At 36.8% G+C, this 72089-nt stretch overlaps 1 protein-coding gene, 5 long non-coding RNA genes and 1 pseudogene across 7 annotated transcripts; all 7 read right to left on the bottom strand.

Moving 5' to 3' along the window:
- Window positions 1–26924: 26924 nt before the first annotated feature.
- On the bottom strand, window positions 26925–27280 carry LOC114541376. Its single transcript, XR_003689254.1, has 3 exons — window positions 27244–27280; window positions 27024–27120; window positions 26925–26934 (listed from the first exon to the last, which is right to left on the bottom strand). It is a non-coding gene; the product is annotated as an uncharacterized LOC114541376 (long non-coding RNA).
- Window positions 27281–29347: 2067 nt separating this feature from the next.
- Window positions 29348–30995, bottom strand: LOC114541371 (annotated as a pseudogene).
- A 728-nt stretch (window positions 30996–31723) lies between these two features.
- Window positions 31724–32592, bottom strand: LOC114541380 (nucleolin-like). The gene is made up of 3 exons (XM_028561312.1): window positions 32563–32592; window positions 32271–32467; window positions 31724–32015 (listed from the first exon to the last, which is right to left on the bottom strand). The coding sequence occupies exons 1-3, from the start codon at window positions 32590–32592 to the stop codon at window positions 31724–31726; spliced, it is 519 nt and encodes a 172-aa protein (XP_028417113.1).
- Window positions 32593–34357: 1765 nt separating this feature from the next.
- Window positions 34358–36689, bottom strand: LOC114541375. The gene is made up of 4 exons (XR_003689253.1): window positions 36661–36689; window positions 35430–35786; window positions 35114–35176; window positions 34358–34397 (listed from the first exon to the last, which is right to left on the bottom strand). It is a non-coding gene; the product is annotated as an uncharacterized LOC114541375 (long non-coding RNA).
- A 3490-nt stretch (window positions 36690–40179) lies between these two features.
- On the bottom strand, window positions 40180–63025 carry LOC114541377. 2 transcript variants are annotated; one of them, XR_003689255.1, is made up of 3 exons: window positions 62986–63025; window positions 40347–40412; window positions 40180–40215 (listed from the first exon to the last, which is right to left on the bottom strand). It is a non-coding gene; the product is annotated as an uncharacterized LOC114541377 (long non-coding RNA). The 2 variants fall into 2 exon arrangements; XR_003689256.1 differs by lacking the exon at window positions 62986–63025 and adding an exon at window positions 40501–40519.
- LOC114541374 lies at window positions 52047–53160 on the bottom strand. The gene is made up of 4 exons (XR_003689252.1): window positions 53122–53160; window positions 52717–52893; window positions 52461–52631; window positions 52047–52117 (listed from the first exon to the last, which is right to left on the bottom strand). It is a non-coding gene; the product is annotated as an uncharacterized LOC114541374 (long non-coding RNA).
- On the bottom strand, window positions 53389–53827 carry LOC114541373. The gene is made up of 3 exons (XR_003689251.1): window positions 53788–53827; window positions 53512–53587; window positions 53389–53429 (listed from the first exon to the last, which is right to left on the bottom strand). It is a non-coding gene; the product is annotated as an uncharacterized LOC114541373 (long non-coding RNA).
- Window positions 63026–72089: the final 9064 nt, after the last annotated feature.

Below are 72089 nucleotides of genomic sequence, written 5' to 3'. Positions count from 1 at the left end.
GGAATCCGGCTCTTGCCAACATCCTTGCTTTTGGTACAGATGAAGACGAAGCACTTTCTAGCGGGATTCTTAAGGAAACGAGTGGAAAGACCATTTACCTTTTGGGCAAAGAGCATGCCCAAGCAAATGTAGATAAAAAATTGCAGTCGTTAAATTTTCCTTCAATCCAAAAAAAATTATCCTGAGTGATATTTTCGGTGGTGCCACGTGCAAAGAAGAAGATACGGAAGCGAAAGTACTCATATTTACAACCGTAAGCTATTGCAACTGAAATCAAAATGGCTTCAAATAGAAAAGGAACACACCAGCAATCGTCCCGCGAGTCAGTTCGTGGATTATTTTGAAACTCATAAAGAGAAGCAAATGAGGGACAAAATGATTAAAAACGTTCGAAAGCAAGCTTCCATTGACGGAGTGTGCGGCCAAAATCCAATTGAGTGGCAAAACGTCTGTCAAAAGATGAAATATCCGCCCACGTGCATTCAGAGGGTCGTAGTCATCGAGACGCGACACTTTCAGAGTGCCTAGATGCCTTGAAAGCATGCAGTATCCGTTTATTTAGCAATGTTGTCAAAGCCATATATGATGACGGTCCTTACGTCCTAGCACCAGCTTACCACATGTTTCGTAAAACATATGCCGATTGGAAAGGCATGTCATCAGACGAACGAAAGATGCACATCGCAGCATTCATGGCTTACATTCCTACCGACGATGTACTCTTGCGCTCCGGAGTTCGAAGTGCAGAAAACAAGGAATCCATTCCAACTATTTCCCTGTTAGATGACGAATCACCTGGTTTATCTACGTCAGCACCTAAACAAGATTATCTTCAAGTGTCACAACAAATCTCGAATTCTCCTCCACCAAATTTCTACCATCGGTCCAAGCCAGAGGTTAAAGGCCACGACGTTCTAGACAAACCACGACGCACGCTTTCGTATCGCTTCAAGAAGCTTCGGTTCTAAATGATGTTTTGCCTCCTCACCTTTTAGCAGATGCTTTTAATAAAGCCTTAATTTTTGGGTACAGTTAATAAGAAACGCGATACGACTTTAATTGTGACAAGTATACTCAGTTCAACACTTGGTTTATTATGGAATAAGGTCATAGCCTCGACGGCAGACAAACTGAAAGACGGCGAAATTCGTAAGATTGTCGTACGCGAGTTATAATGATATCAAGTCTAAAATCGATGGCCTTTCTAGATCAACTTCACTCGCCAGTTATAATTTTCTAGAAGAAGGAATAGAGTTACTCAGTGTTTCTCTCGATAAATCAAATCTTTAGCAGAAAGAGAGCGAAACTCAGGACGAACCAGGTGAACTTTCGAGCGTTATTCTGTCTGGTATCTTAAACCAAGCAATAGAGCTTCCTCCAGCCAGGAAAAAGCTTAAAATCAACTCGGACAGAGAGTTAGAAACTCCGAGAAAAAGATTCGAGGAAGCGCGCAAGGCAGCAACCACTGCTTTCTGGAATGAGGCATTTAGTATCGAAGATCGAATTTTTTGCAGCGAAGCTACGAATAGTTTCAAAAATAGTGGAACATCTCGATTATCCTGAGACCGCAATCACCGAATGTTTATCGTTTTGGAAGAAGCTGCATAGCTTACAAGCCATTCAACTGATTCAAGAGATATTCTCAGTGTCTTTGAACGATGGAGTCAAATCGTTGTTGAATAAAACTCAACGGGTGGAGAACGTCTGTCGGTTATGTTAATCAACTATGTGTTGTTTCAATATGTTTGCAAATTCAGTAATAAATGTTCATTTGAAGTGTCCGCCTGCATGCCAACGATTGAACTTCCCACTCGCAGTTTTCATTCAATAATAAGCTGGCACGAAATTTCAGCAAGAAATTCTATAAAAGAGGAATTGCCTCATCCTCCAAACGAACAGACCCTTCATGAAAAAAAAGAGCTTCTCCATATGCTGTGAACAGTCAGGGGGTGTTCTTACTTTCCCTCGTACTCCGCCTTATGAGAAAATTATGATTATCCAGGAGGAAGGAAAAATTAAACGGATTGAATTACCTGAATTTACAGGCAATATTTTAATGGCCCTTTCTGTTGATATCAATAACAATGTTTACGTGCTAAAAACATACTGGTGAAGGATTCCTGTTGACGATATTGAACGAGAATTACAATGTAAAAGCAGAAGACAAATTAGATTTGCTCGAGGACAAAATATCTTCTGTAGTTAGAATCGCAATATGCAAAGACGATGATGTCATCATCATCCAACACAGAGGCCTGATGTGTATGTTTGTAACAAGATGTGTCAATTGAAATACAAATTTGACAACGACTCAAGTGAGGCATTTTCATTGAGTATTTCCCAGCAGAATGAAATCATGATACCAACAAACGATCATACGGCAGTTCAAATATACACCAAGGAAGGAAATCTGAAGACAACAATAAAAGTCCCAGACCATCATAAAGTTGTCAGAGTGGCATTTCACTAGGTTATTTGTAAAATATTGGTTCTAACCGTGGTAGGGGAAAAAATTCCTATTTCTTTCTGCGCTACCCTGAAGCAGGCGGGAAGCTGGAAACTCTTACCTTCTTTTGTAAAGTTGTCGATGTGCAGTATCCATATCTGGTATCCCATCCCAATGGCCCTATTGTTGTTGTAAGAGAAGGAAACTTCACTTACCTATGATGAGACTCAATTGTTATAAACAACCATTTTCTGCCTAAAACACAGTAAGTAAGGAACACAAGCGTAACTTATATTTAAATATTGATCCAAAAAACGTTCTTTGATCTTGAAATTAAATTAAAGATAATCATGTTTTTGTCTATCGTTTTATGCCAAATTTTTCCAGGCTTATTTTTTCGGTGAAGCCAAAAAACGAATTAATAATTATGACGAAGTTTCTATCCCATGTGCATGATGATACGATTTTAATTCAACGCCAATGTTTCTTCATATGAATTGATTTTTGTATCAAATAACCGAAGACATGCGGATCTCGTTCAAGTAAACTTTCCTATTCATAATGGAATATTGAGGGTACGTGACATTTTACTAAACCTTTGTGACGATTTGCTGACAAGTGCAATTTTCGTAATTCGGGTGTTTGTGTACATTGACATATTCCAACTTCGCAGGCCAGGCTATTCTACCTACGCTCCACGACCCACGCTGCGGCAAAAACCCTGGTTAAGGCTGGTCATGTGACAGCGCAAAAATTTTTAATTAGCGGTTAGTTCATATGCAAGGGAGGGGCGGAAAAGGGCTATCTTTAAAGGCTAGTTTCCACTCAGGAAAATTCTCCTTTGGATCGGAGGGGACGGAAAAGTTTCTTTTGTATAAACGCCGCCTGAGAACTCAGCGACAAAAGAAATTTTACTGTCCATTCCGATCCAAAGGAGATTTTTCCTGAGTGGAAACTAGCCTTAAAACCAGTTACGGGGAATCGAGGAAGGGAACGGGGGACGATAAAACAAGGAATAGGAAAAGCCAGAATCTTTAAAACAAGGAAAGGGAAAAGCCGGAATCTTTAAATCAAGGAATGAGAAAAGCCGGAATCTTAAAAACAAAGAATGGGAAGAGCCGGGATCTTTAAAACAAGGAACGAGGAAAGCCGGAATCGTTAAAACAAGGATAGAGAAAAGCCGGAATCTTACGGCTGGAAGTTTGTAACTAAATTAGTTACTCAATTTCCGCGCGAAATACAAAATATGGCAATTTGGCATGGCTATATTTCCGTATTTTACCAATTAAAGTTGTCAAAGATCTTTTCCGTCAGTTCACTCAATTGCTTTCAAAGAAGATGCTCGAAAATTTTGTCAACGGTTATCAGTATGGTAACCGGTGCTCTAATTGGTTTTGGAAAGGCGATCGCCCTTTTTGTGCACTGAAATCCATTCATCCCGTTTCCAGTCCAACGGTCACACTCCATGTCGGATTACTTTATTGTATAATGCATTAAGCTTGCCTCCTCCGCAGGCATCTCTTATGTATTTATATTAGGCATTTATAATTGGCTTTGGTTAGCTTTGTCGGGGAGCGAGAAAAAAAATTGCTGATCTCTCCCACTTTTTCCTCGCCTTCCCCGACACAGCTAACCCAAGCGAAATATAAATGCCTAATATTAATACATAAGATATGCTTGCGGAGGAGGCTAGCATTAAGCATAGTAGAGACTTCTTCTGCTATCTTTCGTTAAGCAATAGGAGGTATAATATCGGGTCCTGTAGCCTTGTTTGGATTTAGCTCTTGGTTTGAATAGCCAACAACATTCCATCATAATCAAATTAATTTTAATGTAATAAATATATCTAGTTATGTTAGTCATTAAGTTAATAAAAGGATACTGTACGAGTGACTGCTAATCAGTTAAGCGTCAGGAGAAGTACGAGATAGAACGAACGGTTGATTTACAAATAGTTGTGTTAGACAAAGTCCTACGGGGATCCACCCTTCAGGTACTGAACTTTATCTGTTTGCATGTATGTTTGTAGTGTGATTAGTGTTTATGTTAATGTTTAAGTTTAGTTTGATTCATCGTATGAACTAAGAAAATGATTGGAATGCATGTATCTTTATACCTTTTACTTATATATAGTTAAACTTAATCTTTTCTATAGAATGTATTTTCAATAAATATTAAAGAAATTCCCGTTCGACTTGCGTTTAAAGTAGCAGTGCCAAACAGCTCTCGTAATGAACCCAAAACGTCAGAACATGTAATCTCTCTAAAGCTGAATAAATTATCGTACCATTTATCTTGAATTTTACTACGCTACTAGTTGTGTGTAGGGTATTGAGCGTTGCATTTCAATACATGAAATCGGTGCTGTTATCAGAAAAATCCATAACTTATCTACTCGTTCACATATATCAAAAGAAGATGGCAGCAGTAATTGAAAATGTAAACATGTCTTAATATGTACCTCTCCAATAGCGACATCTCTCTGATATGAACATTTAAGTCAAGTCCGGAATTGCAAAGTTAACCCATCCCCTGCTAATGATGTGATTTATTGCAAGTGCGTGAAGAGATAAACAATTGTGATATCAACAGCCCGTGTAACTCAGATATATTTACTAGTCAAGGCCCTGTAAAGGAGTTTGTGTGCATTTCATGCAAAACAGGTTATCTCAATTGTTTTCGGGTAAAATGACCATGGCGGTCATAACCGCCATAGCTCTAAATCCTGAATTATCAAAGCTACAGTCTTTCTGAATTGCTTATATGGTTCAGAATGGTTGCTTTTAGGGGTGGTCACTGGAGGGTGAAATTATCATCAGTTTTATATTTTACAAGCAAATTATGTTTACCATTCCAGGTCAACTGCTAATTAGGCATAAAATTACTGATTCACCCGGAAAAGTCTAATTTTTTCTATTTTCTAAAAATGTTCGCCATATGATGAAAAAAATGCTTTTAATATATTTATTATAAATTTCCAAAGAAATAACGATGTTTTGTTGCGATACGACATATTTCATTTCACTTAACCCCCACTAAAACACAATTTCAGCCATATTTTGCAAATTTAATCGCTGTTTTTCGTCGTCCGTCGCAAGCGCCTTCTAAACATGGTACTCTAACACGACTCTAGTTGACTAAAGAATTCTTTTCGCCATTGATTTCATCAATTATGTCGCCATTGCAATGGCATAATCCTCAACAACTCCACCAAGTCCACCTTCGTTAATCAAGCCATTTTCAATATTGTAGTAAATCACATCTGTAAGTCAAAAGCAATTGCTTGTCAATACAAAACAACTTTATACTGAAATATGTAAAGTAGAATGGATATTAGAATAAAAACAAATTAAAAAAAATGTTCGTGATATTTGTAGCAATACAATCGACTTGCAAACTTCAACAAATGTTTTAATTCCCATCGACAACTCTGGTGACGGGTTGCAAATTTTAAGGTTGGGAAGGTTTGACTTGGCTTTCTTTGATAATTTTCCACTTGGTGAGTTTTTCTCTCCAAATGTTGCACTTTCTCTTCATGTCACAGATGTTTCAAAATATAAAGTGATTTTTTTTTATAGAGATGAATGAAAGAGTGCAATGGAATAATGGTTTTCAGTCGAGGCCTAAAGAGAAGTCTTTCAGCACTTTTTGTAAATAGTATAGCTAGTAATTTTCAATAAGTGACCGTAAGTAAGAACGGGTTCAAACGGCTCACTCCTTTCACTTACTTGCGAATGCCACTACAGAGAGAAAGATACATAAATATATGCGAGTGAATAATACTGATTATTACTGAAAATGAAAAAAATGAGGAATGATCTAGCAACGGCTTCAGCCAGTGCTTCTTCTCTCAGCAATAAAAAACTCCATAATTCGAAACTCGCTAAAGTGCAAAATTAATGTTTCGAAGTTTTCTGAGCGTCATTTAGTAATACCAGCAAAGTGGTGTTCAAGGTTTTGAAGTATACGATACTTCATCAAATTTAGATTAAAATTTAAATTACAATTAATGTATCCTACCTTTCATTTGTGCTATCGGAAACTGCAGTAGAACGAGATTGAAGCTATAAACACAAATTGAAAATACCAGTTACGGATTTTTGTTAAGCGTTGCAAAGTATTCTACAAACATCGTGCTTATAAAATGTCTCAATATTTTGAACCATGTTTCATGGTATTTGTTTTCAAGAAATAATAGATGGACAGAAGAAACAAAAATGAGGCTCACATCAAATCTCATAGTTGGAGAAAGAATAAAATTAGACCTCTAGATGTCACCCAACCAGGTTGATCTTTTTTGTTATTTTCGGAATAATTTTATTCATAAAATTTTATCATGTTCGCTCTCTGTTGTCATTTCCTACCATCTGTTGAGACCTCTGTGCCGCTAGGCAAGCTACAGCGAAAGAGCACTGGCTTCCACTGTGATATCTTATCTGTGAAGTCTTATCAATGCCCGTTTCGTTGAAGAAACGATGAACCAAGATTCAACTTCGCGTCATAAAATCTTTGAAACATCAGCCCGACTTTCTTCATATTTCAACTGAAGGCATTTCCGTGAAGTACTTTAGATAAAAAAGTCATTTATATCCGGATTGGGTTCCTCCTCCAGGGCAAGAGTCGTGCATTGACCACGTGATAACGAAACATTCTGAGCTCATCAGTGAAGGATGAACAATTGTAAAGGTTGTATTGCAACTCATAAGAATTACCAAAGGATATATTTTGTAAAATCTATTATATTACGAGCGTCTTTCTTAAGTCTAGCGACCTACATTGTTCCGGTACCGCATGAGAAACTCTAGCTCGAATCCTCTTGATCTGACGTATTCTTTGTAACCAATTACAGCCTAGGTATCTGTAGTTTTCTTCTGATTTTGGTGAATAACTGACGCAATCTTAAAAAGAAAAACATTCGTATACCGTCAATATCACATCCGGACATTTAAATTGCCCTAAGTTACTGACCAAATTTATTTAACATGCATTGCAATATGACGAACCAACTTCGACAGGTTTTTATCGGAAATAACTCTAGGGCCATAATTTGTATTGTTTAGAATATCCCTGAGTTCATCTTTAACGTTCAAACACACGATATTACTGTCGTTATCAATGGAAATGTCAAATACGTTCCTAAGAGCTTTCACTAGAAGAATATTAAAACTTGGTCGCTCTTGCAAATATATTTTGTTGTTTAAGCATGAATACGCTGGGCAGACAGTGTATGCCAATTTAAACAATGATACTGAAAGAATTTTCCTTACCTGACTAATTGAGGCCTCGTTTTTGTTTCTCTTAAGCTCAACTTTTAAAACCTCAGGCTCCGTGCCCTTCTGCAGTGAATCATCTCACACAAACACTTTTCCTGCCGAACAATATGCGCATGACATGTTCGAAGTTGCCCGCTTGTTGACCGTAACCGTGATTAACACATTGCCAAGCAACCAACTTCTTGACGCTCCATTGCGCAGGAGTCGTTCAACAACTGCAGTTCTATAAAAACAACAAAATAGTCATCTTCCCTGAAACACAGTGCAGAAAAATACGAAACCAACATACAGACCTTTTTGGTTGGGTCAAATAAGAAGAAAATGTATATTTGACCATCATATCACCCACGATTTCCATCATCTCTGAACTAAGTGTGTTGCTTGAGTCTTCCTTTGATTTCTCAAGGGAGTTTGGGAGTGAATGGAATTTGGTGGGGGGATTAGTGACTAAGGGTATGGGTTTGCAGCATCTGAAGATATATCTGCGTTGTTAAGACTCTAAAGGAATACAAGGACAAATGATTGAAAACGAGCTTGCATATAAGCAAAATTATGTAACATGAAATGGACAAGTTTATGTAACAACACTGCCTAAGCTGTATAAAGTTTAAACACCACTTCTTAATATCTATTGAAAATTTAGCAAGCAATCTCCGTGGCCATAGAATGACATGTGGACTTACTTTTGTAATCAATGGCACGAATTGTTTTCTTAACAACAGTGGACAGTTGACAAACCAGGATGAAATGACATTATCAGCAAGAGTTACCGTGTATTGAGAGTATCTAAGGTGAAACATATCAGTTCGTTTATATTTTATTCAATTTCACAAAGCCAATAAATAAAGTTTGAGATGTTATCGCGTTAAACAAACCTCGATGATGCTGTGTGAGGCAAACATATTCCAATGACTTGTTTCAAATGGATCGCTGTGAAGTTTTTGTACTAATCACGAAGCTTTGACAATGCTATTTAAACGTTTTAAAAGAATGTTAGCAACTTTTCGTCGAATACGATTGAGTGTTTATACAACCTAGCTCTCCTTAGGGGGTACATTGATATTTCATAAAAGATTTCTTAATTTACGTAACTTCAAGAAACATACCAGAGAGAAATTCTAACAGTGGTATGACAACTTGAGGCGTTGGCGAAAGTTTAGTAAACTTTTCCAGATATGTTGGGAGCAGCCTAAGGACAGAAAATTTAGAAATTATTACCCAAATAATCTTGTGAAGGAGTATCTCGCATAACAAGAGACGTTACATTTAGGCTGGAGTTTATTGAAAAACATTTCTGTAAATTCACTGAGCACATTATCAAGGCACGATTTCAAATATCTCCAAAGTAATAAACTTCTAAAACGCTGCAATTACTTAAATCAACTTCATTCTTTACAAAGTGCTAATGGACATAAAAAACGTCTCAAATTCCAGACAATCTTAAGTAGCCATACCTTGCCATAACTGAACACATTTCTAACATACATATGGTGAGACAAGATACGCTTAACGTCGTGGAATGAGCAACCAAACCAATCTCCAAAGTACGCATCAGACAAAACTAGACGAAATATACAACAACGTTTAAGCGAGAACAGACAACCGCTGAAAATAAAGTGAAGCAGGTTCTTACCTGTTCATCTTGCCCAATAAAAATGTGGTACGTACACAGCTCTGTTAATACCTGCACATGTTACAATAAAATATCCAATTAAATCATTAGTAATTATGGTATAAATTGGTTATGCTATGGTATGGTGTGATATAATTATGGTATGATATGGTTATCGTATGGTATGATTTGGTCATGGTATGGTATGGTGTGATATAATTTTAGGATTATATGGTTATCGTATGGTATGATATGGTTATCGTATGGTATGATTTGGTTATGGTTAGTTATGGTATGATATGATTATATGATATGATTATATGATATGATTATATGATATGATGTGGTATGGTTATGGTTATGGTATGGTATGGTTTTGGTATAGTTATGGTAAGATATTATGATAGATGCAAAAAACTGAATGATAAGAACCGTACTGGAAAAATTCTAGCGTACAAATGAGGTCGGCGCATATCATGAGGAACACGAAATAATCCAGGAAGAAAATCATAATTTCAAACCTGAATGCAAAGTAAAATTTTTAGTTCATGATTTTAGTGTGAAAAGTGCACAACTTTACATCCCTTACCATTTTAGATAACACTGTACATATTGAACGTAAGTAGTGCTTTCGAGAATGTATCAAGTTTTTATCTTGCAGTGCCTCCGGAAAGTTTCTCAGAACAACATCCAACACCTCCCATTCCAATTTCTAGAAAATGAAGAAAGTTGAACTTCAATCGAAACTTAATGCCAGATGATATATTATGATAGAAAAGTTTACCTGTTGTAAGCACACAGGAATAACATTCATCGCCTCGCTGTAAGGCAGTGAAACAATCCCGGTTGTCTTATCTTCTGCAGAACTAAAAAAAAATGAGAATGTATTACACTAACAAGAAAAGGAATTTTGGAAGCAGAATAGCTGACATGCCTTGCACTATCATCATTAACCAACGTTTTCCTCTCAGAACAATTAACATGCGAAGTGAATTTGACTTTTCCACTTTTGTCTTGCACAAGGCCTTGACGTTGTCAGCTCGCAGACTGAGAAAACATTGAAGAATCTTTACAAAAAACAATGTAAGACATCATAGAAAAATCGCAAGAAATAACATTGAATTTGGCTTACCACAAGTCGTATCTCCGATGCAATAGACGTCCGATAGCCATTGTCATAATGAGTTTTTATGTGGTACACTAATATATTGAATATTCGTTCTGCAATTACATAATAGGAAAGGAAGAATAAAAAAAAAATTTTATATAGCATCAGTGTAAAATGAATGATGGAACTGTACAGCAAAATATGGTGTAGGCATAACACGTGGCCCTGCGAAGTAGTTGGCACTAAGAACCATGCTGTCATGCCTGCCATCACCAGATATCATCAGATAATCTTGGTTTTTTAATGTTGAAAATAATCCGTTTTGATACTTTTTCCTATGAAGATATATCACAGGGAATATTTTTTTCCTACAATTATTATATACAAGTACAATATTGTCGCACAGAAGAAAAACATTAAATATCTCAGCAAGTATTTGGGCTAAAGACCCCGGAATACCAGTAAACGATAGCGGTTAAAACGATTTTTTGAATAGTATATTCCAACCAGCATATAGTTATAACCTGCATTTGTATTATACGTGAAAATAAGAATTAAAATAATAGCTTGCTTTGTTATCTGAAATTACTCACCCATTGCAAGATATATTTTGGAAATTCCATATTTTTTCGCTTTTTTGGTCTCTGTTGTCTTCAAAATGTCTAGAATTTGACATGTTATCATTCTGTTTTAATTCTGAGTAATTCTTGGTGTAGTATGTGCAAAATAATCATTTTATAAGTTCTAAGCGATAATCATTGCTAATCACGTGCTTAAGGCAAGCTCGAATCGGACCTAGGTCAGATTTTCGGCTTTTGGCCCGAAATTTTTATTATTGTGAAATATTATTGCCCGTGATGCGATAATTCATATCATCAGGTATGTTTATATAAAAAATGGGCAAAAATCTTCTAAAAGCTTGATTTTGACGCTAAAGATATCAAAATAATCCTGAATATGTGAGCTAAACCACTGCAACCGGCTTTCGTTTGCATTTGGGCAATATCCAAAGAATTAGGCCACTTTGATGTGTAATATTGAATATATACAACACGTGAATATCGTAGCTGTGAATAGCTATGTATGCATGGCGGTAAAACGCCGTATTTCCACTGGAATTTGCAATATTTAGCCTTGAAATTTACTACATTTAAGAATTTGTCAGTTTGCTATATTTACTATTATTCCATGCCATGCCCAATTCTACAATATTCTGAAAGGTTCAGTAGTTAAATGTACCACAGAATTCAAGTGCTACAACAGTTTGAGAGATTTACTTGCCTTTTAAATTCCGACTTTCCTGTTCGATGGGGTTCTAAAGCTGGTAGGGGAATAAAGCCTTTTAATAATGATTGAACTGTAATTTCTTGTGAACTTCATGAGAGAAATAATCGAACAAATACACTCATACTGCGATACATTGGCTTGGAATATGCTCCAAAACGTGTGAAATCGAACATTTGTTGTGCAATCACCTTGCAAATATCAAAGAAACGGTATCAAATTTTGAATATAGATTAACCAATCTGATTGGTTTTTATTGAACCAATCGTGGAGTACAAAAATTGACCAATGACAAATTGACCTGTGTACAGAAATAACCAATCAAGTTGTCTTAATTTTGCTGAATTATGCAAGAGCCTACAGGCTATAAAACAGAGCCGTCTGCGACCGTTTTTCTCAGGTAAGTGAGTTCTTTCTTTAGGTAGGATCAAGGTATGTATAATTAATTTTTTAAATAGAAGTAGACCCCGTGGCCCCGCTGTTAGCTAAGAATCTCTGTCCCCGTATCTGGAAACACGGCTCACTGCTTGTCTAACTGTGTTTTGCTTTTCGTTTTCTAGGGAGCTACTAATAATTTTTTTTGTGTTTTTCAGACAAAGACGATCGTAGTTTAGTTTCAGTATCCAACCCTAAGAAGCCACCCCATATCCATGCCGTCAGTTAAACCCAGCCAGCAATTGCTTCATGCTAATTGTGATGCTTCATTTTCTAGGAACAACTCACCATATTTTTTGTCGTTTCAGCTACAGAGTTAGTGGGTTGTGGGTTGTTGGTTGTGGGGATGTTGTGTCGTCGGTTGTGTGTTTTGTGTTGTGTTGTGTTGTGTTGTACTGTCTTGTCCTCTACGTTTCGTATTGTCTGCCAGTCGGTTTGGGAGAAGCCCTGTAGCTCTCTCTTTTTCCTGGCCACACAAAGAACACATTTTGCGGATACTCCTTTTTAGGAGTTCATGGGTTCGAATCCCATGAATGTGTCAATTTTGCGCTGATATCTAATGTGGTCCGTCTCAAATACAAAAGCACAACATCCAACGGACAATCTGCATCCTTTCATCACACCAACTACAAGTGTTGTCCTCATACAACAGAATGGAACTTCCAACGGAGCAAAGAGTAACCAATACCCAAGATGAAGTTCTTGTACCTTCTCAAACAGGACAGAATGCGGCACTTGTTAATGAAGTATTCTCGATGTTTAAGGGATCCTCTCAGTTAGACGTCCGATCAGAGGATATTTCAAAGTGGTAAGCTCATTTAAACTTGTGATTACTCTGCGAATACTTCACCCATTTTAATAAATATGAGACCACTAAACTCATTGCTGTCCGGTCGTAAACGGCGCACACAGATAATTTCGGTTTTATCTGGAAGTGTTTTATCAATTCAACTAGAAATTGTATTATCTTAAAGAAAAACATTTACCTATTTGTATAATTTTAGTTCATTTCAAAAGCTTTCCTATAAGCCAAGATATTTATTGCAGAACTTGTACTTTTTAAATTGAATGTTAGAGAAGCAAAAATACGCAAAGCCTTCCAAAAATCTCGCCTAAAAACCTCCAAATATTTGTAGCTTACATTGGGATCAATATTTTCATATATTTTACTCGAAATACAGTTGCTTTGGCGATTTGTAGTGATATTTCCAACAAATGTGTTTACAAACGGAAACCCGAAAATGTGCATATAATTATCACCATATTAGCGAAAATTTGACAATTATGACCTCTAGGGACAATTTTACCCAGAAATCGATTTCTGGGCTTATTTTACCCGCACGGGGTAGGCAACATTACGTTTTTGACACCTCTAACCTCACGCGACAACCACTTGTGCATGCGGCTGAGCAACGCCTCGCTATACACAATAACAAATAAAAAAATCTATATTTTTCGAGTTTTTCTGCCCATCCTGACTTAAATCCTATCAGAAAAGATAACTAATGCCTTTACAGTTTATATGTAACGGTTAAAAGACGACAGGATAAAAAATAACGAAGAAAATAACGAAATTCCAAAGGCGAGTTATATTTCCATTTTGTAATCCTGTGTAATTTGATATGATTTTTAGAGCTGCACTGCAGTGTCAGGTTAACAGCAATATTGATTAATTTCTTGATTAGAAATTTTCGAGCTATATTTTGGTGGTATTTTTGTGCTTTTTAAATTAAACGGATTAATTTCAACATTAAAAAACCAAGATGATTTCATGATATCTGGTGATGGAAGCATGACAGCATGGGTCATAGCGCTAAGTATTATGCGTACACAATATTTCACTGGTGTTATAAAAAATAGATTTTTTTTCTCCCTTTCCTATTATGTAATTGCATTTACCAATATATATGTAACTGTCAGGGGTTGGGGGTATTATGTGAATATGAAAGAAAACAACCTGCATTTTGTTCTGTATATTCTTGTGTTATAGAAGTAAAAAATACATGCTGTTACTATACTGTATAGGCCCTTGTGATTCATATACAATTATAGTTTCAATTGTGTGATAGTTATGTTCTTGTAATCTCAATTGTAGATTCTATGGCATATAGAGTCGAATTGGTACGGCAAAATATCTTTGAGAATTGAAGTTTATGGCGGTTCTTCAGGTATGTTCTGGCAATTCACTGAAATACTATTTGTTCGCTAAGGAATGTTGTCCCATGGTAGCGGTACGCATGAACCTGGGATATCACAATGCTGATAGCCTCACAACCCTGGACAATAATATAATAATTTACTTGTTCCTTGTGTTTCAATTTTAGATCAAATAAAGTATGGCAACCCAGGAGTTGCTAACAATTATTACCTTTCTCTTATCACTGACTACACCTCCATCCATCGCTGTGCCATACATGGATTTGATGGACTGACATACCAAGCAGGTAAATATTGCAGGCTACATGGTATATGTTCAGTTTATTATTATGTCATACTAGTCAGGGTTAGCTGGATTAATAAGCAAGGCTTCTACAGATTACCCTGTCACGTTATATGCATCACATCATTTCCATGCGGTCATATATAACTTTTAATGTGTGATTAAGATTAATTGTTTAACAAATTATTCATTTCATTAGAGACTCGCTGGTGGAAAATGTCCTATCACCAACTGTAACCGCGCTTTACATCCGCATTCATCCAAAGACATGGTACGCAACATATCTTTGAGAATTGAAGTTTATAGCTGTTTTTCAGCTTTATAGGTATGTTCTAGCAATTCACTGAAATACTATTTGTTCACTAAGGAATGAGAAATGACTGAGAGATCCATCTGACTGAAATATATAGCGAAAATTTTTCAATAAGTGGCTTATGTAAGAGCGAGTTTTTGATTTAGAAATAAATTCTTTACACCCTACCGGCGGGTTTGTCAGGTTTTTTACTAACTTAGGTGCATTGGAATACAAGTAAAAATAAGGCGTGTTTTAGAAGTTATACCTGGACGAGGAATCCAGCATATCATTATGAGAAACAAAGCTATTATAGCGGTATATACTCAGGGCTATCACAATCAAGTTTAGTGTTATCGCTTTATTTCAATGTTTGCTGCACGGTCGGATTCTCACAATTAAAAGAAAATCAAGCGAAAAGTTTCACACGTACAAAAGTATAGGTATGGAACTGGGGCCGGTTGTTCGAAAGATGGATAACTTATCCAACGGATAAGTCCTATCCAACGGATAAATCTTGATATTATCCATTGGATAAAAACGCGTTGCAGGAAGCGTGGATAGTGAAGTGGATAGCTATCCAATAGATAAGTTAAAATTTACCAGAAGAAAACAGGATTTTTCTGAAATTTCGTACCACAACGTCAGCTGTTGCTAAGCATTTACAACATTGAATTCATAATCATTACGAATTCTCGAGTATAGTTACTGAATGGAAAAGACTTGAACAAGTGATTTGCTCGAACTTTGCACTTCACATCATAGTGATTTTATTAATTAAACACATTGCAATTTTATTCCTTGACCTTGCAACGCTTTGCCTTTCGGCCCCATAGCAAATTTAGAAACACTATTTTAATGTTCGTGAATGAAATTACTTAGATATTAGCAAGTTTCCTTGGAATAGGTTGAATCTTTCTTTGCATATTCGCGTTTATAAACTGATTAGAAGCGTATAGTAAATTTACCACCGTTATAAATGCGAGGATGTCCAAAAAATCGCCGGTCGAACGGAATGTGTAGGCAACGTGAAACGCTGCTGCGACAAATTGCACTTCGAAAACATTTTTAATATATAGTGAATACAATCATGATGTGTATTAGTTTGTTGAAACACAGTAAGAGGAATATTGCATTTTTGTCCTATTTTATATAAATGTTTACAGTGTTACCTTGTATCTTTGAATTTATCCACTGGATAGTGGATTTAAACCACCTCCGGACCTTGGATAAATTTATCCGGTAGATAGCGATTTTTATCCTCTGGTTAAAGTTAGACAAGCTTCGTGCAACCCAAATCACACGCTGGATAAAACTTATCCGTTGGATAGTGAGTTATCCGTTGGATAGCGACTTATCCACCTTTCGAACAACCGGCCCCTGTTCTTTTATTTATCGGAATAACTAGTGATGAGATCTTACATGAAGCATTTTCAGTCATGCTGCTAAACTGTCGTGCTGGCTTCACCACTGAGTATTTTATTTGCTCGCAGAGCCTCGTCTGCCGAACGTGACCGTCGGCCAGTCTTCACCATGTACGGTGACAGTTATTTTCTGCCTTTTAACTTGCCGACATGCAATGTTTCAATGCACGGTGAGTTTTCAACTTTACTGAAGGCGCTACTATACAATATGCAATTTTCCTTACAACTTGCAATTCAATTATAATTCCGAAGGATGTTAATTTGTAAAGAGTGTTCGAAATACTAAGGAAACGTTAGCAGATCGTAATAGATGTTCGTATTTGACAACTTTAGATGCCTCAGGAGTAGAATGGTTTTGCAATTTGCAAGGAAAGTTGCGTAGTGTAACAGCGCCTTGAGATTGTTTCGAAAAGCTGGTTAAATTTCGATGTCACTTGCAAACATGTAATGTTTCATTGCAATTGCGAGTTGAAAATAAGGGTCATTGGACGGAAGAACGGGACAAGTATCGTAGTTTTCAACATACCTTTTATAAGGGCGGAGACATTGATCTTCCATCCACGGTCGGTTTTATCATTTTTTCTGCTTTTTCTATCATTTTTTTATCCTACAAAAGACAAAAAAAACTTGTTAAATCGTGGATCAATCTAACACTTTTAAAAGCTTTCTCTCCTAACTGAACTAATTTTATTTATACCGTATAGTTCTATCAGTTCTAAATTGTCCTTCATGGAGGTCCAGTAGGGGTCATCCCGTATTGATCCAGTGTTACTACAGGAGGAAACCTGAACTAAACTGACTTTATTTATGCTGGATAGGTGTATCAGTTCTAAACTTCAACCAAACTAATTCTAACAATTCGAAAAAGCTGGGACTTCAGACGAAAAAGGTCAGCCGATTTTGAAAAATCTTAGATGCGGGGTGTTATAAGGCGGTTAGTAATTTCATCATCACCTTCATCCAAGGATGTTCCAGAGCTTCTGAAACCGTGATGCATTTTCTGTGACCAACAGTAAGCAGTTTTGTTATAAGATCCTTAACTTCACTGCTAACATTCTTCCAGAGGTTGTTCGGAAATTTATACGACCCTTCTTTGACTTGTTTCTCCAATGGGTTATTTGCCTGCTTTGAAAATAAAGAAGATCCGAAAGTCTAAAAGACGTTAACTTTTCATTGACGTACTCCAATTTTGAAATGAGGTTAAGCTACCTCCAGCTTCATTACAAATCGTGTTCACTACTGAATTTGAAGTAAACTGAAGTATATGGCATACCAAACATATAGTATAACTCCAGCAGTCACACGATTTCTTGTAGGATCGTTCTTCAGGCTACGGGATTAACATTTTGGTAGCGAGGTAACTTGGTGTACCACAGAGTGTTTCCATATAGGAATTCTGATCTAAAAAATTAATTGTTATCATTGAGAAACTGTAACAATGAGAAATAACTGAACCTAAAACGTTTGCAGAATGCGCTCTGCTTTCGTAAAACGAAATCACGGACAAAACTCGGAATTGAGATTATAGTGACTTCCAGGATTTGCTGGCAATGGTCACATCGAATGGTTTCTTCAAAGGACAATTTAAGGGCAATTTAAACAAGTTCAATACACAACCGACACAAACCTTTATAAGCGTTTCATCATACGAGGAACACAATAAAACATTTTCTGGCTAGAGAAGAAAAAGTTAAATTATGGTCGTTAAAGTTTAGGATATAAAGACAGTAGTGATAAATAAATTAGTGCGTGCTTACCTTCCAATCCCTGTTAGTGATGCCATTTTCATGTAAATGCTAAAAATACGAAACAGTATGAATGAAGTTAGTTTAGTTCACGCTCCTGTAGTAACACTGGATCAATAACAGATGATCCTTAGCTTGGTGTCATTAAAAGCTCCAATCTCTTCGTGATTTTCCATAAACTTTAGTCATCGCCTGTGAATGAAATATTCCAATTTGTTTAATTCATTCTTCGAAGGCTACACATGGCTACATTCGCGCTAAACGACATCCTCACCTGAAGGCACATTGCTTTCATAGTTGGTTTAGTTGTCAATAAATCAGTGATACAGATCGTTAGACAACTCGAGCCTGAAAACAAAATAGAAAAGTCGATCGAATCTTGAATGGTTTCATCCATGATTCTATACTTCTCTACTACATTCTGCAGGAAAATAACATTGCGTGAACTGTGCAGCAATATAGAGAATAGGGGGAAGCCAGACAGAAAAGCATATGGAAAGTAGTTTGAATATTTGCAAACCCTGATAGATAAATGTCGTGGACTCACACATTTGTTATCGGCGTCTCCTCGTCGTTTTGTTCCAACAAGACTCTCAAATAATAGTCACCTGATAGCAGAGATACGTTACTGAGTTTGATTCCTATCGAGGAATAAGGGGGGACGCTTTATGAAGAACTGTTAAAAAGCTAGAGCAGTTAGGCTTATCACTAACCTATTTCAGTTCATCAGCTAAACATTCATACAGGACTTCAAACTAAAGGTGATTCCAAAAGACAACGTAGTTTCCACTCAGATCTTTTTCCATTGCAAATGCCTGCAAATCAGATTCGAGTGCCCCAGAAGTTCCTCTCGCGTCTGTCACATTGAAAACATAAGAAATTGTTTCATACTCTTTTACGAGAACAGTTTAGAGAAGGAGGTCAGGACTATTGAATTTGTCTTGTTATACTCATAGCGACAGGAAATCCTCCATTACATTTCCATTTCCTATATTTTCAACGGAAACTAACCTTAACTTCGAGACTCACCTTGTAATTCCAAATCAGCTTGTACGCTGTCAGATCTTGACTGAATCTGTAAAAAAGATCCGCTTAAATATCATTGCTTTTTCATCTTTCAAACGACTAGAACATTTCCCCATTTTCTTAATATGAACACTTACTTTTAATAAAAAAACTGGATTTAAATTCTCACATCTTTCCTGGATTTGAATCCTATTTTTGTCCTCCAATGCGAGAGATATCCTTCAAGTTGATTCCTCAACGTTCCCCTCGTTTTTCCAGAGCTCTAAGACACAAGTATAGCACGTGAAATAACAGGCTTATACGTACATGCAAGCATGCATTATGAAATTTTGGAACACGATTGTTGATTTAAAACGTACTTCTGCAAGCTTTACATTGTCACGAATTGATAAACGATCTTCTTCAGTCTCTGGTAGCTGAAGGAAAGATAAAAACTTTCCAACAAAATTGTTTCTTTACAAAAAGGTTTTACACTTCTGAATGAATTACCATTTAATTATTTCGTCAGTGGGGCAGTTGGCACAGTTTAAGGATGAATGATGGAGTTTAGTTACCAAAGCAGTTGATACCACTTAGTCATGAATACGATTGGTTAGTCAGAATCACCTCAATGGGTTTTTGTAAATAATGGCCCTCGCAAAAAAGTTTTCAAAGATTTCTTACTTCGTCAGGGCTTTCAAGGTAATAGAGCAAACCAGCAGGCTGTGAAAATCGTATTCAAATTTATTACATAATTGTTTATGAACCAAAAATTATGAACAGGAAATCTCGCATTTAAACTTTCTTGTATATTTTAGACATTAAAAACTATAACTACTTTAATACGAACATTATTCTCGCAAGTAATGCCATTGCTGTTGGATGATGCTATGCCAACAATAATGATTATAAATTACTTATGGAGTATGCTTGTTAGTCTCAATTGAACTATTTACAGATGGCTAGTATATAGAGGATTATAAAATCACAAGTTTTAAGATGAATCTGAGAATGTTGCTAAAATACAACTCAGGTCCTGCGGATGGAATAGAGGCTATACCTCTGCAACAATTTGTTAATTTATCACACTAATTCGCACCTGTTCAATAGCGAACGTCTATCAGTGCTTTGCATAAACATGGTCATGCGTAAGCGTTTTGGTAGAGCGCCCTCGGCAAGCGCCAGAACTTGTATTTTTGCCGCGGTTTCTTCATCAGCTTCCTAAAGTGAAGTTCTAACTAAATATCAACAGATGATTTTAGAAACTTCACACGATGCAGGAATATTCTTGAGGTTTTAAAGGGTCTTAATTTCGAGTGGTATTATACGCACTTCAAATTCAAGCAGGGAACAGTTGATGGAAAAATGAGTCAACTGTACGTCCTCAGTGACAAGAGCATTGCACCGGCATCGCAAAAGCGTAGGTTCGATTCCTTCCGGAGGATCTATAGTTCACTCATTTTTCCATCATCTGTTCCTGGCTTGATTTGAAGTGTGTATAATACCTCTCAAAATTAAGACCCTTTAAAACCTCTTAAATATCAACTGAACTAATATGTACATTCATCACGGCTAAAAAAATGCAGAGCGTTATAAATGACGTTCGTCAAAGTCAGAAAATTCTCAATGGATGAATGAATGAATAAAACGTACCTCGATTATCGCCTTCAGAACCATGCCAGCACCTTTCACAATTGTTGTCGACGGATGCTGAAATTGTTGAGGAACGAATTCAAAACCACGATTGGTAAGAACCATTAGCGGGGCAAGATGAGCGATGAAGCGATGAGCTTTCCCGCTGATGGCGATCTCAATTTCGAAGGATCATTCTGCTTTTGAAATACACAAGTCTTTCCAGCAATAGTCAAGCGATATCTAAAACAAAATACATTGAAACAGTTGACACGACATGGCGGAGTGCCAGGAGATTTTGCGCTCTTCGATTAACTCGAATGCCAACAGTAATTCCCAACCATCGGATGGAGATATCGATTCTACACAATCAAACAACGATAACAACGTCATTTGTGGTGAACTAAACTCCCACTTGAAACTCTCCTGGTCAGGAGATTTCGAATCTCTCAAACGATTTGTAGATTTGAATATTGATCTTAACGGTACTTGGAAATCACCGGGAGACGAGCGAAAATCCTACAGCAATGGCCAAACGACAATAATGTGGTGGAGAAAACAGAAGAAGCTCCAACTCAGTGGCAGAGAAGCCAATAGAATCAAAAAGCAGTTCTGTAACATCCTAATGGGCGAAGCAACGCTTGGCCTTGGCTTACCACGCTTGAATGACGAGAGCAGAGCAAGTAGCGAGCCACCCAAAAAACTTTCTGATCAGTGTTCATGTACTCAAATCACAACTGACTCGACGGTATTAGACTCGATATCGAGATATTACAATCAAAAACCGATGCCCTACAATCTTTAGCAAACGTACAAGAAGGTCGTTCATTCCCTGGCCACAACATTAACAAATTTGAATTGCAAATGCAAGAATTCTCAAAGGAAACAGGAAAAATAAAACAGATGGAAAGAGACCTAATTGAAATCAAACGTATGGTCAATAAAGGAACAGGCGAACGACAGCTAAATCCGGATAAAGATCAAATTCCTAACATCATATTACTCGAAGATACGATACCCTCAACTTGCAAGCCTAACGAGGCGAGGAAAATCCGGCAATTACCGCCCCCACAAATCCAAATGTCAAACAGGCTAATGATAACGACCATATGCACAAAGAACCCACCCCTCTTTCATATAAAACAAAGGCAATACTCGAGCGATTAAAGATCAAAAGATTTAATCAGGTCATATAGACAACAACAAAGCAAAGAATACACCCACTACCATCTGAACGAACAGCTACGTTCATATAAAGCGAAACACAGAGATATACATAAGAACACATATCCAAAAGAAACCAAAGTATCCAGTAACTACACTCAAACCAATCGGCCCCACATTCCTACAAAAAACCCAAAATCCCAAAAGTCCTCCTTTGGCTCGAGTAGACAGGACAACCGGCGGACTTTCCCACCAAAAGCCAACACTAATAACAGCGCTAACCGCCGGAAATCTGATCGCAGAAACAGGCCTCCTTTTCACCGGAGATTGACAAACCATACACCGGCCAAATATCGGACACGTGTAAACAGCCCACCACCATATCAGGTAAAACACCTAAGGAAGTTACCATCGTACCAATCACATTGCCTAAACAAACCACTTACCTACCAGTCATTGGGCCAGAACCAATTCCCGCCTTTCCATGTACACCACCCACAGCAGTCAACTCTGAGCTAACGTCCCCAATCACCCATTTACAAACAATACTTCCGCCAAGCCTACCAACCCATCAATCGTACTGTAGACCAGAATAGAACATGGGTCTAGATAACGATGCATGCCACGTCGATCCCTCACGAAATCCTGATAAAGTCTATCCGATACCTGTGAGGATTACGAATCACAATGTTAAATTAATTAACAAAAGACAAGGATTGAGGCAATAACATTATCAGAGACTTAGTTAAACACAACCATACCAAATGCCGAGATCAACTTGGAGGGCTATAAAATTTATCGCCAAGACCGCCTCCACAAAAGAGGAGGAGGGGTAGCTGCGTACATTCGGAGTGATATTAAGGTCACCGTACTGAAGAAAATATCATCAGTTTCCACCGATTACTTCCAGCAGCTTTGACTCAAACTTCAGACTAAAAAGTTAAGATCTATCCTGCTCTGTGTATCATATAGACCACCAGACTGCCCGCCGTCCTGCCTAGAAAACAACCTAAAAGCAAGTTATATGCAAGCCGCCATGCAGGACAAACCCATATTTATTTTGGGAGACCTCAATTGCAACACCATGAAGGTCACCGCTGAGACCACAGCATTGGAAAACTTCATGTACGAGATGAACTTAAAGCAATTGATCACTTCACCAACCAGGATCACAAACACTTGTGAATCACTAATCGACGTAATCATAACTTCATCACCCAACCTTGTCCATCAAAGTGGTGTTATGGACACACTCATAAGCGACCACCTACCAGTATACACCGCGTTAAACATGAAACTTCCTAAGCCATCAGTACAGAGCATCCTGACGCGAAGCTATAAAAGCTATGATAGTTCAAAGTTCATTACCCATCTTGGTACAAGATCACAAGAACTCATTTCTATCTTTTTCGATTCCAATGTCAATTCAAAACTCAGAAACTTAATGATGTCCTCTCTACTACTTTGGCTGTCCATGCTCCAATTAAAGAGGTCAAGATTCGACGTCGATCCTGTCCATTTGTTACTGCTGACATCAAAAAACAAATGATCTACAGAGACCAGCTACATCGTCGATACAAACAGACACGAGAAATGGAGGACTGGAAGAACTTTAAAACAGTCCAAAAATCAATCAAATCCACCTTAAAAGTCGCAGAGAAAGACTACGTCCGTACTGAAGTTAATACACATAAAGACAAACCTGGGTCACTTTGGAAAGTAATTCATAGCCGCATTCCGTCAAGAGACAAAACAACCCCAATATACAGCAAAAACCAGGAAGAGGTTGCCAACGATTTTAACAGTTTTTTCCAGTCAGTAGGGATAACAGCCGCCGAAACAGCTACGCAACTGGCCTTAGATAATAACATCAATATATCTTCCATGTCTGCCTGTGAAATCAAGAACCTACAATGTCCGATCGAAGAGTCATTCCACTTCATACCTGTTACCTGTGCGGAAATTGAACGCATACTAACATCTATGCCATCAAATAAATCACCAGGTCCCGACAAAATCAGTATGAGAACTATTAAAGACTGCCTCCAAGTAATCTTAGGCCCCCTGACGGATATCATCAACAGTTCATTTACAACTAATACGTTTCCAGAAGCCTGGAAAATAGCAGAAATCATACCAATATTAAAAGAAGGGGATCACGAAATAGCCTCCAACAACCGTCCCTCTCAATGCTCAATGTAATCTCGAAGGTATGTGAGAAAGCGGCCTTAAATCAATTCACGAGTTTTTTAAACCGGACCGGCCACCTTACGGCACACCAGAGTGGAAACAGAAAGTACCATTCAACGGAAACCCTCAATATATTAGTAAACGATTTTTTCCTGAACGCAATGGATAACAAAGAGCTATCTGCCCTTATTCTGTTAGATCTGTCCAAAGCCTTCGATAGCATCGACCACACAATATTGCTTCAAAAACTAAAGCAATATTGGAGTATCTCGTAAGGCTCTAAATTGGTTTAGAAGCTACCTTTCAGACAGAAAGCAATACGTACGCATTGGCTCTGCAGTATCAGAAACTCGTTCAATCACTCATGGCGTCCCACAAGGGGCAATATTGTCACCTCTGTTATTTGCATCTATATAAACGACCTTCCAACAGCACCAAAAACAGCTAAGTTAGAATCATTTGTGGATGATTCGAATATATTCATGTCCTTTCCAATCACGAATATAATCGATGCAAAAAGTAACATAGAAGAGGATCTTAAGAGGATTGCAACATGGTGTTTCGCAAATAAGCTGTTAATTAACCCTGAAAAGACAAAATTAATGCTAATAGGCACTCGACAGTTAATCGGAAACCTTACTGAAGGACTGGTTATCTCGTTCCTAGGAAAAAGAGATCACACCTTCCTCTTACGCCAAAGACCTAGGGCTATTCATGGACAGTTATTTAAGTTATGATCATCATATACGACACGTCATATCATCTTCAATGGCAAAACTGTACCAAATAAATAGAGTAAAGGACAGCTTCGATAGCGAAACCCTCCACACGATTGTCAATGCCCTAGTGATGAGCAGATTGTATTACTGCTCTACGGTGTGGTCGAATACATCGGCAACAAACATAAAAAAACTCGAAAAAGTACAAAATTTTGCTTGTAGGATCATAACAAATACAAGGAAATACGACCACATAACACCAGTACTACAGGCGATCGGTTGGCTCCCAGTCAAGGAACATTTACAGTACAGAGATACACTAATGGCTTATAAATGCATGAACGAACTTGCACCGCCGTACTTATGTGACCAGTTTTTAAAACGAAATGCAGTTCACAACAAGAACACCCGGAATAAAGACGACCTTGACATTCCCCCATGCAAAACAACATCAGGTCAAAGAAGTTTTTGCTATAGAGCAATAAAAATCTTGAACATTTTAGATAAAGATTTTAAAAAACTACCTTTTAAAACATTTAAGAAGCACTTAAAGAAAAATATGTTAACAAATAACGTTAACGGAAACCTATCTTAGTTAAAGTATTAAAATCTTAGTATAACTATATAACTAGGATTTCTCTTAATTGTAAACATATTTTATAAACATAGCATAGTCAATAACGTAATTGTAGATAGAAATATACCTATTTTTAGCCTTGTTAGTACATACTGAAAAGCCCTATTGGGAATATGTTTTATGTATAATAATAATAATAATAATAATAATAATAATAGTAAAACATACATAAGCGAAGAAATGGTAAAATTGGTACTATTATTTAGTTTTGTCGTAAACCTACCTGGAACAATCGATAAATGCAATGACCCATTTCTAGACAAACAAATAACAGACTTCATGAGTTGCTCCTATGCATGGGTCAAGCTAGTGGACGTGGTAAACTTCACCAAAAAGGTAAAGAGAGAAAGGCTATTTAATCAACTCTCAACCTCAGTCAAAGAGCCATAAACTACCAAGAAGACAAGTTGAATGAAAAGCTCCTCAAATTTCTTTGTAGCATACCTGCAACTTTCTCTAGTAATTTCCCAAACTGTTCATCATCTGTTGTCTCACTAAGAGGAATATGCAATAGTCGATTTATTGTAACAGACTACATGAGTTGATTCAAAATATTGGAAGCAATCACACCTTACTATTAGTTTAACATGAATGTCCAACTTCACCCCCGTATTATTTTAATATATTGCAAAGCAACTAGAACAAATCTGTAGGGAGGACACAGAGCAAACGTCAGAAAATCAAGCAATCCACTTATAACTAAAACCCCAGTAGAACGAATATAGAAGAAAAGTTTTCATGGTTAATCTATTTCTTGTGTTTAGTTAGAAAGGTAGTTCAAATTAGAAAGGCAGTTGCTACGAATCACTTGCTGGGTTTTGCAAGGGAATTTCTCTTCCAAAACAAAGCTATATACATACAAGAGGGATGGAAAAAAAAATGCAAGGGTTCAGCATAGATTATAGGCAACCAACACCGCACATCTTACCACATTTATCGTGAGAATTTCCAACAAAACTGCTTAGAAATTTTTCAGAGGATAACAAAGAGCTTTTGTTTATCTGTTCTTGTCGAATGTCATAGTTATCGTGCGTTGGCTGTATAAAAAAACAGAATTGGTTTCGATAAAATTGGATCCTGTTAACATTCAGATTTCAAAGTTGGCTGAGTTTATGTGGATTACAAGTTAAAGGGGTAACACTAATGACAGTGACAAATTTGGCAACATATTACCAGGAAATTCATCGTTAAAGTGTTGGCGCTTTCCTTTATACGGAAAAAACGGCCAGACCGGTCCTATTGTTGATCTCGGTACAGACAGATTACTGGTATTTTAGAGTGTTTCAAGAACTCTGCGTTCAAGTATATCGTTACTTGCATCTGTCTAGCTCGGAAATTTCGCAACTATATTCTTAACGAAATACCCTATTTTAAATTTAAATATGACCGGTCTGACCATTTTGGCCGCTTAAAGGAAAGCCCTCTATTTACCTGCATCAGAGCACACAGCATGTCGACAGCGGCGTGAGTCACGGCTTCATTATTCCTCTTCAAAGCTTTCACAGTTTTCACACCAACCTCATAGAAGCTGTAAAAACAAAACAGAAACACGGTCTAGAGAAAGTGAGCTGGTTGAGTAAACAGCGTGTGTTATGGTTAAAGATAAACGTTTCTCACCTAGTGAGTGTTGTGAAACCTGCTTTGGATCCAACCTAATGTCTCAAAGCGTGAAACAGTGCTTCGAGATCTTTATCTGATATTTTGTTTTGGTCTCCTGCAAATAGACGAGACATTTTAACTATTTTATGTATATATTGAACACCTGTGAAGGTAATAGCAGTCAGAATATGTATATTTTAGGGTTAAACACTAAATATATTTATTGGCAAAGATATACCTTCGTGAGCAATGAGCATTGTGATGGCATTAATGATAAGTCTTTCTTTATTCTCCGGGAAAAGTCCTTACAAAATATTTAAAATCGTTTGAAATATATATTGGAGTTTAAAAGACTTAATATTCCAGCCGTACTTCTGGCGAGAAAATTTCAAATGTACCATTTCATGGATTCGGACCCAGTCAACTCAGCAACCAGAGTTACCGCAGCGTAGTCCCTAGGCCTCTTAACGTTCCTTATACGCGGCGAGGCGGGAACTGAGAGGCCTAGAACAAAATGTTTTGTATTTTGGCTAAAGTGGGGACTTTTTGTCCCCACTTTCTGTATTGAGGTCAGTTTACGATCCACGACGCGGTTAACTGGCCTTGTTCGACGTCGCTAGTCAAATATTTGCTTGAAATAACCTACGGGATATTAATTATACTGTCAGGACTTCGAAATATCCATACAAACGTTTCAATGTCATTTGCTGTCCACGCTATCGACTATGAAGTAAACTCGAGTCCGTACATACATGGTTATGATTATAATAAGCTTCAATTTGCCAATTTAAATTATTCTCGCTTCCTTTATAACGATTATTGTTGTAAATCTAGGTCAACTAATGCATACTAAAATATGCAGAAAACTAACGTGCGTATGAAAAACACGTGAGTGGAAAACAGCCTTAATCCAGATTTTGACAGAACATTAAAACTCAGTAAAAATGCAATAATATTCTCTACACAGGATTTTGTCTGCAGAAAAGTACAAAATAAGAAATTGTCAACTTACGTCTTGGGTGACTGCATGAAGTAGACCGCTGTAGGAAATATTGCAGTTAAATCTCTACACATCTTCGGTTAAATTTCCTGCAAGGAACCAGTAATAAGACAATATAAGCTTTTGGAGATATTTCAAAAATTTAAAGTGAAATAAACAGAGAAATATTTCACCTGGAGACGCAGCGAGGAATTTTAAAGTGTATATGCAAGGAAAAATTAAAAATTAAAATTGTGAAATTCCGAAAGACTTTACTGCGCTTGACTCGGTAAAAATATTTTTTGGTTGTAAAAGCGCTGCTAAAGTCTTCAAAACGGCCTAAAACATACGAGATTTACGCGTTTTTTCAATCGTAAACTGTTGAAAGACTGGTACCGATAGTTTCGGACTTGTGACGTATGCAGTGTGACACAGCAACAGCTCGGCTGAATGAAAACAACAAAACATTACTGATTGCGAGACACGAAATGTCGGATAACGAAAGCTTTGAATCACAGACAAATACAGAAGAAGAGTCGACAGATAGCGAAGATGTTGCTGAACAGTCGTCTGTTGTACAGCCCTATCAGTTTGAGCCGGTTGCTGATAGCGATTACGAAGAAGATCAAACCGACGAAGACGGAATTTTGCGAGAAACGCTCGAAGCACGATTCGAAAAAACTGTTGCAGTCAGTTCGTGGTAAGTAAGACAATTTAATGTTAAATTATTCCTCATATTCTGCTTCGTTTGACAAACGAAATGTTTATAATAGGTGTACATGTGGGCATTGTAGTGATGCTCTCTTGGATGACGCTAGGGAGTACCGGTGCTGTAAAGAGATTTTAGAGTGTATGGCAAAGTTCACAAACGACGGAAAAGATGCAGATTGCATAACTCGGCACTGGGACTACCCTGTTATAACTCATCGGACTGTATTGGAAACTGCTGGAGCCTTTTTGTCTGATAAAACTGGAAAAAAATACCACAAACCAGCAAGCAGAACTCAAGATAGGCAAAACGAGTAAGTCAAACTGTTTCGTTATGTTTTATACGGTTTTATTTTATCTTAGCCTGTGCGAGCTATGATGTTCCATTTCTATTATCTCAGTAAATATTACAAGGATTGATTTGGTTGCACTCATTGAGTCATTCATAATAAAGCAATGCTTTGTTAGTCTAAGTGAAAAGGGTAAACTACCAAATGTATATATTATAAACAACCCTCTGTTTGATTATTTTTATAATAGATATCTTCGAGCAGTGGCATACAGATGGGTGGTGCGTTGGCTATTTGGTATGCTTGGGTGGGAAAATTCTAGACCTCTTCCTGCATGCTTGTATAATGAAATCAGGAAGAGGTATTTATCCCCAAGTACAACTGGCTATAAATCATCCCAACAGAGAACAAGATAAAAGGCACTTGTGCATACATAATCTAGGTATAAACGTTTTATTGTATATAAAAATATATTACATATATTACAATTAAAATAACTTACATATTTTTTAAACTTTAATCATTCTGTTGTTGATGAGCTGAATTCATTAGACAAGTACCTTTTTGATGCCCCTTCATTGGCTCTCCACATTTTTTGCAACATGGTGCCTTGCGCTTTTGCCCCTGTTTTTTTCTGGTGCTAGCCTTTTCCCTGCTGATCAATGTTTCTTGAGTTTCAACTAAATTAAGTATATAATGTCTAATTTTTACCTATGAAATGCACCATTGACACATGGTTATGGTAAAATTTAGCTATAGGCATAAAATTGTTAGATCAGAGAGAACAATCAGTTTTACAATGAAATACAAGAGGTCTTGTAGGTTGGAAATATATACCAAGATTTACCTGAAGGAAATAATTTAGTTGTTTTCCCTTTTCTCTGTGCCTGGTTTCTAATAGCTTCCTCTTTAGTTCTGCGATTAGAGAACTGGCTTGTTAGAGAATCTAGTTCTTTAGCTTTGTGTGTGTCATATGTTTTTTTCAGATCTGCCTTGTTGCAATTATATAGGAGATCTTTGCGCATTTCATCTACATAACCTAAAGAAAATGTCAACAAAATATTACAGAACATGTGTTACAGCAATTATACAAGGATTTATGACACTTCACTAAAGCATTTACATACCATATGTTGCTGGGACAGCAATCTCCCTGACCATTTCTTCCCCTAATTTGAACTTTGGGTATGTTACTCTGATATAAGGAGTTCCTTTTTTTGAGGTTTTGGTCTCTCAGTGGACATTTTCATTAAAGTGCAGGCATGCTAGGATGTGTCTAAATGAAAACAATAAAATATCAATTGTTTTGAGCATACCAATTGGAAGTAAGGTACCTCATTTGTACATACCTGCAGTATGTCCCCAACCATGAGAAGCATATCATATTAGGATGCCAGTGATTTAGCACTGAATGAAACCCTTCCAATGAGCTGGTTTGGACTACGGGTGAAAGCTTCTTAATGTCTTTTACAAGGGTTTTCTTTGTTAAAATATTATTTAGCTTCTGATAGGGTTTTGATCCTAAAAATGTAAGTTAAAAAACCTACTCAATTATTTTGTACACATTCTTGAAAGAATAGTGGTAAGTTTTTACTAACCAACTTTAATCCACTTCTTAGTTTCTGTAATATCACCATGATGACACTTGTCATACAATGCGTTTGGATGCCCGTCATGCTCATTATTCACATGCCTCATAAATGACAACCATTTTGCCTCTATGAGAGATGAAAACCCAGCTTTGGTAGATGTAGCACACCAGTATAAATGATTCTTGATGGATTTAGCCCATTCTGCTAATATTTCACAACCCTTCTCCTTGCTAGCATTTAAAACCTTCTTCACCGTAGACTTTGCCTGGTGCCATATGTCGTAGTAATGAGTGGTATCTCTCTGCATGGTTCTCATCCACTTACCTATACCACGATGACGATCGGATACAAATGTGTTAATTGGAAGGTTTTCCTTGCCTTTTATTGCGTCAAACAAGCGTTTGGCCCCCTCTAACTCCATTTTATTGCTGCTTCCAACCTCGTTAGCCTATAACCAATTTTGGTGTTTGCGTGGTTAAAACAGTCATAATATAAAGAACTGCAAAAGCCATATTTAGATAAAAACAATACCTGAAGTAGTTCGAAATGTACCAGTTTAGTTAAATTACAATTCAACATGGTATAACATCCATATTTCGCACTGTGTCCTATGCTATCAAATCTACCGTCTCCAGCCCAAACACTGTCTTTTATCTCTTTTAACTGGCTTAATAAAATACCTCGAGATTTTTCCCAATACTGTAGTATCAATGGAAAGATAAATTTTCTTTGATGATAGAAAAAGGTTCTCGCGCAGTATATTTAAAGTCCTAAGTGCCTGAAGAGTAGAAGAACTTTGCTAACAGAGGATCCGGACATGAGAATTGCGAAGCTCAGCAGAATTTGCCAGCAGGATGTTTTCCTAACACTAACGGTTGGCTTCTCCACGTGTAAGATCCTTTACATGCTTTACATCTTTGTTCCACTATTGCCATTGTTCCACGAACTTTTATGTCAACACTTGGCGATTCGGTCTTGCAGTGAAAGCAGAACAATGAAAACAGTGAAACCACATACGTAAAAAACTATAAACTTTGGCTCTGTATCCGCTAATCTAAAAAACAACAGTAGTAATATGTCGAAATAATATTTCCGTATTTTTCAAAGTATTTTATGAATTATTCACTGATGCTGCGTGTATATAAAAATCTACCTTGCATCTTGTGATGTGCCCTCTCGTACTTCCTCTCCATCGTCTTCGAGCTCATCATCAGCTGACGAGTCTGTTTCTTCATCCTCCATATTGGCATTCCAATCTGGATCTCTAAAATTATCGATCAATTCACCTTCAGAGCTGTTTGCCAGTGATCCATCTTCATCATCCAAAGCCTCATCCAAGATGCCTATATCTTCACCAGTTTTGTTTTCGTCGGAATCGTAGTTACTTCTACTCTCGTCTTCAGACGAACTGGAGGACATCTCTGTCGCAAAGATCAACGATCTTAGAAAAATATACAAAATATTTATAGTAGCTCATTCTAAAGAACTCACTTCAACAAGCCCTAAAATAATCATGTGAGACTGTAGTATCACTTTCACAGTAATCATGTAACTTAGAACCAACCTTTTTGAGGTTTTTACTCTCCTTCCTTAATGCTGTTATTTGCCGCTTTCTCTTTAAAAGGCGATGTTTTTGCACAGAACGTACTCTCTGAAGGTTCTCTAGTTTTTTTTTTCCAGATCACATTTGGTGCACCGAAGCAATTCCTGATCTTCGGATATAAAACTCTCTTCATTTGGATTGTCAGAAAGAATCGGACTTTCGCATGCTGTCTCTTGTGTAGGCATTTCATCTAATTCAATTTTATCTGCTTCATCTTCATCTGAAGTTGTGTGCTCTTCCTCGTCTTGGTTGGAATCACCCGATAGCGGTGATAACTGGTGCCGTATTATCTGTTGATAAAAAGAGATTGATATAACAAATAATATTCAACACGCAAAAAAATATTCAAATATTTTTTGTCAAGTTGTTTGAATAAAAGACTCACCCTTCTTTTAGCACGTGAAGTAGTTGGCATTTCATCCAGGATGACAGTATCTTTAGTTGGAACAGACCCTGGTGTTAGATATCTAGCTTTTGGTTTGAGTTCGTCAGGCACCCCAACATGATACCTTGTTGCGAAGCAAGATTTCTCGAAATGCGTGGAACATATAACTGACGATTTGCTTGGAACAAAATTTGGCCGATGTCTTCGCACGAATTTTATCCAGTTTTCCGCTGTTCCTCGTTCTCGGGAAACTTGTGCATTGATATCCCTTCAACGTGATAGGTATTTGTGCAACTGCGCAATCCAGGACCTCCACAAACACAGTATTTACCCCTTTTCGCCCTTTTTATGCTTGAAGCCATTGCTCGATCGCGTTCGATGGAAAATGAATAATGATTGTTGCTGCGCAGTTTTTATAGAGGGCTTTTGCGTGAATGCGCAGATGTGATGGCAGTGGAAATGCGACAGTGGAAATCCGCCCTCAGGATTTGCGCACACCACCTTGGTTTTTGTGGTTATATATCTACCCAGTAACAACTAATATTCTAGTATAAGTGCGTATACCCATACTGACGCAGCAACCGCAATTAATGACTAAGGAATAAATTGCGCGTAAACAGGATACCGATACAGCGCATCTAATCACCACAAATAGACGAAAACAGCTAGGACATGTCAAAATACTGAAACGTCAGGCAAACGGGGATGTCTATAAATCTACCTAAGTTTACAGAATAACATATTATACAAAGTTTGCTAAATCAACGAAATGAAGTCCGTGCGTCCGCTAAGCCAATATTAATTACACGGATTATAAATATAAAAACTGTCCCTGTAGATACCTACGAAAATGTCTACAGTTCAAATGTTCAAAGCTACATTCGGCCGCTTATATAGGTGATTAAAAAGTAAAAATTGATGTATTTTGATATGATGGTCTTCACTTGACCAATACACTGCATCTACAAGACGCATATTTCTTTGGGAGCTCATCAAAGTGCAAAAATATTGCGATTTTACGTGGTAGACGCTCCAATGTTTATAGTATTTCTAAATAGGAAGAGCGCACTGTGTCACACTGCATACGTCATCACGACCTTTTGGCCGCGTGAGGAATTTTGACAGTTTTTATTTTCATAGCCCAACTTTGAGCCTAAATTTTTCTTACTTCTAGTCCGAATTTGTCGACAATTTTGGTATCTTTATGATGGGGAAAGAACAAATTTTCAGAAAATATAAAAAACCCAAAAGCGAAATTTTCATTGCATATACACTTTAAAGGAATGCTTTCTACTTCTTCGTCAACAACGTTATACAATGGACCCGAACGATAACCTTGAAAAATATATCATCTTAAAAAAAAATCTTCTTCTTTTGCTGTATGTGATGTATTGGACTGAATAATAGGAATACCTGAGGAGAAGTGTAATTGTTTGTGTGTTATATAAGATCCCATACGTCAGGAGGAGAATGAAATGAGGGTTCGTATTTACGGCAATCATAGCAGTGCGAGATTTTCATCAGGAAAATTTTGACCATAATTTTCGCTCAATCATCTATGAAAAAGCGTACAGTACCGTCTCTTCGTTGGGGTCGTTTTTACACAAACATCTCCATTTCCACCGCCTCTAACCCCGTGTAGCTAACCAGCAAATAATATGTCCCTAGATTGAGTGAAATACAAACATTCAGAACAAGAAATATTTTATATAGCTTCATACAAAATCTGCTTTTTTAAACTACCTGTCGGGAGACGAGTAATTTCTCAGCTGACCGCTTGTGTATTCCAGCCCGAACAACTGAGGATGGTCTCGATAGCTAATTATTGAAAATATCTGACAGAAAAAGAAGTTTTAAAACTATGATATACTATAATACACAAGTCTTAACCAAACGGTATATTCTGGAAAGTAACTGCAAAAATAAAACTATTTTAAGTCGGCTGGATACTTTTTTGCAATTGGACATGTTCAAAATGGAAACGTGAAATAAAAAAGATGATAAAAGCAGTAAACTTGAATCCAGGTCAGAAGACATGGAGAGTTTGGAGTGTTTGGAGTGTTTGGAGTGTTTGGAGTGTTTGGAGTGTTTGGAGTGTTTGGAGTGTTTGGAGTGTTTGGAGTGTTTGTTTTTTTTTCTTTCAAGGTCTGAGATGAACAATTACTGGAACTGACATGGAATGTCGCATGACTTACTGAGCTAAGGGGATGAAGGCTGACGATGTTGAACATATATAGTAATAATAGTTTATAGTTTATTATATATTATAGTAATAGAGTTGATGTTTGCGGGCATAAATGTGTTTTTGGCCCTCCTCGCGGAACACATTGTAACCCTCGCTACGCTCGGGCTAAAATGAGTTCGAAGTCGGGCCAAAAACACATTTATGACCGCGAACATCAACTCTATTGTTATATTATTATCATTAAAACATACACATGAGTATATAAAAAATTAGTAAAATACAATAATTAGTAAATACAATAATTAGTAAATACAAAATTAGTAAAATACAATAATTAGTAAATAGATTTGAATAAATATAGTTCACCTGGTGCAAGGCACTTTTTAATGATAACTCCAAGCTTATACTTTCTGGATAATTTAATACATTCTATAGGGTTTAATGATCAATATAGGGATAAGTATCATAAAATTGTTTGGCTGTTGGGGTTTATAAACTATCAAAACTACAAAATTATATCCTGTCAAAATTTCGAATTTCTAAAATAATGCCGGGTTTATGGTCATTTGAATTTGCTTGCTACTTTTATAATATGCAAAAAAGTAGACGGTAGACACTGATTTTAAGTTCAAATTTATAATATTTCGAAAATATATTATGCATTATTAATTATATAACATACCTTGAATAAATTTAAAGTTTTACATGATTCAAGAACATTTTCATTTGTATACCGAACTGTTTCGCCTTTGGATTTGATTCCGTTCATTAGTCAAAGTACACTTCAAGATGTCGGGCTTCCCTTCAAAATTGTCGAGGCCAGGGATATGACGGTGCTAGTGCTGTGTCCAGCCAGGTAAAAGGTATTTCTGGGAGAATATTAGAGAAAAACCCGAAGGCGTTGCATGTTCATTACTCCAGTCATCGTTTAAACCTTATTGTTGCCAAAGCGTGTTCAATTCTTCCAGTGAAAAATATGTTGAGTCAGGCACAAAATATCGCCAGCTTTTTTATCAGTTTCCCTATCCGCTCACAGTATCTAAGTAAAAAGATGAAAGAGTTTGGTTTAACCCGTAACAAGCTCGCAAAGCCTTCCACGACACGATAGGTAGAACGAATAAGATCCCGCGATGGTTGTTTGGATGCATTCAAAGTTATCTACGAAACACTCAATTTTATGCAGTTTGGAGGATCGCAGGAAGAGCCATTTCCTAGATTAGCTAGTGACGCACAGTCTCATTTTTGCAACGTGGAGAAATTTGAATTTATGGCTGCTCTCATTATCACCCAACATGTTCTGGATCATACTTTGTCATTGACGGTCCAATTAAAGAAGAAAAAAAAATCGATATTGCGGAATCAATAAAACAGATTAATGTTTTAAAGGATGAAATGGCAAAACTACGTGCCTCTGTAGATTTATTCCACAATGAATACTACGACAAGCTGTTGGAATTAGCTAATAACCTCGACGTGGCTGAGTGTTTTCCCCGGGTATGTAAAGCTCAAACATAAAGTGATAATCATCGTACCAGTACAGCAGGTGGTTACAACAGATTAACAGTAACCATTAAGAGTCGTGCATAGGCCACGTGATAACGAAACATTCTGAGCTCATCAATGAGCAATTGTAAAGGTTTTATTGTAACTCATAGGAAAACCTAAGGATATATTTTGTAAAATCTATTATATTACGAGTGTCTTTCCCTAAGTCTACCGACCCCTGAATTCCCCGCTATCGTCACCCTGTAATAAATAAGTAACGTTGCAAGTCCTCACCTTCAACCACAAGGATTAAATTACGTAATTCGAAGTGCAAAATTGAGATTACCGGTTTCTGAGTTTACCGGTTTATAATGCTCACTATTTAATAATCCGTAAGACCAATTTATCATTATTATTACTTGACTTACGGATTCATTAAGTTTATCCTCGTCTTAACTCAAAAAAATTTTCAAAGCACTTGCATCCGGAAGGGATTTACCAGGAACAGGCTAAAATTTAACAGATGTTGAGATTAATGCACGATGATGATTCATGATCTTAAAATTGCTACCTTTTGAAACTCTTCACGAGTTAATAAACCTTGACTGTTCCCTGTGAAAGAAAAATAGTAAATATAGTCATATTATAATATATATTTCCTCCATATTGCAAAGGTAATTTCGCTTGCCTTCAGTTTCTTCCTTGTGTAAAACAGTGTCTTTGGAATCTGGTACGACATCAATCTGAAACGATTGTAAAATGAAAAAGCTAGTCTAAATCAAAGATCTCTTTCTTTTCTGCTTCCCCTGCCAGTCATGTTAGTAGCAATGTAAGGGATGGATAGTGAATGTTCTTGCACGAAATAAATTTCATGCAAAGCGAGTTTGAAGAGAAATTCTTACCATAAAAGCGCTTGGTCCATATCTCGGACTACGACTCAAATATCGAGTTCGTTGAAGAAATGCCGAACCAAGATTCAACTTTTGACCGGAATCTTGTAATAAAATCGACGAGGGTGAAGATCTGCCGTGTTCTGTAAGCAGCATCTTTTGTTCTGCGCTGTCTAAAATGTTGGCAGATAATTTGTTCATTTCGTAAATGCGCGAACAATGGCCGATCTGTTTTAACATTACAAACCTGACTCCTTGAGTTCGGTTTTCATTTCAACATCATCCCGGGTATCTTCAATATTAGTTTCCTCATCTTCTCTACACGATGCAAGGCGATCTTTGACAAGATCTACAATCAATGTACGCTGTCTGTGCTCTTGCTAAGAAGTTCTGTTGTAGTTTCAAGGCGTTGTCTGGCTCCTTCTTTAATGAGTTCGGCCGAAAAATCATCTGAAATACAACAATATCAATTTGACATTCCGCCAACGGAATGCCCAACCGAAACATTGAACAGGTTTGACCCATCGTTGACAAGTTGTGGGCGAAAACATTCAGAGCACAATTTGACTGAGAAAATAAATGGGCTTACCAAAGAGTTGTTTTGGAATTAAACTTTCATAAATCTCAGTCTTTCCCACCGCTGGTCGTCACAAGATGTTTGAGTCACGAGATTTCTGTACTGAGCATACGGTACCTGTGGCCTTTAAATTGCGGGTAAGAAGGTCAGATGCTTTGGTATCGAATTTTGTGTTTGGCACCTGGCTAGAATCATCTGCACGAGTTTTGCTATCAATGACAAATACGTTCCTAAGAGCTTTCACTAGAAGAATATTAAAACTTGGTCGCTCTTGCAAATATATCTATTGAAAATTCAGCAAGCAATCCCCGTGACAATAGAATGACATGTGGACTTACTTTCGTAATAAATGGCACGAATTGTTTTCTTAACAATAGCGGACAGTTGACAAACTAGAAATGAAATGACATTATCAGCAAGAGCTACAGTGTATTGAGAGTATCTAAGGTGGAACATATCAGTTCGTTTATATTTTAATCATTTTGACAAGACCAATAATAAAAAGTTTCAGATGTTATCGCGTTGAGCCAACTTCGATGATTCTGTGTAAGGCAAACATATTCCAAAGACTTGTTTCAACTGGATCGCTGTGAAGTTTTTGTACAAAGCACAAAGCTGTTACAATGCGATTTAAACGATTTAAAAGAATGCTACCAACTTTTCGCCGAATACGATTGTGTGTTTACACAACCTAGCTCTCTTTAGGGGGTACATTGATATTTTGTAACAGATTTCATAATTTACGTAACTTCAAGAAACATACCAGAGGGAAATTCTAGCAGTGGTATGGCAACTTGAGACGTTGGCGAAAGTTTAGTAAACTTTTCCAGATATTGTGGGAGCAGTCTAAGGACAGAAAATTTAGTAGTTATTACTTAAAAAATCATATATTTGTGAAGGAGTATCTCGCATCACAAGAGACGTTACGTTTAGGCTCGAGTTTATTGAAAAACGTTTCTGTAAATTCACTGAGCACATTATCAAGGCACGATTTCAAATATCTCCAAATAAATAAACTTCTAAAACGCTGCAACTACTTAAATCAACTTCATTCTTACAAAGTGCTAATGGACTTAAAAAAACGTCTCAAATTCCAGACTATTTTAAGTAGCCATACCTTGCCATAACTGAAGGCATTTCTAACATACATATGGTGAGACAAGATACGCTTAACGTCGCGAAATAAGCAACCAAGTACGCATTAGACAACACTAGACGAAATATACAACAACGTTTAAGCAAGAACAGACAACCGCTGAAAATAAAGTCACGCAGATTCTTACCTGTTCATCTTGACCAATAAAAATGTGGTACGTACACAGCTCCGTTAATACCTGCACGTGTTACAATAAAATATCCAATTAAATCATTAGTATGGTATGATATAATTATGGTATAAATTGGTTATGGTATGGTGTGATATAATTATGGTATGATATGCATGGTTATGGTATGGTATGATTTCGTTATGGTATGGTATGGTGTGATATTATTATGGTAAGATATGGTTATCGTATGGTATGATTTAGTTATAGTTAGTTATGGTATGATATGATTATATGATATGATTATATGATATGATTATATGATATGATTATATGATATGATTATATGATATGATTATATTATATGATATGGTATGGTTATGGTATGGTATGGTTTTGGTATATTTATGGTAAGATATTATGATATATGCAAAAAACTGATTGATAAGAACCGTGTAGGAAAAATTCTAGCGTACAAATGAGGTCGGCGCATATCATTAGGAACACAAAATGATCCAAGAAGAAAATCGTAATTTGAAACCTGAATGCAAAGTAAAATTTTTAGTTCATGATTTTGGTGTGAAAGTACACAACTTCACATCCCTTCCCATTTTAGAGAAGACTGTAGATATTGAACGTAAATATTGCTTTCCAGAAAGTATCAAGTTTTTATCTTGCAGTGCCTCTGGAAAGTTCCTCAGAACAACATCCAACACCTCCCATTCCAATTCCTAGAAAATGAAGAAAGTTGAACTTCAATCGAAACTTAATGCCAGATGATACATTATGATAGAAAAGTTTACCTGTTGTAAGCACACAAGAATAACATTCATCGCCTCGCTTGTCTTATCTTCTGCAGAACTAAAACAAAAATGAGAATGTATTACGCAAACAAGAAAAGGAATTTTGGAAGCAGAATACCTGACTTACGTGGCACTATCGTCATTAACCAACCTTTTCTTTCTGAACAAAAAAAATACGAAGTGAATTAAACTTTTCTACTTTTGTCTTGCACAAGGCCTAGACGTTGTAAGCTCGCAGACTGAGGAAACATTGAAGAATCTTTAAGAAAACACAATGTGAGACATCATAGAAAAATCGCGAGAAATAAAATTGAATTTGCCTTACCGAAAGCCGTATTTCCGATGCACTATACGTCCGATAGCTATTGTCATAATGAGTTTTTATGTGGTACACTAATATATTGAATATTCGTTCGGCTCGTTCTTGAGGTTTACGAAACAATTTCATCTGCAAAAATAGAATGAAATTACTGAAAAAGAAGCAAGTGTTGCATTAAATTACACTTATTTTTGTTCACGAAAATAACTTCATCACAATGAACGAATATGTGTGGACAATCTTTGCATGTCCTTCATTACCTTGAACAAGCGTACTAATCCTAATACAGCCTCCTTGATGTCTTTCTACGCTGTTTCTTCCTGAGGCTGCAGCAACAAAGACAAATTACAGTGATTAGATGTAATTTTATGTCTCTAGATGTTCCTACATATACCTTGCAGTCTCTATAATTACCTTACATGTTCTTTACATGTCGCCATTGCAATGGCATAATTCTCAACAACTCCACCAAGTCCACCTTCGTCAATCAAGCCATTTTCAATATTGTAGTAAATCACATCTGTAAGTCAAAAGCAATTGCTTGTCATAAAGTAGAATGGATATTAGAATAAAAACAAATTAAAAAAAAATGTTCGTGATATTTGTAGCAATACAATCGACTTGCAAACTTCAACAAATGTTTTAATTCCCATCGACAACTCTGGTGACGGGTTGCAAATTTTAAGGTTGGGAAGGTTTGACTTGGCTTTCTTTGATAATTTTCCACTTGGTGAGTTTTTCTCTCCAAATGTTGCACTTTCTCTTCATGTCATAGATGTTTCAAAATATATAGTGATTTTTTTTTAGAGATGAATGAAAGAGTGCAATGGAATAATGGTTTTCAGTCGAGGCCTAAAGAGAAGTCTTTCAGCACTTTTTGTTAATAGTATAGCTAGTAATTTTCAATAAGTGACCGTAAGTAAGAACGGGTTCAAACGGCTCACTCCTTTCACTTACTTGCGAATGCCACTACAGAGAGAAAGATACATAAATATATGCGAGTGAATAATACTGATTATTACTGAAAATGAAAAAAATGAGGAATGATCTAGCAACGGCTTCAGCCAGTGCTTCTTCTCTCAGCAATAAAAAACTCCATAATTCGAAACTCGCTAAAGTGCAAAATTAATGTTTCGAAGTTTTCTGAGCGTCAATTAGTAATACCAGCAAAGTGGTGTTGAAGGTTTTGAGGTATACGATACTTCATCAAATTTAGATTAAAATTTAAATTACAAATAATGTATCCTACGTTTCATTTGTGCTATCGGAAACTGCAGTAGAACGAGATTGAAGCTATAAACACAAATTGAAAATACCAGTTACGGATTTTTGTTAAGCGTTGCAAAGTATTCTACAAACATCGTGCTTATAAAATGTCTCAATATTTTGAACCATGTTTCATGGTATTTGTTTTCAAGAAATAATAGATGGACAGAAGAAACAAAAATGAGGCTCACATCAAATCTCATAGTTGGAGAAAGAATAAAATTAGACCTCTAGATGTCACCCAACCAGGTTCCGGAATAATTTTATTCATAAAAATTTTATCATGTTCGCTCTCTGTTGTCATTTCCTACCATCTGTTGAGACCTCTGTGCCGCTAGGCAAGCTACAGCGAAAGAGCACTGGCTTCCACTGTGATATCTCATCTGTGAAGTCTTATCAGTGCCCGTTTCGTTGAAGAAACGATGAACCAAGGTTCAACTTCGCGTCATAAAATCTTTGAAACATCAGCCCAACTTTCTTCATATTTCAACTGAAGGCATTTCCGTGAAGTACTTTAGATAAAAAAGTAATTTATATCCGAATTCGGTTCCTCCTCCAGAGCAAGAGTCGTACCTACATTGTTCCGGTACCCCATGAGAAACTCTAGCTCGAATCCTCTTGATCTGACGTATTCTTTGTAACCAATTACAGCCTAGGTATCTGTAGTTTTCTTCTGATTTTGGTGAATAACTGACGCAATCTTAAAAAGAAAAACATTCGTATACCGTCAATATCACATCCGGACATTTAAATTACCCTAAGTTACTGACCATATTTATTTAACATGCATTGCAATATGACGAACCAACTTCGACAGGTTTTTATCGGAAATAACTCTAGGGCCATAATTTGTATTGTTTAGAATATCCCTGAGTTCATCTTTAACGTTCAAACACACGATATTACTGTCGTTATCAATGGAAATGTCAAATACGTTCCTAAGAGCTTTCACTAGAAGAATATTAAAACTTGGTCGCTCTTGCAAATATATTTTGTTGTTTAAGCATGAATACGCTGGGCAGACAGTGTATGCCAATTTAAACAATGATACTGAAAGAATTTTCCTTACCTGACTAATTGAGGCCTCGTTTTTGTTTCTCTTAAGCTCAACTTTTAAAACCTCAGGCTCCGTGCCCTTCTGCAGTGAATCATCTCACACAAACACTTTTCCTGCCGAACAATATGCGCATGACATGTTCGAAGTTGCCCGCTTGTTGACCGTAACCGTGATTAACACATTGCCAAGCAACCAACTTCTTGACGCTCCATTGCGCAGGAGTCGTTCAACAACTGCAGTTCTATAAAAACAACAAAATAGTCATCTTCCCTGAAACACAGTGCAGAAAAATACGAAACCAACATACAGACCTTTTTGGTTGGGTCAAATAAGAAGAAAATGTATATTTGACCATCATATCACCCACGATTTCCATCATCTCTGAACTAAGTGTGTTGCTTGAGTCTTCCTTTGATTTCTCAAGGGAGTTTGGGAGTGAATGGAATTTGGTGGGGGGATTAGTGACTAAGGGTATTTGTTTGCAGCATCTGAAGATATATCTGCGTTGTTAAGACTCTAAAGGAATACAAGGACAAATGATTGAAAACTAGCTTGCATATAAGCAAAATGATGTAACATGAAATGGACAAGTTTATGTAACAACACTGCCTAAGCTGTATAAAGTTTAAACACCACTTCTTAATATCTATTGAAAATTTAGCAAGCAATCTCCCTGGCCATAGAATGACATGTGGACTTACTTTTGTAATCAATGGCACGAATTGTTTTCTTAACAACAGTGGACAGTTGACAAACCAGGATGAAATGACATTATCAGCAAGAGTTACCGTGTATTGAGAGTATCTAAGGTGAAACATATCAGTTCGTTTATATTTTATTCAATTTCACAAAACCAATAATAAAAAGTTTGAGATGTTATCGCGTTAAACAAACCTCGATGATGCTGCGTGAGGCAAACATATTCCAATGACTTGTTTCAAATGGATCGCTGTGAAGTTTTTGTACTAATCACGAAGCTTTGACAATGCTATTTAAACGTTTTAAAAGAATGTTAGCAACTTTTCGTCGAATACGATTGAGTGTTTATACAACCTAGCTCTCCTTAGGGGGTACATTGATATTTCATAAAAGATTTCTTAATTTACGTAACTTCAAGAAACATACCAGAGAGAAATTCTAACAGTGGTATGACAACTTGAGGCGTTGGCGAAAGTTTAGTAAACTTTTCCAGATATGTTGGGAGCAGCCTAAGGACAGAAAATTTAGAAATTATTACCCAAATAATCTTGTGAAGGAGTATCTCGCATAACAAGAGACGTTACATTTAGGCTGGAGTTTATTGAAAAACATACTGTAAATTCACTGAGCACATTATCAAGGCACGATTTCAAATATCTCCAAAGTAATAAACTTCTAAAATGCTGCAATTACTTATATCAACTTCATTCTTTACAAAGTGCTAATGGACATAAAAAACGTCTCAAATTCCAGACAATCTTAAGTAGCCATACCTTGCCATAACTGAAGACATTTCTAACATACATATGGTGAGACAAGATACAATTAACGTCGTGGAATGAGCAACCAAACCAATCTCCAAAGTACGCATCAGACAAAACTAGACGAAATATACAACAACGTTTAAGCAAGAACAGACAACCGCTGAAAATAAAGTGAAGCAGGTTCTTACCTGTTCATCTTGCCCAATAAAAATGTGGTACGTACACAGCTCTGTTAATACCTGCACATGTTACAATAAAATATCCAATTAAATCATTAGTATAGTATGATATAATTATGGTATAAATTGGTTATGCTATGGTATGGTGTGATATAATTATGGTATGATATGGTTATCGTATGGTATGATTTGGTCATGGTATGGTATGGTGTGATATAATTTTAGGATTATATGGTTATCGTATGGTATGATATGGTTATCGTATGGTATGATTTGGTTATGGTTAGTTATGGTATGATATGATTATATGATATGATTATATGATATGAATATAGGATATGATGTGGTATGGTTATGGTTATGGTATGGTATGGTTTTGGTATAGTTATGGTAAGATATTTTGATAGATGCAAAAAACTGAATGATAAGACCGTACTGGAAAAATTCTAGCGTACAAATGAGGTCGGCGCATATCATGAGGAACACGAAATAATCCAGGAAGAAAATCATAATTTCAAACCTGAATGCAAAGTAAAATTTTTAGTTCATGATTTTGGTGTGAAAAGTGCACAACTTTACATCCCTTACCATTTTAGATAACACTGTACATATTGAACGTAAGTAGTGCTTTCGAGAATGTATCAAGTTTTTATCTTGCAGTGCCTCCGGAAAGTTTCTCAGAACAACATCCAACACCTCCCATTCCAATTTCTAAAAATGAAGAAAGTTGAACTTCAATCGAAACTTAATGCCAGATGATATATTATGATAGAAAAGTTTACCTGTTGTAAGCACACAGGAATAACATTCATCGTCTCGCTGTAAGGCAGTGAAACAATCCCGGTTGTCTTATCTTCTGCAGAACTAAAACGAAAATGAGAATGTATTACACTAACAAGAAAAGGAATTTTGGAAGCAGAATACCTGACATGCCTTGCACTATCATCATTAACCAACGTTTTCCTTTCAGAACAACATACGAAGTGAATTTGACTTTTCCACTTTTGTCTTGCACAAGGCCTTGACGTTGTCAGCTCGCAGACTGAGAAAACATTGAAGAATCTTTACAAAAAAACAATGTAAGACATCATGGAAAAATCGCAAGAAATAACATTGAATTTGGCTTACCACAAGTCGTATCTCCGATGCAATAGACGTCTGATAGCCATTGTCATAATGAGTTTTTATGTGGTACACTAATATATTGAATATTCGTTCTGCAATTACATAATAGGAAAGGGAGAAAAAAAAAAAATTTTTTATATAACATCAGTGTAAAATGAATGATGGAACTGTACAGCAAAATATGGTGTAGGCATAACACGTGGCCCTGCGAAGTAGTTGGCACTAAGAACCATGCTGTCATGCCTGCCATCACCAGATATCATCAGATAATCTTGGTTTTTTAATGTTGAAAATAATCCGTTTTGATACTTTTTCCTATGAAGATATATCACATGGAATAATTTTTTCCTACAATTATTATATACAAGTACTATAATATCTAATTCCCGTCTGGTCCCTATTAGGCTATTACTCCTGACAATATTGTCGCACAGAAGAAAAACATTAAATATCTCAGCAAGTATTTGGGCTAAAGACCCCGGAATACCAGTAAACGATAGCAGTTAAAACGATTCTTTGAATAGTATATTCCAACCAGCATATAGTTATAACATGCATTTGTATTATACGTGAAAACAAGAATTAAAATAATAGCTTGCTTTGTTATCTGAAATTACTTACCCATTGCAAGATATATTTTGGAAATTCCATATTTTTTTGCTTTTTTGGTCTCTGTTGTCTTCAAAATGTCTAGAATTTGACATGTTATCATTCTGTTTTAATTCTGAGTAATTCTTGGTGTAGTATGTGCAAAATAATCAAAGAAAGAGCATTTTATAAGTTCTAAGCGATAATCATTGCTAATCACGTGCTTAAGGCAAGCTCGAATCGGACCTAGGTCAGATTTTCGGCTTTTGGCCCGAAATTTTTATTATTGTGAAATATTATTGCCGGTGATGCGATAATTCATATCATCAGGTATGTTTATATAAAAAATGGGCAAAAATCTTCTAAAGGCTTGATTTTGACGCTAAAGATATCAAAATAATCCTGAATATGTGAGCTAAACCACTGCAACCGGTTTTCGTTTGCATTTGGGCAATATCCAAAGAATTAGGCCGCTTTGATGTGTAATATTGAATATATACAACACGTGAATATCGTAGCTGTGAATAGCTATGTATGCATGGCGGTAAAACGCCGTATTTCCACTGGAATTTGCAATATTTAGCCTTGAAATTTACTACATTTGCGAATTTGTCAGTTTGCTATATTTATTATTATTCCATGCCATGCCCAATTCTACAATATTCTGAAAGGTTCAGTAGTTAAATGTACCACAGAATTCAAGTGCTACAACAGTTTGAAAGATTTACTTGCCTTTTAAATTCCGACTTTCCTGTTCGATGGGGTTCTAAAGCTGGTAGGGGAATAAAGCCTTTTAATAATGATTGAACTGTAATTTCTTGTGAACTTCATGAGAGAAATAATCGAACAAATACACTCATACTGTGATACATTAGCTTGGAATATGCTCCAAAACGTGTGAAATCGAACATTTGTTGTGCAATCACCTTGCAAATATCAAAGAAACGGTATCAAATTTTGAATATAGATTAACCAATCTGATTGGTTTTATTGAACCAATCGTGGAGTACAAAAATTGACCAATGACAAATTGACCTGTGTACAGAAATAACCAATCAAGTTGTCTTAATTTTGCTGAATTATGCAAGAGCCTACAGGCTATAAAACAGAGCCGTCTGCGACCGTTTTTCTCAGGTAAGTGAGTTCTTTCTTTAGGTAGGATCAAGGTATGTATAATTAATTTTTTAAATAGAAGTAGACCCCGTGGCCCCGCTGTTAGCTAAGAATCTCTGTCCCCGTATCTGGAAACACGGCTCACTGCTTGTCTAACTGTGTTTTGCTTTTCGTTTTCTAGGGAGCTACTAATAATTTTTTTTTGTGTTTTTCAGACAAAGACGATCGTAGTTTAGTTTCAGTATCCAACCCTAAGAAGCCACCCCATATCCATGCCATCAGTTAAACCCCAGCCAGCAATTGCCTTCATGCTAATTGTGATGCTTCATTTTCTAGGAACAACTCACCATATTTTTTGTCGTTTCAGCTACAGAGTTAGTGGGTTGTGGGTTGTTGGATGTTGTGTCGTCGGTTGTGTGTTTGTGTTGTGTTGTGTTGTACTGTCTTGTCCTCTACGTTTCGTATTGTCTGCCAGTCGGTTTGGGAGAAGCCCTGTAGCTCTCTCTTTTTCCTGGCCACACAAAGAACACATTTTGCGGATACTCCTTTTTAGGAGTTCATGGGTTCGAATCCCATGAATGTGTCAATTTTGCGCTGATATCTAATGTGGTCCGTCTCAAATACAAAAGCACAACATCCAACGGACAATCTGAATCCTTTCATCACACCAACTACAAGTGTTGTCCTCATACAACAGAATGGAACTTCCAACGGAGCAAAGAGTAACCAATACCCAAGATGAAGTTCTTGTACCTTCTCAACAGGACAGAAGCGGCACTTGTTAATGAAGTATTCTCGATGTTTAAGGGATCTCTCAGTTAGACGTCCGATCAGAGGATATTTCAAAGTGGTAAGCTCATTTAAACTTGTGATTACTCTGCGAATACTTCACCCATTTTAATAAATATGAGACCACTAAACTCATTGCTGTCCGGTCGTAAACGGCGCACACAGATAATTTCGGTTTTATCTGGAAGTGTTTTATCAATTCAACTAGAAATTGTATTATCTTAAAGAAAAAACATTTACCTATTTGTATAACTTTAGTTCATTTAAAAAGCTTTCCTATAAGCCAAGATATTTATTGCAGAACTTGTACTTTTTAAATTGAATTTTAGAGAAGCAAAAATACGCAAAGCCTTCCAAAAATCTCGCCTAAAAACCTCCAAATATTTGTAGCTTACATTGGGATCAATATTTTCATATATTTTACTCGAAATACAGTTGCTTTGGCGATTTGTAGTGATATTTCCAACAAATGTGTTTACAAACGGAAACCCGAAAATGTGCATATAATTATCACCATATTAGCGAAAATTTGACAATTATGACCTCTAGGGACAATTTTACCCAGAAATCGATTTCTGGGCTTATTTTACCCGCACGGGGTAGGCAACATTACGTTTTTGACACCTCTAACCTCACGCGACAACCACTTGTGCATGCGGCTGAGCAACGCCTTGCTATACACAATAACAAATAAAAAAATCTATATTTTTCGAGTTTTTCTGCCCATCCTGACTTAAATCCTATCAGAAAAGATAACTAATGCCTTTACAGTTTATATGTAACGGTTAAAATACGACAGGATAAAAAATAACGAAGAAAATAACGAAATTCCAAAGGCGAGTTATATTTCCATTTTGTAATCCTATGTAATGATTTTTAGAGCTGCACTGCAGTGTCAGGTTAACAGCAATATTGATTAATTTCTTGATTAGAAATTTTCGAGCTATATTTTGGTGGTATTTTTGTGCCTTTTAAATTAAACGGATTAATTTCAACATTAAAAAACCAAGATGATTTCATGATATCTGGTGATGGAAGCATGACAGCATGGGTCATAGCGCTAAGTATTATGCGTACACAATATTTCACCGGTGTTATAAAAAATAGATTTTTTTTTCTCCCTTTCCTATTATGTTATTGTTATTTACCAATATATATGTAACTGTCAGGGGTTGGGGGTATTATGTGAATATGAAAGAAAACAACCTGCATTTTGTTCTGTATATTCTTGTGTTATAGAAGTCAAAAATACATGCTGTTACTATACTGTATAGGCCCTTGTGATTCATATACAATTATAGTTTCAATTGTGTGATAGTTATGTTCTTGTAATCTCAATTGTAGATTCCATGGCATATAGAGTCGAATTGGTACGGCAAAATATCTTTGAGTATTGAAGTTTATGGCGGTTCTTCAGGTATGTTCTGGCAATTCACTGAAATACTATTTGTTCGCTAAGGAATGTTGTCCCATGGTAGCGGTAGGCATGAACCTGGGATATAACAATGCTGATAGCCTCAAGACCCTGGACAATAATATAATAATTTACTTGTTCCTTGTGTTTCAATTTTAGATCAAATAAAGTATGGCAACCCAGGAGTTGCTAACAATTATTACCTTTCTCTTATCACTGACTACACCTCCATCCATCGCTGTGCCATACATGGATTTGATGGACTGACATACCAAGCAAGGTAAATATTGCAGGCTACATGGTATATGTTCAGTTTATTATTATGTCATATTAGGACTGTTGGACATTATTTTTTATTCAGTAATTCCCCTATATGGGAATGTGATAAAATTCGATGTTAACCCCCAAGTAAAGATTTCACAAAATCAATGGAAATAACGCTGTACCTCGACTGGATTCAATTCTGGAGTAGCCGTGTATGGCAAAATTATATGCATTATCATTTCATTTTTGTTGATGATTGTTCGATGGTGTTTTGGTGCCAGAAGATAATTGATACTAATTATTGGCCCACGTACTGAAGACACATAACATCCCAGATAATAGCAACAAGTGTTGGGAATGCGGATAAGTCGACAGGACATGGTCGCTTAAATGAGGCAGCTTTCTGGTCTGCACGGTAAAATAACCAGGACCAAATGCATTCGGCAAGAAAGATTTTTGTCGGAGCGATTTCACTCAAAGTCGTCGTGATTATAATTAGTGGGTGAAGACCTATTCTGTGTCCTGTAGTTCCGACGGGCAAAAATTCGATCATTACAAAATAAATGGACTAGTCAGGGTTAGCTGGATTAATAAGCAAGGCTTCTACAGATTACCCTGTCATGTGTGATTAAGATTAATTGTTTAACAAATTATTAATTTCATTACAGACTCGCTGGTGCAAAATTTCCTATCACCAACTGTAACCGCGCTTTACATCCGCATTCATCCAAAGACATGGTGCGCAACATATCTTTGAGAATTGAAGTTTATAGCTGTTTTTCAGGTATGTTCTAGCAATTCACTGAAATACTATTTGTTCACTAAGGAATGAGAAATGACTGAGAGATCCATCTGACTGAAATATATAGCGAAAATTTTTCAATAAGTGGCTTATGTAAGAGTGAGTTTTTTATTTAGAAATAAATTCTTTACACCCTACCAGCGGGTTTGTCAGGTTTTTTACTAACTTAGGTGCATTGGAATACAAGTAAAAATAAGGCGTGTTTTAGAAGTTATACCTGGACGAGGAATCCAGCATATCATTATGAGGAACAAAGCTATTATAGCGGTATATACTCAGGGCTATCACAATCAAGTTTAGTGTTATCGCTTTATTTTAATGTTTGCTGCACGGTCGGATTCTCACAATTAAAAGAAAATCAAGCGAAAAGTTTCACACGTACAAAAGTATAGGTATGGAACTGGGGCCGGTTGTTCGAAAGATGGATAACTTATCCAACGGATAAGTCCTATCCAACGGATAAATCTGGATAGTTATCCGTTGGATAAAAACGCGTTGCAGGAAGCGTGGATAGTGAAGTGGATAGCTACCCAATAGATAAGTTAAAATTTACCAGAAGAAAACAGGAATATTCTGAAATTTCGTACCAACGTCAGCTGTTGCTAAGCATTTACAACATTGAATTCATAATCATTACGAATTCTCGAGTATAGTTACTGAATGGAAAAGGCTTGAACAAGTGATTTGCTCGAACTTTGCACTTCACATCATAGTGATTTTATTAATTAAACACATTGCAATTTTATTCCTTGACCTTGCAACGCTTTGCCTTTCGGCCCCATAGCAAATTTAGAAACACTATTTTAATGTTCGTGAATGAAATTACTTAGATATTAGCAAGTTTCCTTGGAATAGGTTGAATCTTTCTTTGCATATTCGCGTTTATAAACTGATTAGAAGCGTATAGTAAATTTACCACCTGTTATAAATGCGAGGATGTCCAAAAAATCGCCGGTCGAACGGAATGTGTAGGCAACGTGAAACGCTGCTGCGACAAATTGCACTTCGAAAACATTTTTAATATATAGTGAATACAATCATGATGTGTATTAGTTTGTTGAAACACAGTAAGAGGAATATTGCATTTTTGTCCTATTTTATATAAATGTTTACAGTGTTACCTTGTATCTTTGAATTTATCCACTGGATAGTGGATTTAAACCACCTCCGGACCTTGGATAAATTTATCCGGTAGATAGCGATTTTTATCCTCTGGTTAAAGTTAGACAAGCTTCGTGCAACCCAAATCACACGCTGGATAAAACTTATCCGTTGGATAGTGAGTTATCCGTTGGATAGCGACTTATCCACCTTTCGAACAACCGGCCCCTGTTCTTTTATTTATCGGAATAACTAGTGATGTGATCTTACATGAAGCATTTTCAGTCATGCTGCTAAATTGTCCTGCTGGCTACCCACTGAGTATTTTATTTGCTCGCAGAGCCTCGTCTGCTGAACGTGACCGTCGGCCAGTCTTCACCATGTACGGTGACAGTTATTTTCTGCCTTTTAACTTGCCGACATGCAATGTTTCATTGCACGGTGAGTTTTCAACTTTACTGAAGGCGCTACTATACAATATGCAATTTTCCTTACAACTTGCAATGCAATTATAACTCCGAAGGATGTTAATTTGTAAAGAGTGTTCGAAATACTAAGGAAACGTTAGCGATCGTAATAGATGTTCGTATTTGACAACTTTAGATGCCTCAGGAGTAGAATGGTTTTGCAATTTGCAAGGAAAGTTGCGTAGTGTAACAGCCCTTGAGATTGTTTCGGAAAGCTGGTTAAATTTCGATGTAACTTGCAAACATGTAATGTTTCATTGCAATTGCGAGTTGAAAATAAGGGTCATTGGACGGAAGAACGGAGATCGTAGTTTTCAACATACCTTTTATAAGGCGGAGACATTGATCTTCCATCCACGGTCAGTTTTATCATTTTTTCTGCTTTTTCTATCATTTCTTTATCCTACAAAAGACAAAAACCTTGTTAAATCGTGATCAATCTAACACTTTTAAAAGCTTTCTCTCCTAACTGAACTAATTTTATTTATACCGTATAGTTCTATCAGTTCTAAATTGTCCTTCATGGAGGTCCAGTAGGGGTCATCCCGTATTGATCCAGTGTTACTACAGGAGGAAACCTGAACTAAACTGACTTTATTTATGCTGGATAGTGTATCAGTTCTAAACTTCAACCAAACTAATTCTAACAATTCGAAAAAGCTGGGACTTCAGACGAAAAAGGTCAGCCGATTTTGAAAAATCTTAGATGCGGGGTGTTATAAGGCGGTTAGTAATTTCATCATCACCTTCATCCAAGGATGTTCCAGAGCTTCTGAAACCGTGATGCATTTTCTGTGACCAACAGTAAGCAGTTTTGTTATAAGATCCTTAGCTTCACTGCTAACATTCTTCCAGAGGTTGTTCGGAAATTTATACGACCCTTCTTTGACTTGTTTCTCCAATGGGTTATTTGCCTGCTTTGAAAATAAAGAAGATCCGGAAAGTCTAAAAGACGTTAACTTTTCATTGACGTACTCCAATTTTGAAATGAGGTTAAGCTACCTCCAGCTTCATTACAAATCGTGTTCACTACGTGAATTTGAGTAAACTGAAGTATATGGCATACCAAACATATAACACACGATTTCTTGTAGGATCGTTCTTCAGGCTACGGGATTAACATTTTGGTAGCGAGGTAACTTGGTGTACCACAGAGTGTTTCCATATAGGAATTCTGATCTAAAAAATTAATTGTTATCATTGAGAAACTGTAACAATGAGAAATAACTGAACCTAAAACGTTTGCAGAATGCGCTCTGCTTTCGTAAAACGAAATCACGGACAAAACTCGGAATTGAGATTATAGTGACTTCCAGGATTTGCTGGCAATGGTCACATCGAATGGTTTCTTCAAAGACAATTTAAAGGGCAATTTAAACACAAGTTCAATACACAACCGACACAAACCTTTATAAGCGTTTCGTCATACGAGGAACACAATAAAACATTTTCTGGCTAGAGAAAAAGTTAAATTATGGTCGTTAAAGTTTAGGATATAAAGCAGTAGTGATAAATAAATTAGGGCGTGCTTACCTTCCAATCCCTGTTAGTGATGCCATTTTCATGTAAATGCTAAAAATACGAAACAGTATGAATAAAGTTAGTTTAGTTCAGGCTCCTGCAGTAACACTGGATCAATAACAGATGATCCTTAGCTTGGTGTCATTAAAAGCTCCAATCTCTTCGTGATATTTTCCATAAACTTTAGTCATCGCCTGTGAATGAAATATTCCAATTTGTTTAATTCATTCTTCGAAGGCTACACATGGCTACATTCGCGCTAAACGACATCCTCACCTGAAGGCACATTGCTTTCATAGTTGGTTTAGTTGTCAATAGGAATCAGTGATACAGATCGTTAGACAACTCGAGCCTGAAAACAAAATAGAAAAGTCGATCGAATCTTGAATGGTTTCATCCATGATTCTATACTTCTCTACTACATTCTGCAGGACAAATAACATTGCGTGAACTGTGCAGCAATATAGAGAATAGGGGGAAGCCAGACAGAAAAGCACATGGAAAGTAGTTTGAATATTTGCAAACCCTGATAGATAAATGTCGTGGACTCACACATTTGTTATCGGCGTCTCCTCGTCGTTTTGTTCCAACAAGACTCTCAAATAATAGTCACCTGATAGCAGAGATACGTTACTGAGTTTGATTCCTATCGAGGAATAAGGGGGGGACGCTTTATGAAGAACTGTTAAAAAGCTAGAGCAGTTAGGCTTATCACTAACCTATTTCAGTTCATCAGCTAAACATTCATACAGGACTTCAAACTAAAGGTGATTCCAAAAGACAACGTAGTTTCCACTCAGATCTTTTTCCATTGCAAATGCGTGCAAATCAGATTCGAGTGCCCCAGAAGTTCCTCTCGCGTCTGTCACATTGAAAACATAAGAAATTGTTTCATACTCTTTTACGAGAACAGTTTAGAGAAAGAGGTCAGGACTATTGAATTTGTCTTGTTATACTCATAGCGACAGGAAATCCTCCATTACATTTCCATTTCCTATATTTTCAACGGAAACTAACCTTAACTTCGAGACTCACCTTGTAATTCCAAATCAGGTTGTACGCTGTCAGATCTTGACTGAATCTGTAAAAAAGATCCGCTTAAATATCATTGCTTTTTCATCTTTCAAACGACTAGAACATTTTCCCATTTTCTTAATATGAACACTTACTTGTAATAAAAAAACTGGATTTAAATTCTCACATCTTTCCTGGATTTGAATCCTATTTTTGTCCTCCAATGCGAGAGATATCCTTCAAGTTGATTCCTCAACGTTCCCCTCGTTTTTCCAGAGCTCTAAGACACAAGTATAGCACGTGAAATAACAGGCTTATACGTACATGCAAGCATGCATTATGAAATTTTGGAACACGATTGTTGATTTAAAACGTACTTCTGCAAGCTTTACATTGTCACGAATTGATAAACGATCTTCTTCAGTCTCTGGTGGCTGAAGGAAAGATAAAAACTTTCCAACAAAATTGTTTCTTTACAAAAAGGTTTTACACTTCTGAATGAATTACCATTTAATTATTTCGTCAGGGGGCAGTTGGCACAGTTTAAGGATGAATGATGGAGTTTAGTTACCAAAGCAGTTGATATCCCTTAGTCATGAATACGATTGGTTAGTCAGAATCACCTCAATGGGTTTATGTAAATAATGGCCCTCGCAAAAAAGTTTTCAAAGATTTCTTACTTCGTCAGGGCTTTCAAGGTAATAGAGCAAACCAGCAGGCTGTGAAAATCGTATTCAAATTTATTACATAATTGTTTATGAACCAAAAATTATGAACAGGAAATCTCGCATTTAAACTTTCTTGTATATTTTAGACATTAAAAACTATAACTACTTTAATACGAACATTATTCTCGCAAGTAATGCCATTGCTGTTGGATGATGCTATGCCAACAATAATGATTATAAATTACTTATGGAGTATGCTTGTTAGTCTCAATTGAACTATTTACAGATGGCTAGTATATAGAGGATTATAAAATCACAAGTTTTAAGATGAATCTGAGAATGTTGCTAAAATACAACTCAGGTCCTGCGGATGGAATAGAGGCTATACCTCTGCAACAATTTGTTAATTTATCACACTAATTCGCACCTGTTCAATAGCGAACGTCTATCAGTGCTTTGCGTAAACATGGCCATGCGTAAGCGTTTTGGTAGAGCGCCCTCGGCAAGCGCCAGAACTTGTATTTTTGCCGCGGTTTCTTCATCAGCTTCCTAAAGTGAAGTTCTAACTAAATATCAACAGATGATTTTAGGCACTTCACACGATGCAGGAATATTCTTGAGGTTTTAAAGGGTCTTAATTTCGAGTGGTATTATACGCACTTCAAATTCAAGCAGGGAACAGTTGATGGAAAAATGAGTCAACTGTACGTCCTCAGTGACAAGAGCATTGCACCGGCATCGCAAAAGCGTAGGTTCGATTCCTGCCGGAGGATCTATAGTTCACTCATTTTTCCGTCATCTGTTCCTGGCTTGATTTGAAGTGTGTATAATACCTCTCAAAATTAAGACCCTTTAAAACCTCTTAAATATCAACTGAACTAATATGTACATTCATCACGGCTAAAAAAATGCAGAGCGTTATAAATGACGTTCGTCAAAGGCAGAAAATTCTCAATGGATGAATGATGTAAAACGTACCTCGATTATCGCCTTCAGAACCATGCCAGCACCTTTCACAATTGTTGTCGACGGATGCTGAAATTGTTGAGGAACGAATTCAAAACCACGATTGGTAAGAACCATTAGCGGGGCAATAGTAAAACATACATAATAAGCGAAGAAATGGTAAAATTGGTACTATTATTTAGTTTTGTCGTAAACCTACCTGGAACAATCGATAAATGCAATGACCCATTTCTAGACAAACAAATAACAGACTTCATGAGTTGCTCCTATGCATGGGTCAAGCTAGTGGACGTGGTAAACTTCACCAAAAAGGTAAAGAGAGAAAGGCTATTTAATCAACTCTCAACCTCAGTCAAAGAGCCATAAACTACCAAGAAGACAAGTTGAATGAAAAGCTCCTCAAATTTCTTTGTAGCATACCTGCAACTTTTCCAGTAATTTCCCAAACTGTTCATCATCTGTTGTCTCACTAAGAGGAATATGCAATAGTCGATTTATTGTAACAGACTACATGAGTTGATTCAAAATATTGGAAGCAATCACACCTTACTATTAGTTTAACATGAATGTCCAACTTCACCCCCGTATTATTTTAATATATTGCAAAGCAACTAGAACAAACCTGTAAGGAGGACACAGAGCAAACGTCAGAAAATCAAGCAATCCACTTATAACTAAAACCCCAGTAGAACGAATATAGAAGAAAAGTTTTCATGGTTAATCTATTTCTTGTGTTTAGTTAGAAAGGTAGTTCAAATTAGAAAGGCAGTTGCTACGAATCACTTGCTGGGTTTTGCAAGGGAATTTCTCTTCCAAAACAAAGCTATATACATACAAGAGGGATGGAAAAATAAAATGCAAGGGTTCAGCATAGATTATAGGCAACCAACACCGCACATCTTACCACATTTATCGTGAGAATTTCCAACAAACTGCTTAGAAATTTTTCAGAGGATAACAAAGAGCTTTTGTTTATCTGTTCTTGTCGAATGTCATAGTTATCGTGCGTTGGCTATATAAAAAAACAGAATTGGTTTCGATAAAATTGGATCCTGTTAACATTCAGATTTCAAAGTTGGCTGAGTTTATGTGGATTGCAAGTTAAAGGGGTAACACTAATGACAGTGACAGATTTGGCAACATATTACCAGGAATTCATCGTTAAAGTGTTGGCGCTTTCCTTTATACGGAAAAAACGGCCAGACCGGTCCTATTGTTGATCTCGGTACAGACAGATTACTGGTATTTTAGAGTGTTTCAAGAACTCTGCGTTCAAGTATATCGTTACTTGCATCTGTCTAGCTCGGAAATTTCGCAACTATATTCTTAACGAAATACTCTATTTTAAATTTAAATATGACCGGTCTGACCATTTTGGCCGCTTAAAGGAAAGCCCTCTCTTTACCTGCATCAGAGCACACAGCATGTCGACAGCGGCGTGAGTCACGGCTTCATTATTCCTCTTCAAAGCTTTCACAGTTTTCACACCAACCTTCTCATAGAAGCTGTAAAAACAAAACAGAAACACGGTCTAGAGAAAGTGAGCTGGTTGAGTAAACAGCGTGTGTTGTGGTTAAAGATAAACGTTTCTCACCTAGTGAGCGTTGTGAAACCTGCTTTGGATCCAACCTAATGTCTCAAAGCGTGAAACAGTGCTTCGAGATCTTTATCTGATATTTTGTTTTGGTCTCCTGCAAATAGACGAAACATTTTAACTATTTTATGTATATATTGAACACCTGTGAAGGTAATAGCAGTCAGAATATGTATATTTTAGGGGTGAACACTAAATATATTTATTGGCAAAGATATACAAGACCTTCGTGAGCAATGAGCATTGTGATGGCATTAATGATAAGTCTTTTTTATTTCCGGGAAAAGTCCTTACAAAATATTTAAAATCGTTTGAAATATATATTGGAGTTTAAAAGACTTAATATTCCAGCCGTCTTCTGGCGAGAAAATTTCAAATCTACCATTTCATGGATTCGGACCCAGTCAACTCAGCAACCAGAGTTACCGCAGCGTAGTCCCTAAGCCTCTTAACGTTCCTTATACGCGGCGAGGCGGGAACTGAGAGGCCTAGAACAAAGTGTTTTGTATTTTGGCTATTTTGTCCCCACTTTCTGTATTGAGGTCAGTTTACGATCCACGACGCGGTTAACTGGCCTTGTTCGACGTCGCTAGTCAAATATTTGCTTGAAATAACCTACGGGATATTAATTATACTGTCAGGACTTCGAAATATCCATACAAACGTTTCAATGTCATTTGCTGTCGACGCTATCGACTATGAAGTAAACTCGAGTCCGTACGTACATGGTTATGATTATAATAAGCTTCAATTTGCCAATTTAAATTATTCTCGCTTCCTTTATAACGATTATTGTTGTAAATCTAGGTCAACTAATGCATACTAAAATATGCAGAAAACTAACGTGCGTATGAAAAACACGTGAGTGGAAAACAGCCTTAATCCAGATTTTGACAGAACATTAAACTCAGTAAAATGCAATAATATTCTCTACACAGGATTTTGTCTGCAGAAAAGTACAAAATAAGAAATTGACAACTTACGTCTTGGGTGACTGCATGAAGTAGACCGCTGTAGGAAATATTGCAGTTAAATCTCTACACATCTTCGGTTAAATTTCCTGCAAGGAACCAGTAATAAGACAATATAAGCTTTTGGAGATATTTCAAAAATTTAAAGTGAAATAAAAAGAGAAATATTTCACCTGGAGACGCAGAATCAATAAAACAGATTAATCTTTTAAAGGATGAAATGGCAAAACTACGTGCCTCTGTAGATTTATTCCACAATGAATACTACGACAAGCTGTTGGAATTAGCTAATAACCTCGACATGGCTGAGTGTTTTCCCCGGGTATGTAAAGCTCAAACAAAATGTGATAATCATCGTACCAGTACAGCAGGTGGTTACAACAGATTAACAGTAACCATTAAGAGTCGTGCATAGGCCACGTGATAACGAAACATTCTGAGCTCATCAATGAACAATTGTAAAGGTTTTATTGTAATTCATAGGAAAACCTAAGGATATATTTTGTAAAATCTATTATATTACGAGTGTCTTTCCCTAAGTCTACCGACCCCTGAATTCCCCACGCTATCGTCACCCTGTAATAAATAAGTAACGTTGCAAGTCCTCACCTTCAACCACAAGTATTAAATTACGTAATTCGAAGTGCAAAATTGAGATTACCGGTTTCTGAGTTTACCGGTTTATAATGCTCAGTATTTAATAATCCGTATAAGACCAATTTATCATTATTATTACTTGACTTACGGATTGATTAAGTTTATCCTCGTCTTAACTCAAAAAAGTTTTCAAAGGACTTGCATCCAGAAGGGATTTACCAGGAACAGGCTAAAATTAAACAGATTTTGAGATTAATGCACGATGATGATTCGTGATCTTAAAATTGCTACCTTTTGAAACTCTTCACGAGTTAATAAGCCTTGACTGTTCCCTGTGAAAGAAAAATAGGTAAATATAGTCATATTATAATATATATTTCCTCCATATTGCAAAGGTAATTTCGCTTGCCTTCAGTTTCTTCCTTGTGTAAAACAGTGTCTTTGGAATCTGGTACGACATCAATCTGAAACGATTGTAAAATGAAAAAGCTAGTCTAAATCAAAGATCTCTTTCTTTTCTGCTTCCCCTGCCAGTCATGTTAGTAGCAATGTAAGGGATGGATAGTGAATGTTCTTGCACGAAGTAATTTTGCAAAGCGAGTTTGAAGAGAAATTCTTACCATAAAAGCGCTTGGTCCATATCTCGGACTACGACTCAAATATCGAGTTCGTTGAAGAAATGCCGAACCAAGATTCAACTTTTGACCGGAATCTTGTAATAAAATCGACGAGGGTGAAGATCTGCCGTGTTCTGTAAGCAGCATCTTTTGTTCTGCGCTGTCTAAAATGTTGGCAGATAATTTGTTCATTTCGTAAATGCGCGAACAATGGCCGATCTGTTTTAACATTACAAACCTGACTCCTTGAGTTCGGTTTTCTTCATTTCAACATCATCCCGGGTATCTTCAATATTAGTTTCCTCATCTTCTCTACACGATGCGAGGCGATCTTTGACAAGATCTACAATCAATGTACGCTGTCTGTGCTCTTGCTAAGAAGTTCTGTTGTAGTTTCAAGGCGTTGTCTGGCTCCTTCTTTAATGAGTTCGGCCGATAAATCATCTGAAATACAACAATATCAATTTGACATTCCGCCAACGGAATGCCCAACCAAAACATTGAACAGGTTTGACCCATCGTTGACCTTACCAAAGAGTTGTTTTGGAATTAAACTTTCATAAATCTCAGTCTTTCCCACAAGATGTTTGAGTCACAAGATTTCTGTATTGAGCCTACGGTACCAGTGGGCTTTAAATCGCGGGTAAGAAGGTCAGATGCTTTGGTATCGAATTTTGTGTTTGGCACCGGGCTAGAATCATCTGCACGAGTTTTTCTATCAGTTGAAGAAGCCTGGAAATGACAACTACGTTCCTAAGAGCTTTCACTAGAAGAATATTAAAACTTGGTCGCTCTTGCAAATATATCTATTGAAAATTCAGCAAGCAATCCCCTGGCAATAGAATGACATGTGGACTTACTTTCGTAATAAATGGCACGAATTGTTTTCTTAACAATAGCGGACAGTTGACAAACCAGGATGAAATGACATTATCAGCAAGAGCTACAGTGTATTGAGAGTATCTAAGGTGAAACATATCAGTTCGTTTATATTTTATCATTTTGACAAAACCAATAATAAAAAGTTTCAGATGTTATCGCGTTGAGCCAACTTCGATGATTCTGTGTAAGGCAAACATATTCCAAAGACTTGTTTCAACTGGATCGCTGTGAAGTTTTTGTACAAAGCACAAAGCTGTTACAATGCGATTTAAACGATTTAAAAGAATGTTACCAACTTTTCGCCGAATACGATTGTGTGTTTACACAACCTAGCTCTCTTTAGGGGGTACATTGATATTTTGTAACAGATTTCATAATTTACGTAACTTCAAGAAACATACCAGAGGAAAATTCTAGCAGTGGTATGGCAACTTGAGACGTTGGCGAAAGTTTAGTAAACTTTTCCAGATATTGTGGGAGCAGTCTAAGGACAGAAAATTTAGTAATTATTACTTAAAAAATCATATATTTGTGAAGGAGTATCTCGCATCACAAGAGACGTTACGTTTAGGCTGCAGTTTATTGAAAAACGTTTCTGTAAATTCACTGAGCACATTATCAAGGCACGATTTCAAATATCTCCAAATAAATAAACTTCTAAAACGCTGCAACTACTTAAATCAACTTCATTCTTACAAAGTGCTAATGGACATAAAAAAACGTCTCAAATTCCAGACTATTTTAAGTAGCCATACCTTGCCATAACTGAAGGCATTTCTACCATACATATGGTGAGACAAGATACGCTTAAGGTCGCGAAATGAGCAACCAAGTACGCATTAGACAACACTAGACGAAATATACAACAACGTTTAAGCAAGAACAGACAACCGCTGAAAATAAAGTCACGCAGATTCTTACCTGTTCATCTTGACCAATAAAAATGTGGTACGTACACAGCTCCGTTAATACCTGCACGTGTTACAATAAAATATCCAATTAAATCATTAGTATGGTATGATATAATGGTATAAATTGGTTATGGTATGGTGGGATATAATTATGGTATGATAGGCATGGTTATGGTATGGTATGATTTCGTTATGGTATGGTATGGTGTGATTATTATGGTAAGATATGGTTATCGTATGGTATGATTTAGTTAAGGTTAGTTATGGTATGATATGATTATATGATATGATTATATGATATGATTATATGATATGATTATATGATATGATTATATGATATGGTATGGTTATGGTATGGTATGGTTTTGGTATAATTATGGTAAGATATTATGATATATGCAAAAAACTGATTGATAAGAACCGTACTGGAAAAATTCTAGCGTACAAATGAGGTCGGCGCATATCGTTAGGAACACGAAATAATCCAGGAAGAAAATTGTAATTTGAAACCTGAATGCAAAGTAAAATTTTTAGTTCATGATTTTGGTGTGAAAAGTACACAACTTCACTTCCCTTCCCATTTTAGAGAAGACTGTAGATATTGAACGTAAATATTGCTCTCCAGAAAGTATCAAGTTTTTATCTTGCAGTGCCTCTGGAAAGTTCCTCAGAAGAACATCCAACACCTCCCATTCCAATTCCTAGAAAATGAAGAAAGTTGAACTTCAATCGAAACTTAATGCCAGATGATACATTATGATAGAAAAGTTTACCTGTTGTAAGCACACAAGAATAACATTCATCGCCTCGCTGTAAGGCAGTGAAACAATCCCGTTTGTCTTATCTTCTGCAGAACTAAAACAAAAATGAGAATGTATTACGCAAACAAGAAAAGGAATTTTGGAAGCAGAATACCTGACATACGTGGCACTATCGTCATTAACCAACATTTTCTTTCAGAACAAACAAAATACGAAGTGAATTAAACTTTTCTACTTTTGTCTTGCACAAGGCCTAGACGTTGTCAGCTCGCAGACTGAGGAAACATTGAAGAATCTTTAAGAAAACACAATGTGAGACATCATAGAAAAATCGCGAGAAATAAAATTGAATTTGCCTTACCGAAAGCCGTATTTCCGATGCACTATACGTCCGATAGCCATTGTCATAATGAGTTTTTATGTGGTACACTAATATATTGAATATTCGTTCGGCTCGTTCTTGAGGTTTACGCAACAATTTTATCTGCGAAAATAGAATGAAATTACTGAAAGAGAAGCAAGTGTGGCATTAAATTACACTTATTTTTGTTCACGAAAATAACTTCATCACAATGAACGAATATGTGTGGACAATCTCTGCATGTCCTTCATTACCTTGAACAAGCGTACTAATCCTAATACAGCCTCCTTGATGTCTTTCTATGCTGTTTCATCCTGAGGCTGCAGCAACAAAGACAAATTACAGTGATTAGATGTAATTTTATGTCTCTAGATGTTCCTACATATACCTTGCAGTCTCTATAATTACCTTACATGTTCTTTACATGACGGCTTAACGTATCGCTTGAGAGGATCAACTGGACAGTGGCAATCTGGAATTGATAAATGAAATATATATCCTTTTACTTCACTGATGCGTTTGCATTCACGACCCCCGTGTAAAACGATCCAATTTGCGGATATATAGTTAGGTTCAGGTCAGGAAGCTTTCACTGATAAGAAAGAATTTTCTATTGAAGTACAGTATCAGCTCATCACGAATGAAGAGGGAAATTGGAGTGGAGAAATGAAACCGTCTGAAAATGATTGTATTGAGTACCTTCTCGATTATATGCAAAACATCGCAAACTTTCGGTGAATCAGAGGATTCAATAACATCGACCAGAAGCTGGACAGCTCGGATCCGCACAGAAATATCCCGATCTTTGACAATGTGGTCTAAATGTGGCAACACTGAATTCTCAAGTATTTCTTCCTGTAAAAAACAAGGAGTTATAAAACTAGAAAAAGATTCATAATATCGCTAATGTCTAGAAAAATGGACTAAAATTTATTCAAAGTACTAAAATTTTATACCTCATATAGTGGAGATAACGTTCCTAATATGTTACAAAGCACATTTAGAGCTTTAATTCGGTTGGCCGTCCTCTCTTCACATCTAAAAAAAAATTCCCATTAGGATAAGACTGAGGCTACATAGAAATACATCACGAACTTAAACAAAAATCAACATACCAAAATATTACATTTTTACATAACAAAATATAAAGAAAAAAGAAGACCACACACTTGAAGTATTTCTCCACCAAATCTTTAATATTTTCAAACCAGTTTTCGCAGTAAGGATGAAGAGACTGGGAACGATGAGAAACCAGGAGAATAACTGAGGATTACTGCAAACAACGACATTTCATTTAGCTGCAAACAACGACATTTTATTTAGCTAAGTGGATTCCGTTAGATCTTCATATATTTTATTAATTTTGTCCTCAAAAAAGTCATAAAATTGTTAGCTAGATTCTCATCAGATTGGCACACAGGATATTGAGAATCAGGGGTATAATGTAGTAACTTTCCAACGGTTTTAAATAATTTCTTTTGGTCACTCCAATTATCTCTAACAATTTCAGAATAATAACGAGTACAACTTTCCTATAATAGCTCACTGACACGGCGACATTGCTGACTGTATTTTAGACGATCACAGGATTGTCTTGACTTACGCCATACCCGCTCGAGTTTCCTTCTGATACGTTTTTTTTTTTAATTTGTTCAGTGTACCAAGGTGCAGCTGGACGAATAATTATCTCTCTTGAAATAAGTGGTGCATGATGATCCAGAATTTTGGGCAGCTCCGAGTTGTATTGGTTGACTTTCGCACTTATATCAGCCGTGTTCCCAGTGTTAATCGGAGATAGCCTAATTTCATTAAGGAACGAGTCCATATTGATTGCTTTAATTTTACGTGACTCCACGACCCTTCTCTGAAACAATGGTTTTTTAAAATTGAGTTCATATGTAACCGTGTAATGGTCAGATATAGATGGATCATGAACGTCAATAGATTGAACAATATTTTCCTCATGGCGAGACAAGATAAGGTCTAACGTGTGACCAGCAAAGTGTGTTGGTTGTTTTACACGTTGTTCCAGATTAAAAGAATCAACAAGATTGAGAATTTTTTTGTTGTTAATTCCGACTTATCGTCTACATGGAGGTCGATATAATACGATTATATTTAGAATTTGAGATGACACATTGATTTGCATACCCATCACTTCGAAAGACTTAATGTGTGAGAACATTTTCGCCGAGTCCAGCTTGACTTTTAAAGTGTTGTTGTATAGTATACCAATGCCTCCCCCTCTACCTTGTTGTCTCGAGATATTGTTAAAGGAGTAGCCCTTCGGGGTGAAATTCCCAAAAGATATATGATCAAATTTGTCAGGGTGAAGCCAGGTTTCTGTAATCGCAAATATATCAAATTCATTCTCAACCACATAGTCTTTGACTAAATTCGCTTTGTCCGAATAGACCGTCAGTTGAGAAGACCAAAAGAACAAAACTGAGTAACAGCTGTATCAGGAGTGTTGGCAATGCCTGATAAAGGAATATTGATGAGATTGATTCTCTTAATATAATTTCTGCCATATATATTTACAGGCTTTGGGACACGGTCCGTGATTCTAACAGGGATAGCTTCCTGATGATTTGCAGGATGATAGTGTTGTATAGTGTGGCGGTGGTGTTTGCGAAGTAGGTATTATAGCAAATATTCCTATAGGTCATATGGAACAACCAACCTTTCTGTAGATTCAACTGCCCAAGCATTGAACTATGCTCCTCAGGATTATTAGCGGGTCGAAACGTGTTCATCAAACGTAACTGCTTTCGATGTTGAGACATCTCATCCGACTGATTATTATCAAAAGATTGAGGACCAGGATTAGGCGAAACATCCACACACATTGTTAGATCCTGCTTGAAGGCTTCGTACACAGGACTAGACTAACAAATCCATGTTTCGTTTCTTTAGCAATCGCAAATGAGACTTTGTATTTAGATTCAAAACCGAACTCGTTGTATGTTGACCCGACATCGAAAAGCAATATCTCCACAAATACTCAAGGTTATGCCATCCGCAGCCAATCCATCCAAATCCGTGCAATTAGTACTCTTAAATGCCATATTAATTGGTCGAGATGTACGAAACTCGTTAGATGAAATAAATATCATAAAAAATATATAGAGCTGCCGACCAACCGACATATTGGTCGTGAATTAAGCAGTACGAAAACACAATATTCATTTCCATACACCAAAAGATGGTGATTCAATGATAACATCACGTTATCAGCTTTAGAGAATTTCTTTAAAAACTTGTTTAACGAATCGGATAGAAGCAAACGGGAACGAGAAGAAGAAGAAGTTGTGAAATCATTGTAAGTGTGTTTATTTCTATTTAAGCCCGACAACTTTACTTGTTCAGGGAAAGACATATTAGAGTTGTTTACTAGTAAAAGCTATGTACACACACCTTGGGTGGTGGTGGACAAAATATTGAATCATTGGTTATTTTTATTCTAGATCACTAGCTGCCTGTGAAGGAACATACAAAATTTTACTAGAATGCTACAAAAACAGCTGGATTGAAGGTTGTCAAACTGAAATGGTCTCCCAAGTGGCAAATCGATTGCTCGAATCCTACCATAACCGTGTTTCATTATAAATCTGTGAAAAGGATAAAGTAAATTAAATGAACATGGCCGTTCAGCACAAGTACTTGTAGTCGATTGGAGAAGACAATTGTCTCCCAAGCGGTAAATCGATGGTTCGAATCCTACCATAACCGATTTTCATTATAAACTTCGTCAAAAGAAATACAGTAATTAAATAACCATGGCCATTCCCATAAGATCTTGCAGTCTAGTGGCTAATGCAATTGTCTCCCAAGTGTTAAATCGATGGTTCGAATCCTGCCATGACCTTTTTTCATTATGAACTTCGTGAAAAGAATAAAGTAAACTAAATAACAATGGCCGTTCAGCACAAGACCTTGCAGACTAGTGGCTAAGACAACTGTCTCCTAAGTAGTAAATCGATGTTTCGAATCCTGCCAAAACCATTTTTCATTATGAACTTCATGAAAAGAATGAAGTAAACTAAATAACCATGGGCATCCAGCACAAGACCTTTTGGTCTAGTGGCGAAGACGATGGTCTCCCATGTGTTAAATCGATGGTTCGAATCCTACCATAACCGTTTTTTCATTATGATCTTCGTGAAAACGATAAAGTAGATCAAATAAACATAGCCGTTCCCCGAAGAACTTGTGGTCTAGTGGCCAAGACAATTTTCTCCAAAGTTTTAAATCGATGTTTGGAATCCTGCCAAAACTATTTTTATTGTGAACTTCGTAAAAGGATAAAGTAAACTAAATAACCATGGCCATCCAGCACAAGATCTTGCAGTCTAGTGGCGAGGACAATGGTCTCAGAAGTGGTAAATCGATGGTTCGAATCTTACCATAACCGTTTTTCATTATGAACTTCGTACAAAGGGTAAAGTAAACTAAATAACCATAGCCATCCAGCACAAGACCTTTTGGTCTAGTGGCGAAAGCGATGGTCTCCCAACTGTTAAATCGATGGTTCGAATCCTACCATAACCTTTTTTCATTATGAATTTCGTGAAAGCGATAAAGTAGATCAAATAAACATAGCCGTTCACGCAAAGAACTTGTGGTCTGGTGGCTAAGACAATTTTCTAACAAGTGCATGTTAAATCGATGTTTCGAATCCTGCCAAAACTATTTTTTATAATGAACTTCGTGAAAGGATAAAGCAGACTAAATAACCAGGGTCATCCAGCACAAGACCTTACGGTCTAGTGGCGAAGACGATGGTCTCCCAAGTGTTAAATCGATGGGACGAATCCTACCATAACCGTTTTTCATTATGAACTTCGTGAAAAGGATAAAGTAAATTAAATAACCATAACCGTGCAGCACAAGACCTTGTGGCCTAGTAACGAAGACGATTTTCTCCCAAGTGTTAAATCGATTGTTCGAATCCTACCATAACCGTTTTTCATTATGAACTTCGTGAGAACGGTAAAATAGATCAAATAAACATAGCCGTTCACCCAAAGAACTTGGTCTTGTGGCAAAGACAATTTTCTCCCAAGTGTTAAATCGATGTTTCCAATTCCGCCAAAACTATTTTTTATTATGAACTTCGTGAAAGGATAAAGTAGACTAAATAACCAGGGTCATCCAGCACAAGACCTTGCGGTCTAGTGGCGAAGACGATGGTCTCCCAAGTGTTAAATCGATGGTTCGAATCCTACCATAACCGTTTTCATTATGAACTTCGTAAAAGGATAAAGTAAACTAAATAACCATGGCCATCCAGCACAAGATCTTGCGTCTAGTGCCGAGGACAATGGTCTCATAAGTGGTAAATCGATGGTTCGAATCCTACCATAACCGTTTTTCATTATGAACTTCGTAAGAACGGTAAATAGATCAAATAACATAGCCGTTCACCCGAAGAACTTGTGGTCTTGTGGCAAGACAATTTTCTCCCAAGTGTTAAATCGATGTTCGAATCCCGCCAAAACTATTTTTTATTATGAACTTCGTGAAAGATAAAGTAGACTAAATAACCAGGGTCATCCAGCACAAGACCTTGCGGTCTAGTGGCGAAGACGATGGTCTCCCAAGTGTTAAATCGATGGTTCGAATCCTACCATAACCGTTTTTCATTATGAACTTCGTGAAAAGAAAAGTAAGTTAAATAACCATGGCCGTTCAGCACAAGATCTTGCATTCTAGTGGGAAGACAATGTCTCCCAAGTGTAAATCGATGGTTCGAATCCTGACTACCTTTTCATTATGAACTTCGTGAAAAGAAAAAGTAAACAAATAACCACAGCCATTAACAAAGACCTTGCAGTCTAGTGGCTAAACAATGTCTTTAAGTGGTAAATCGATGTTTCGAATCCTGCCAAAACCATTTTTTATTATGAACTTCGTAAAAGGAAAGTAAACTAAATTACCATGGCATCAGTACAAGACCTTGTGGTCTAGTGGCGAAGACGATGGTCTCCCAAGTGTTAAATCGATGGCGAATCCTACCATAACCGTTTTCATTATGAACTTCGTGAAAAGGATATAAAATTAAATAACCATAACCGTTCAGCACAAGAACTTGCAGTCTAGTGCCGAAGACAATCGTCTCCCAAGTAGTAAATCGATGGTTAGAATCCTGCCATACCTTTTTCATTATGAACTTCGTGAAAAGAATAAAGTAAGTAAATAACCATGACCGTTCAGCACAAGACCTTGCAGTCTAATGGTAAGACAATGTCTCTTAAGTGTAAATCGATGTTTCGAATCCTTTATTATGAACTTCGTGAAAGGATAAAGTAGACTAAATAACCAGTGATCCAGCACAAGACCTTGTGGTCTAGTGGCGAAGACGATTCTCCCAAGTGTTAAATCGATGGTTCGAATCCTGCCATACCTTTTTCATTATGAACTTCGTGAAAAGAATAAAGTAGATTAAATAACCATGGCCATTCAGCACAAGATCTTGTGTCTAGTGGCTAAGACAACTGTCTCCCAAGTGTTAAATCGATGTTCGAATCCTACCATAACCTTTTCATTATGAACTTCGTGAAAAAAAAGTAAATAAATACCATCCATCGCCGTTCAGCACAAGACTTGCAGTCTAATGGCGAAACAACTGTCTCTTAAGTGTAAATCGATGTTTCGAATCCTGCTAAAACTATTTTTATTATGAACTTCGTGAAAGGATAAAGTAGACTAAATAAATAGGGTCATCCAGCACAAGACCTTGTGGTCTAGTGGCGAAGACGATTCTCTCCAAGTGTTAAATCGATGTTCGAATCCTACCATAACCGTTTTTCATTATGAACTTCGTGAGAACGGTAAAATAGATCAAATAAACATAGCCGTTCACTCGAAGAACTTGTGGTCTAGTGGCAAACAATTTTCTCCCAAGTGTTAAATCGATGTTTCGAATCCCGCCAAACTATTTTTTATGAACTTCGTGAAAGGATAAAGTAGACTAAATAACCAGGGTCATCCAGCGCAAGACCTTGCGGTCTAGTGGCGAAGACGATGGTCTCCAAGTGTTAAATCGATGGTTCGAATCGTACCATAACCGTTTTCATTATGAACTTCGTAAAAGGATAAAGTAAACTAAATAACCATGGCCATCCAGCACAAGATCTTGCGTCTAGTGGCGAGGACAATGGTCTCATAAGTGGTAAATCGATGGTTTGAATCCTACCATAACCGTTTTTCATTATGAACTTCGTAAGAACGGTAAAATAGATCAAATAAACATAGCCGTTCACCCGAAGAACTTGTGGTCTTGGTAAAGACAATTTCTCCCAAGTGTTAAATCGATGGTTCAATCCTACCATAACCGTTTTCATTATGAACTTCGTGAAAGGATAAAGTAAATTAAATAACCATAACTGTCAGCAGAAGACCTTGTGGTCTAGTTGCGAAAACAATGGTCTCCCAAGTGTTAAATCGATGGTTCGAATCCTACGATAACAGTTTTCATTATGAACTTCTTGAAAACGATAAAGTAATAAAATAAACATAGCCGTTCCCCGAAGAACTTGTGGTCTAGTGACTAAGAAAATTTCTCCTAAGTGTTAAATCGATGTTTCGGAATCCTGCCAAAACCATTTTTTATTATCAACTTCGTGAAAGGATAAAGAAAAAAATAACCATGGTCATCCAGCACAAGACCTTGCGGTCTAGTGGTGAAGACGATGGTCTCCCAAGTGTTAAATCGATGGGACGAATCCTACCATAACCGTTTTTCATTATGAACTTCGTGAAAAGGATAAAGTAAATTAAATAACCATAACCGTGCAGCACAAGACCTTGTGGCCTAGTGGCGAAGACAATGGTCTCCCAAGTGTTAAATCGATGTTTCGAATCCTGCCAAAAGCTCTTTTTTTTATTATGAACTTCGTAAAAGGAGAAAGTAAACTAAATAACCATGGCCATCCAGCACAAGACCTTGTAGTCGAGTGGCGAGGAGGATGGTCTCCCAAGTGGTAAATCGATGGTTCGAATCCTACCATAACCATTTTTATTATGAGCTTCGTGAAAGGATAAAGTAAACTAAATAACCATGGTCATCCAGCACAAGACCTTGCGGTCTAGAGGCGAAGACGATGGTCTCCCAAGTGTTAAATCGATGGTTCGAATCCTACCTAACCGTTTTCATTATGAACTTCGTTAAAAGGATAAAATAAATTAAATGACCATTACCGTTCAGCACAAGATCTTGCGTCTAGTGGCGAGGGAGATGGTATCCTAAGTGGTAAATCGATGGTTCGAATCCTACCATAACCCTTTTCATTATGAACTTCGTTAAAACAGTAAAGTAGATCAAATAAACATAGCCGTTCACCCAAAGAACTTGTGGTTAAGTGGCTAAGACAATTTCTCCCAAGTGTTAAATCGATGTTTCGAATCCTGCCAAAACTATTTTTTATTATGAACTTCATGAAAGGATAACGTAGACTAAATAACCAGGGTCATTCAGCACAAGACCTTGCGGTCTAGTGGCGAAGACGATGGTCTCCCAAGTGTTAAATCGATGGGTCGAATCCTGCCAAAAGCTTTTTATTATGAACTTCGTAAAAGGATAAAGTAAACTAAATAACCATGGTCATCCAGCACAAGACCTTGTAGTCGAGTGGCGAGGAGGATGGTCTCCCAAGTGGTAAATCGATGGTGCGAATCCTACCATAACCGTTTTTCATTATGAACTTCTTGAAAAGGATAAAGTAAATTAAATAACCATAACCGTTCAGCACAAGACCTTGTGGTCTAGTGGCGAAAACAATGGTCTCCGAAGTGTTAAATCGATGGTTCGAATCCTACCATAACCGTTTTTCATTATGAACTTTGTGAAAAGGATAAAGTAAATTAAATGACCATGGGCGTTCAGCTCCAGATCTTGTAGTCTATGTGATATATATATTGAATATTTAATTAGCTGTAAGGTATAAATATGCATGCGTAATTAGCACCGTTGTTGGCTTGCTGGATGATGCTGTAACATAGAATAAAACAGAGAATAAAACATTTTATGAAGACTAGATCAATCTGTATGAATCCGTATCAGAGACAAGGCATATACACTACAATTGGGCTCACTGAGGAGTAAGTCAGGGCTGTGGTGAATGCTACGGAGCCGAAAACAGCCTCTGAAGTTCGGAGTTTTCTTGGTCTGGTAAATTTCTGTAGTCTGTTCATTCCAGATTTAGCTATAACGGCTGAACCCCTGCGGAAGTTAACCAGGACAACTACACCTTTTGTTTGTGGAAATGAACAGAATAAGGTGTTTCAAGAGCTTAAGAATACGATGTCTACCGCTGATTCATTGGCTTTTTTTGATAAGGATGCAGAAACGTCGATAATCTCAGATGCTAGTCCTGTTGGTCTTGGTGCAGTGCTTGTGCAAAAGCAACAAAATGTAATGAAGGTTGTGGCATATGCTAGTAGATGTCTTTCTGACATGGAAAGGCGGTATTCTCAGACGCAGAAAGAAGCATTAAGTATAGTATGGGCTT

Source organism: Dendronephthya gigantea, unplaced genomic scaffold (assembly GCF_004324835.1).
Source record: "Dendronephthya gigantea isolate DGI-Jeju-01 unplaced genomic scaffold, DenGig_1.0 000285F, whole genome shotgun sequence".
NCBI classification, from domain to species: domain Eukaryota; kingdom Metazoa; phylum Cnidaria; class Anthozoa; order Malacalcyonacea; family Nephtheidae; genus Dendronephthya; species Dendronephthya gigantea.
Note: the sequence above shows the minus strand (reverse complement) of the source record. Positions and strands in the feature narration are given on the sequence as shown.

Coding starts and splice junctions, on each gene's coding strand:
- LOC114541380 (XM_028561312.1), bottom strand. CDS start 32,592: ATGCCAACTACTTCACGTGCTAAAAGAAGG. Junction 32,468..32,562: donor CTTCACGTGCTAAAAGAAGG/GTGAGTCTTTTA, acceptor TTTTATCAACAG/ATAATACGGCACCAGTTATC. Junction 32,016..32,270: donor GAAGATCAGGAATTGCTTCG/GTGCACCAAATG, acceptor TATTTTTCTAAG/ATCGTTGATCTTTGCGACAG.